Source organism: Nymphaea colorata, chromosome 7 (assembly GCF_008831285.2).
Source record: "Nymphaea colorata isolate Beijing-Zhang1983 chromosome 7, ASM883128v2, whole genome shotgun sequence".
Lineage (NCBI taxonomy): Eukaryota > Viridiplantae > Streptophyta > Magnoliopsida > Nymphaeales > Nymphaeaceae > Nymphaea > Nymphaea colorata.
Genome location: NC_045144.1, coordinates 21,395,226 through 21,464,292, shown reverse-complemented (window position 1 = coordinate 21,464,292; position 69,067 = coordinate 21,395,226). Strand labels below are relative to the sequence as shown.

Sequence of the window (69,067 nt, the reverse complement as noted above, 5' to 3'; positions counted from 1 at the left end):
CATGTTTTTGGTCTAATTCTGTTTTTTCATACTTCTTTTTTTCCTTTTTTAATTTTTGTTTCCTTTTATTCGCTTCTTGCTTATTCTTTGTTCTTGCACATGGATGGTCTGTAATGGCTGAATTTGTTTTGCATTCTGGTTAGGTAAATTGATGCAATTTGTTTGCTTTCCGATTGATTTCAAGGCTGCTAAAAAAATGGTAAGCTTTGAGAGCCTGCTTTCCTTTTTTTTTTGTCTGAATTAGCCTTGGGCTTCTTTCTTCTCTCCTATAATTCTTCTGAACTGATTCCAACTATTGAGCACATCCATCTGGCTTGAATCTTATTACTTGCAATCAATTTTAGTGACATTGACTACGTTATGCTTTCTTTCAGTATTCAATAAGTGTCCCTCGTAGCGACACAGGAGCTGGGTGTTCCTGTTTGTAGAAGTGATGTACTTTGCTCTTGTGCAGCGCTTTCAAATTAACATACGAGTAGATTTTCTCTTGTTCTACTTTTTTATACAGCTAAAAATGTTGAAGTCGGCTGATTTTTTGGTAGGTTCCATTTCAAGCCTGAATCGTCCATTAAATGGTCATGCTCTAAATAAGAATGATAGAAACAATAGCAGAAAGAATGGTCGAGTCAGTCTATATATAAACAATAGGAAAAAAGCAGAAGAATTCTTAGTCGTTTACTTTGCAGGTGACAATTAATATTGGGTGAAGAGATAGAGGTACTGTAAGGTTCCTTTTCTTATGAACTTATAGATTAATCTGTACTGATAATTACATAAGCCATTGTCTATAGAAAACTTATTAGTTTAATTAGGGCATTCTTCAATTTGACCTTGGGAGCATGTGAATCTTGAGTTTTAGCAAGTAGATGGTTCGGACTCTAGCCGGCTGACGCTCAGTTGTCATGTTCTTCTGATGACCAATCAAGTTCGTTCTGCTGTGACATGCCGGGTTTAGCGACCATCTAAACTAACTTTATCAGCATATAGATTCATTGAATCCCAAAAAACATATACTTGAAATTTGCTGATCAGCCGATTATTGCCTCTATATTTACCTTTTCTCATCTACTGTTGGACTCTATAAAATAAATTAATTTACCAGTTTTGTGCTTTATTTTGTCCAACATGTAATGCAGAAGGATAAAAGTGACTAATGTCCCCAAGGTTTGATATGTCGTCAGGGTCTAAACGTCTTTTATGTAATTTTGAGGATTTAGTATGACGGCTGGTTGTATGTAGATAACCCTTTAATGAGGCATAGTGGTTTTCATTTTCCTATTTTATGTAAAGACGATGTTATAGTATAATCTGTGTTTTGCATATGGCTTATGGGACTTGATGCGAATTGCCTGTAAAGGCATCGTTAAGTTAGCTATTAAGTGGGCTAGAGTGCCTTGTTCTTGGGAGTGTAAACAAAATTTTTCTACTTTTTTCCTATTGTTTATATGTAGACTGAGTAGGCCATTCTTTCTGCTATTGTTTCTATCATTCTTATTTATAGCATATGTATATTTTTTAGTTTTTTACTTAGCTATAAATTTTTTTTGTATAATTAATTCATTTTAATACAAACTTATGATACATTGTGGAACACGCTGGGGGAAAAGGCTCAGATTTCTAGGGGTGGGCATCGGGCCGGGCCGATAGCCCGGGTCTCGGCCCAGCCTGGCCCGTTTAAAAATAAAAAATATTTTTTAATCATAAAATAATGTTTTTAAATATAAAATATATTTATTAATAATAAATATATATATTAAAACAAAAAAATAAAATATTTTTATATATTTTAAACTTAAACGGGCTGAACCGGGCCGGGCCGGTTCAGCCCGGCGGCGGCCCGGCCAAACGCCCACCCTTACAGATTTCCGTAGAAGCATAGTGGACATCAGGCCAGAAGAGGTAATATCTGACAGATATTGTTCTTCCTGCTAAGAGACCACTATATTCAGATTTTTGTTATTCTATGTGCTTCCTGAAGAATACTCTATTTTGATGATTAATTCTTCCTTATCACGTTTCAACAGATCCATCAAAAAGTTCCTCTCTTCAGCAAATGTGTGGAACAAGTCGAGAAATTGGACAAGTTCCTCGCTTAATATGATTTGTTCAGCAACGTCTCCATGTATGGAGCTTCAAAATGCTAAGAGGAAAAAACAGAAGCGATGTAATTTGTAACTCTGCATTCAACGGCTTGTATGCTCGTGAGAACATAAAGAAAGAATTGATTTTTTGTCAAGCGAGTAGTACATGAGTGGACGTTGAAGTTTGTACATATATGACTTTGTGTCATTTTAATCTTTTAATTATTGTGTACTGTAATCTTTTGATGTATAATTTTTTTGTGTAATTAACACTGAAATATGAATTTGAGAAAAAAAAATATTATATATATATATATATATATATATATATATATATATATATATATATATATATATATATATATATATATTTGGTGGGTGTTGTACAAACTGACTCTTCCGGGCATTTATTCAAAGTGGGCAATTTGTGGTTGTTTCTCCCGGCGCCTCAAACGTCGGGCTTGGTGTCTGACTTTTTCCGGCATTTCTTAAGGAACGAGAACGGATGTATTCCGATATGCCTGCTATGTAACCATTTCACTTCTAATAAAAAACTGCCGAAGGTGTTTTTTGAAGAATTTTTTCTGCATAAGGTAATTAGTCTTCAAGTAGAACTGTCACATTTGTGATGTCCATGAATATCATTGCATGGCATCTTTTATAAATACAATAATCATTTAAAATCTCACATTTTTCCAAAAATAATAACACAATAGAAGCAAATAATGTCGTAATACATATCTTAGTAAAAACGTCATGAGGTTGCAACTTATTCACAAACAACTAAGGAGCATTTTCTTAATCTGTAAGAAACAGGTTTAAAACATAAATATAGATAATCGAGACTGAATGCACCGTCAATCAGAAAGTCCATCTAAGTTGATTTGCTGATGATCAGGTGTGTCTAATGTGAATTGCATTGAGAACTATTAATGGTGAAATTTCCATTTCATTGAGTACACATACTAAATCTTTTAGTTATTGGTTTTGTCTTGCATAAAGGAAACCCTTGAAAAATGACAGGGATGTCAATAAATCTGAATTTGGATTCAATATCCAACCAAAATTACTTCAAAAGCAACTAAGGAATTTTTGGGGTGTCATCTTGTGAATGCATTTTGACAGGTAATTTTTTATGTAGGAGTGCATGAATATACAATTACTTGTGAGAATAGATTCATAAGAAGGCATCACAAAAATTTTTATGAGATACCCCATGAAAAAGGGAATCACAAAGCAACTAAACAATTTTCATGGTACCATCTTGCAAATGCATTGCACAAGTAATCGTCAATGTGGACACAGTCCATGGATCTTGCTGTAATCTCTCTTGCGTATGTGATGAGAAACCATGGACTCCCGAGTCAATGGTTTTTCATCACATATTCATGAGAGACAACAGGAACATCCATGGGTTCTTTCTGCACAAACAGAATGCATTCACAAGAATCATGATGAGACCATGAAAAATTTTTATGAGGCACCAACAAAGAAAGGGAACAACAAACCAACTAAAGGAATTTCATGGTACCATTTTTGTCAATGCTTTATCCCATGTAAATATTGTTCGTGCAGAAAGAGGTCATGGATCTTGCTATAATATCTCGTGACTATGTGATGAAAAACCATGATCTAAAGCCTGGAATTTTTTTTTTGTACATATAAATTTTTATCAATAAAGGTAGGTAACCTAACTTACAGCAGATCCTTCATTGAAACTAGATTGCAAAATTATCTCTCAGTTATAAGTGATTTTTTTGGGGTCAGCTGGCTGTTGGAGTGGCTGGTGGTCCCTGGAGGCTGGACGGTAGCGGAGCCATATATGGCCTGAGATGTGCAGTTGCCCGCACCAGCCCCACAAACTTGGCTTTATTTTGATTGGATACCGCTTACTTTTTATTTATCAATGTTCTTGAATGGGCTGTTTGGCATCAGTAACACTATTACTGTCTCATGAATCTGTCGTAAAAAATAAAAAAAAAAATCATAAAACACCTTTTATAGTATCGAACAGATCTAACCAATTTTTTGAATAGGTGCATCGTTCAATAACACAATGCTAATGTTCCCAAGCAGCTCCTAAGTTATCATAATCTTTATAGTAGTGCACCTCAGCATAAAATAGGGTCATGGATTTCTCGGAGAGAAATGTCAGCGAGAAGGGAGAAAAAAACAAATAAAAATTAAGAGTTTGGACCCAACCGGGCCGGCTCGGCGGCGGCCCGACCCGACGCCCACCCTTAGACAGGATTATTGAACACAATACTGGAATGTGACAATGACCACCAGAAATTATTCCTAAACTCATAATGTGTGGACTGCCTTGTGGCCTAGTGCACTACTTTCCATCACTTTATATTCTCTGAAATGCATACCTTCTTAAAAAACAGCAAAATTAGACACCAAGCATAGAGTTCTAAATTAATTAATACTAGCTAATTCCCATGAGAGCTGCAGAGAAGTGGCTTTCGTCCTTTATTAAAATGAATGAATCAAATGCCCATATTTTTACAGCAGAACAAGCTAATGTCCAGATATGTACAAATGCTTCTTAAAAGAACATAAAGGAATGGAACAATGAATCAATCTGACCGCCTCCTTGCATGGGTTCCCACTACATAAAGTGAAGGCGCATTTCACTTTATGTATCGCAGAGCGAATGTGCTTCTTCCACAGTGTTCTGTATCGCCGATCAAGTTCATTAATCATCTTATCCATGAAAGAGTATTCATCTTCATCCCAACCAAAATATCATCAGCCCCTCTTTAACCACTGAAAGTCTAAAGCATTTATTTGATGAAATTCATCAGGAATTTTCCCTTCCAACTTTTGACTGAGAAAATCCCAAACAGATTTAGAAGCCTCATAGCTAAAGAATAAATGTCTACCATCTTCAGCGTCCTACTGGGATTTTCTTCTCTGACTTGCTGCCTCTTCTCTCTTTTCGCTTTTGAAGTGAGTGGGAAATGCAGGTGCTTGAAAATGCAAGTGCTCGATGCAAGAAATGACAAGTTGGGAACACCAGAGAATAACTATCGTCACCCGATTAACTAAAAGTTAATGACTATCATGTCCTTGCTCCTAACAATTAGCTTCTCATCCCAGACAATGGCACCAATTTTTCATCCAGATTAAATATATCTACTCTACCAGTGGTAAATAAAGTTATGTTCTTCCCCTTTATTTTTTAAAAAATAATATTTGGTTTGCCGTCTAATTTCAGTCGTCGTCGTGGTTGAGACAAGATCAAAATTATCTTTCTTCTCAATGTAATTGACTTTCATTTGCTTAATTAGGTCAGCAAAATTTATTTTTAGCTGTGGATAAGCTAAGCATGGAGATTGATCCATCGTCAAGGAAAAATAATAATAAAACAAAAAGTGGTTTTCTATCTATACTACAAAAAAAGGTCACCGATTGGGTTGTAGGATGAAATACTCTTCGAAGGATTTTATAACTGAAGTTGGTATACAAATTGTTAAAATGTACAGTTTGCAAATAAATAAGTTTGAAGTGATTAAATTCTATTTTAAACTGCTTACTGTGAGATTGACCAATTAACAATAGACTTCAAATTATGTTATTTCAAATGCAACCAAATTTACGATTTTTCCATTATCTCAAAATTAGTAAAGGAAAAACCAACAACGAGCATTTTGGAGCCATTTAATTCTGAATTTGTATGTACCCCTTCCACCATTGCCACATCTCTTTCACATAAAATCTATTAAGAATTTTCTTTTCAAACTTTCCAGTGAGGAAATTCCAAACAGATTTAGAAATCCCGTAGCAAAAGAATAAATGCCTACTATCTTCAGTGTCCTGCTTACAAAGAGGACATCTGTTAATAGTAATACCACTCAACCTTTGCAGTCTGTCAAATGTAAGGAGGCGTTAGTAAACATGCCGCTGAATTTGAATCCAAACAATACATGACACAACTAAAAAAAATTTTATTTTTTCAATGTAATTTGTTTTTTAATTATCCGGGGTGTGGCCATGGCCTAAGTGGAATCAACATGGCTAGAGGATTTCAGCACACACAACCTACATGATTAATTGAAAGAACTCAACTCATTACCATGAGAAATATTGTCTCAACACTGAAGATAGTACAAGTTCGAACTCTAATTAGATTGTTTACTCCAACTCAAATGAAGTTGGACACAATTGGACGCCTATTATAAACAATAAATAAATTTGATGTGCTTAAAAAATAGCACACAATTGGACGCCTATTATGAAATTATGAGAAAATAAATCCCTGAATGATATTCCATTAAAACGGCGGCCTCTTGCTTCTTTCATATGTATTCCGTTTGTTGTGGACCAAGAGGTTCACATAATTGTTAATGTAGTTGTGGATCAGGTTTGTTGGATCTGGTAAAGGTTTGGATTGTCTTTGATGGTTTCAAATTTTGATTAGAGAATGAAAATTCCAGAATCTTAATTCGTCCTTAAACTGGAATCTTAATTCCAGAAACAAAATACTTCATTTGTTTAATAATTCTATTTTTTTTAAAAAAATGAACATTTTGATTCTAATAATCAAAATTCCATGTTTCTAAGTATATTGGATGCCCCTAAAGGGTTGTTTGACAATGGGAACATGATGTTAATATTCCCATGGCCAAACTACCCAAAAGTAGTATGAACTTGTTTGATCGTATATAACTTTTTTTTACAATTTAAACTAATTACATCAAGAAGCCACTAACGACCAAACGGAGTGGAGCCACATGTGGGCTTGTGTGGGCATTTATCCACACAGTCCCACATATGTTTGGTATTTTCATATTGGTGGTTTCCAACAATCCATTTATTCATATATTATGTGCCCTTGATTATAACTATATATTTAAAAACCAATTAAATGTAATTTCAATATAATTAATGTAATTGCAACCAAAATCCTCATATTGCGTGTTATTGTTTTATACTCAATTTCTAGTCTACAGCAATATCCTACAACTTCTCTTTCTTTATTAGCCAAACGTCCCAAACTTTTACTTTCAAAATACGGTAAATTTTTTAAAATTTTAAAAAATTAAAATGAGAAACTAGTAACACAAACATCATATAGAAAATGAAAACGTACGGTTTGACACTTAAGAAAAGAAAATAAAAAAAAAACTTAAAATAAAAGAATTGATTTTACCTACTCTTCAGCTTCCATTGATTTTTCATCCGAGCAATCAATGCCTCTCTCTTTCTTTGAATTCATGAGTTGAAATAACTTCTGAATGATTTTCTCTTCTACAATGATCCATAGCGTTCTTGGCCTTCCTTTTATGCTCACAGCTTCATGATGCCGTGCTTCTGCAACTAATTAGGTACATTTCCCTTGACTCCTAATGGGGATATCGACTTTGGTGAATTCCAAAACAGAGAGAAACACTGCAAGGAAAGTGCAGGAACAGTTTACTTTAATTCCTTTGCATTGTTAGCTCTCTGTTACTATGTTCGAATGTCATGTCTTGGAATTCAGTTTAATGTCTACCAAACTCAATCGCCACAGCAAGAGTTGAGGGAAATCTGACCGATCAGTTGCAGAAACATGGAGGACATTTTTTTCAATAAATTTATATAGCGCTATAGATAGAATGTTGTATCTATTGCGTTATTATTTCTATGAAATTCTGAGATTTTAAAAAATTATTATATTTATAAAAGATGCCGCAGTTATAGGATATTATGGATTTGACTATTAATGAAGTTAATTGGGTAGTGATATATATGTTCTAAAATCTACATGATAGCATGAATTTTATAAACAAGAAAAAATTGATGTGCTTGAAAATATCACACAAGTGAAGACCTATTATTTAAATATAAGAAAAAAAAAGTACCTGCACAATAATCAGTTAAAACTTCAAACGGATATATATATATATATATATATATGGCTGAGGAGCGCGGTCGTCTGCAGATTCTACCACCAACCAGAGGCTACGTGACAAACAAGACCCTCATTGATTGTGGGTATCTGTCCTTTGTGTGTGGACTAGTGGTGCTGTGTGGAATACTGGTGGTGATTAAAGCGTTCCCGGATAAGAGTAACAGCAGTCCCACATGCTACATCCTCTTCTCGGTTGGTGCCTCCGTCGTCATCTGCATCGGCATCCTTACCATTTTATTCCACTGCATTTATTGCCTAAGTAGAGTAGCACCCATTTTCGATAAAACTCATTTGTCCTTCCTTTTGACAAAGAACCTCCTTTTAGAGGGCGATTTTGGTCTTTTTGGTGGGCAAGACTCGTTTGCCCCTCCTTTTGACAAAGAACCTTCTTTTATATGGCGATTTTGGTCTTTTTTTGTGGTTAAAACCTATTTACCCCTCCTTTTGATAAAAAAAACCTCCTTTTAGAAAGCGATTTTGGTTTTTTTTTTTTTTTGTGGGCAAGACCCATTTGCCCCTCCTTTTGACAAAACCTCTTTTTAGAAGACGATTTTAGTCTTTTGGGGTGAACAAAGGCCCAACTCATTTTTTTAAAAAAAAATATTTTTATAAGCCCAATGACCAATCATACCCATTTTCAAACCATTTCTTTTTCAAAATAATTCAAAATTATATGAAATTCAAATAAATGGGCTCACTTCTTCGATTTCTTCTTTCTCTTTTTCATGACATTCTTTCCCTTTAGCCGAAGCTCATCATTGATTCTCTTCCTGAGCTTCTTTCTTACGTTTCTTCTCCAACCATGTTCGGCATTCTCTGGAAGAGAATCGGTGATCAGCTTCTGCTAAAAGGAAAGAATGCCAAGAAAAAGAGAAAGAAGAAATCGAAGAAGTGAGCCCAGTTTCATCTGAATTTCACATAATTTTGAATTATTTTAAAAAAGAATTGGTTTGAAAATGGGTATGATTGGCCATTGGGCTTATAAAAATATTTTTTAAAAAAAATGACTTGGCCTTTGTTCACTCAAAAAGACCAAAATCGTCTTCTAAAAGAATGTTTTTTGTCAAAAGGAGGGGCAATTGGGTCTTGCCAACCAAAAAGACCAAAATTGCCTTTTAAAAGAAGGTTCTTTGTTAACAGATTTGTTAAAAGATGAGACAAATGAGTCTTGCCCACCAAAAAAACCAAAATCGCCTTCTAAAATGAAGTTTTTTGTCAAAATGAGGGGTAAATCGGTCTTACCCACCAAAAAAACCAAAATCGCCCTCTAAAAGGAGGTTCTTTGTTAAAATGAGAGACAAATGATCTTACCCACCAAAAAGACCAAAATCGCCGTCTAAAAGGAAGTTCTTTATCAAAAGAAGGGACAAATGGGTCTCAAATGCTTGATTTGGATTTAAACTTGTGTTTAAAATTCATTTTAAAAATAATGGACCGAAAATTTTAATAACCCCCTTTTCTGAAAATTTTGGGGTGATAACATGTTGCTCATTTTGCAGTTGCTGTGACTGCTGGTTGGGGTCCGGAAGGGGCGCCACTCGACGTAGGTGATGGATGCAATGGAATACCATGATAAGGACGCCGATCAAGGTGAGGATGGAGACACCCACCCAGATGAGGACGTAGAATGCGGGATTGAAGTAACTGTTGACCGAGAGCACGATAGTTAGCACCACCGGTCCAAACACGAAGGACAGATACCCACAATCAATGAGGGCGAACTTCATTATGTAGCCTCTGGTTGGTCGTAGAATTTGCAGAGGGCCACCCTCCTCTGCCATTGCTCCCTCTATCTCCATTCCTCCTTCTTCTTATGATTCTCCTCCTCCTTTTTCTTGCTTCAGCGGCAGTCTTGGCGCACAACAGAGATGTCAAAAGCCAGAGTCAAAGAGTCGTGTGAGAGTCTCAAAGCATGCAATGGATATATATATGAAAGTAGCAAGAAGCGATCGTTTTAACGGATTATCGTGCAGGTATTTTTTTTCTTATATTTACATAATAGGCCCCTATTTGTGTGATATTTTCAAGCACATCAATATTTTCTTGTTTATAAAATTCCTGCTATCATGTAGATTTTAGAACCTATGTATCACTACTCAATCAACTTAAGGTAATGACTATGTCTTTACCCCTAATAAGGTCTTATCACACAACAGCGGCTTTAATGCCTTTTCATCCAAATTATTTTAATGTTTTTACTCTAGTAATAAGAAACTAATCAGTTATTTGCAATAAAGTTATGTTTTTTCGAATTATTGTTTAAAATAATATCTGCCTTTCATATTCTATCTACGTCGTGGTTGAGGTATGTATGATCTGAATTGTGTTTGTACTCAAATTAAGTTGACTCTAGTTGTACTTGAATTAGGTAGCTTTGTCTTTCACCAAAAAAAAAAATCAGTCTTTTTTTTTTGCATTTTTCTTCTTATATATGTTGTTTGGCAACATTGATAATATGTAACTATTTCATGTATCTACCGGCAACACTATGTTATAGTATCTTATGAATATGCCCTAATGTTTGCAACAGATATATAGAATAGTAGCTAATTGTCACTAAAGTCAGTCTTTTTTTGCATTTTTGTTCTTATAAAGGTTGTTTGGCAACACTGATAATATGTAACTATTTCATGTATCTATCCTAAATACTAGAACGGGAATGTTGATGTTACAGTATCTTATGAATCTGCCCTAATATTTGTAACAACGGTCACTGCCACTGTTGTCAAACAGCACTCTAAGTGGCCTTTTTTTGTCCTCATTTAGTTTAATCCGACAAAAGAGGAGCTGAATTTAATTTAACTTCAGGTTCCCATAAGCTTTCGTTGTGTTTCAAGCCTGAGCCTTCAATCTCTAGTGGACTAACTTGTGTGATGGAAACCCAAGTGACACTGATAATTTGCTCAATTACCATGGGAGCTTTTAATTGTGATGCTAAATTGCATTTAGTGACTACATTTATCCTGTAATGTCGATAAATAAAATAATTATTTTGCAGTGACTAACTTCTATTTTGAGCAACTTCATTTGAGTTGGACTAAACAATCTAATTGGAGTTAGAACTTGCACTATCTTCAGTCTTGAGACAACGTATGTCTCACGTTATTTATATATAAAGAAATTAATCTCAAAAGATATATATGGTGATGTGATATTGTCTCTAATTATTTAGAGCCAACATATGAATGTCTCACCCCTTAAAAAGTGTGACGTTTACATTATCTTAAAAATATCTTCTCATGGTGTATTTCCATGTACATTAATAGTCAAATCCATAATATCTTATAATTATGGCATCTTTTATAAGTATAACAATCTTTTAAAATCTCAGAATTTCATAGAAATAATAACGCAATAGATAAACATTCTCTCTATAGCATTATATAAATTTATTGAAAATATGTCCTAAAAAAGAAAGACATCATTCACCCCAAGGTATAGATCACAAGTATATATAGCGGCTCCAATCCATGATCCCACACACACACACAGAAAGAGAAGGGGACAAGGAGTGCAACCACAACCCTTGTCCTGAATTGGATCTTGACCCTCGGCCCTATAACCTCCAACTCCTACTAGATTGCAACACCCATGGGAATCGAATATGAAACGCAGTTGCCTACACCCGCCCTTCAAATTTCTTGTATTTTCATAATGGTACCTTTAACTCTTTGTTTATCTATATATGCTATGCCCTTAAAAACATGAGAGTTTGAATTAGTTCCCCAATCCAAATTTTTTCTACCATGTCAGCGTATTCTTTTCTTCTCCCCATTCTTTGTATTTTAAACATTTCCTAAAGTGCTCTTTCCTTGAGTTCAATCGAAATAACTACTGAATGGTTTTCTCTTCTACCATGATCCGTAGGTTTCTTGATGCTCTTTTTATGCTCACAGCTTCCAATTGCCTCCGTGTTTCTGCAACTGATCGGTCAGATTTCCCTCAGCTCTTGCTGTGGCGATTAACTTTGGTAGATGTTAAACTGAATTCCAAGACATGACATTCGAAGATAGTAACAGAGAGATAACAATGCAATGGAATTAAAGTAAATTGTTCCTGCACTTTCCTTACAGTGTTGCTCTCTGTTTTAGAATTCAGTTTAGTGTCTACCAAAGTGGATATCCACAGTAGGAGTCGAGGGAAATGAACCTGATTAGTTGCAGAAACACGGCGTCATGAAGCTGTGAGCATAAAAGGAGGGCCAAGAAGCCTAAGGATCATTGTAGAAGAGAAAATCATTCAGAAGTTATTTCAATCAGTTGATGAATTCAAAGAAAGAGAAGAGGCCTTGATTGCTCGGATGAAAAATCAATGGAAGCTGAAGAGTTGGTAAAATCAATTCTTTTATTTTAGGTTTTTTTTTCAATTTTTTTTCTTAAGTGTCAAACCGTATGTTTTTATTTTCTAATTTTATTTGTTACTTACTATGTTTGACGTTTGTGTTACTAGTTTCTCATTTTATTTTTTTTCTAATTTTTTAATTGTTAAAATATTTAAACATTTACCATATTTTGAAAGAGTGCCATGAAAAGTAAAAGTTTGGGACTTGTGGCTAATGAAGAAAGAGAAGTTGTAGAAGATTGCTGTTGGCTAGAAATTGAGTAAAACAATAACTCGCAATATGAGGATTTTGGCTGCAATTACATTAATTAATATTGAAATGACATTTAGTTGGTTTTTAAATATATTGATATAATCAAGGGGCACATAATATATGAATAAATGGATTGTTGGAAATCACCAATATGAAAATAACTAACATATGTTGGACTGTGTGGTCAAATGCCCACATGTGGCTCCATTCCGTTTGGTCGTTAGTGGCTCCTTGATTTTACTAATTTAAATGGGAAAAAATGTTATATACAATCAAACATGTTCATACTACTTAGGGGTAGTTTGGCAATGAAAGAATTTGTACCTCATATTCGAATATGACAGAGATAAAACGAAATTATGACAATAGGACCAATCATAGTCAGAATTCAAAAAGAAAAATACAACCGTTCACATAGAGAGAACAAAAAAATTAATGTATCATCTCAAGAAAATGATTCCAATCAGAATGCCATCAAAAAGACAACCTAATATACATCTATATTATTAGTTGAAATGTCATAAATGTCTAAAGAAGATTCTCTTCGCTTCTCTATGATCTCAATTTTGTAATACTCCAATATGAGGTGAATTAGCTCAACCTATGTCCAAATCTGCTGCACCATTGAGGATCAGTTTCATTGGGTCTCCACGCCGTCTTCGAAGCTTGGAGCTTGATCGGTCGCCTGTGAAATATGGCTCCTGGTAGAACGATGTTCAACTTAGTTGTTCTATATGAGAAGGAAGAGAAACAAACCAAGAAATTCATTAACGATCGTACGAGTTGCCTGATAATCAGCTAGCTAGATGCTGGCCAGTCTTTCTTTATAGCGAATGTGTAGTTGATTTCCAGGTAGCATGTGTTGTCATCGTCTACAAACTGATGAGAAATTATAATCACAAATTCAGCTTAATGATGCATATAATGATCAGTATACATATGACTACAAACACGAGACTGTTTAATAGGTCATTCTGCAAGGCATCTGTTTATGTGTGCATGTATGCATGTGGTTGATTTCTTGGTAGCATGCATTGTCATCATTTTACAAACTGATGAGAGATTATGATCACAAATTCAGCTTAATGATGCATATAATAGGTCAATATGCGTATGTTTGGTATGACATTCCACAATGCATGTGTGCATGTATGTATGTATGTATGTATGTATGTATGCATGGTATATGATACTCTGAGCATATAAAATTATAGAATACCATGACATTGGGAAGACAAGAACTAAGCTAAAAAATGTGGGAAGAAATCAAGAGGGCCAAGGAGTTGTACCTTAGATTTGGCTGAATATGTGCCCCTAGCAAAAATACCAGAAGGTGTGGTCTCTTCTGCCATCTCATATGTATATGGCTCTTGCTGGGGACTAAATGTTCCCAACATTTCTTTTGTGCTGTCCACTGGTATTTGGATATTGAAAAATTAAAACTTTGAAACCAATTAAACATTGCTGGTGTAAATACGAAGAAAAATAAACCTGCAAGTTCACTCTTTTAGACATATATGAGAAACTCGGGGGCCAACCAAACTATACTTCTCAAACTTTTTATAGGGACCGAACTATATTATTTTGAAACTTTTATAAGGACCAAATAAAAAATTTTCTTGAAAATTATAACAAGTATCTTTTTCATAAAATACCAATGTGAGGCCATGACCCCTGCCAGTCCCCCTGGCTTTGATCTAAGAGAAACTTTATAGTTAATGTTTGTTCATCTCTTGATTAAGTATATAGATGTAGCAAATGTGAGTATGCTATGAGAGGCCAGCGAATCCTACATATATGTGTGTGTGTATATATATATATATATACATATATTTAGGAGGTACAATCTTTCAGTCATCCAGATCTCCATCCAATAAAGGTCATCCAAGGCTTTGCATGGAGCAAATATGAGTATGCTATGAGAGGCGAGGTCCCCTAGGTACAAAAACAATCCACAAAAAACAAACCGCAAAAACGAAAGCAGGAAGACGAAATATACAATACAATGCACAAAAAAATAAGAGAGAGAGGAAAGACAGAGCGGGAGAGAGAGAGTTGCTAAGTAGGTAGTTCTACCATTATGAGTGTCTTTTTTAAATCAATGCTACCTGTTATTGATTTCAAAAGTCCATCATTTTTTTGTTTGACAACCAAACTGTTTTCCTCAATGATTTATGCACCACTAGACATGAGAATTGAATCCCTAAAGTCTAAAAATGAAACTCTTACCCCCTGCAGTTGATTTTTGGATAAAAATAAAAATAAAAATAAAAATTGGACGATTATGTAAACCTCTAATAACTTTAAATAAGATCACCTAACGATGATTCGTTGAGAAATAAACATAAGTGGAACCAATATTTCATGAACATCGAAGACATGACCTGATGATTTGCCAAATGCATGTTAATCAAGTGCTACGTTACCTTTCACACCAGTTTTCCACACAGTGTTGGTGTACTTGAGCCCAGAGACAATGTTGTTGCTGACCACGAAAGAGAACTTGAGGCTGTACTGGCTTCCCTCTTTGAGAACAAACAGTGGGGTGTTTGGATTGGTCTCCAATGGGATGGGAAGAACCAGGTCAGGTCTACCAGGTGACAAGATCGAAAGGTTCACGATCTTCACTTCTGGCTCCAGAGTTTCTACAACATCCAAAGAAAGAGACACAATCACAGCATAGCAAAGGCAACACATTTTAACTGTCTCGTATTTAACAAATGCTCGAAGGGGTCGTTTGGCTTTAAGGACACTCTATGAATGTCCCATAAATCTGTCAAAAGATTGTTTCTGTCAAAAGATTGTTTGGAAGCAAGAACACTATGTGAATGTCTCATGAATCTCAAAATATCTCTACTATCAAACGACCCTGAAGGAAGCTAACTAAGGTTTTTGGATCTTGGATCCCAAGTATTTATATTCTTGATTTCTTAGACATGAGATTCCCTGTTTGAAAATTGTGTAAATTGTATCATGGATTTGTGAATTTTACATCTTAATATCTATGGATCTTAAGTCACACACTTTCCCTCTACCATGAGTTCTATAGATCTGGGTGTTAAGAATCGATTAATCAACCCAAATTGGTGAGTTTGCCGATTCAGCAAATGGGCCGATTGATAAATTTAATCTAATGAGTTTGTAAATTACTTGGTACTTAAAAACTGGTTGATAAAAAAAATTACTACCATATTTTAAAAAAAAAAAATTGACACTGGCGTTCTTGAATCAGTTTGAAACAGATTCATTGTTATGAATTTGAGACATGATGAAAATTTTAAGTTCTTGATTTTCAAATTTCTAATTTACAATGACCGTCGAATTAAAGGTAAGGGGTAATCAAATGTTAGTTAAATAGATCCGACATGTTTTGCAAAAATAAATAAAATAGGAAGTATGAAATTCAAGCAGCGAGGAGCAGAAAATTCTGGCAAAAAATTAAAAATATTAAAATATTAAGCGAACCGATCATTCGTCGAGAAAGGAACAGAACCAACTCGAAAGAGAGAGACAGAGAACTCGAAAACCAAATGTAAATATTTTGAATGGAAAAGAATGGGGAGAAGCAGAGAAACAGACAGAGAGAGGGAGAGAGAGAGAGAGAGAAACCTCCAACGGAGTTCAGATCAACGCTGCCCAAGAGCTGTTCTTTCCACCTTCTTAAGCTCTCGTCGTCCTGTTGCAAGACAATCCATTAAAATCGACAGAAGCCAGGAACAGAGAGGGAGAGAGAGGGAGAGAGAGAGAGACCTTGTCCTTCTCCAGCTGCTCCTTGAGGGAGCACTGAGGTCCCAACTCCAGCTGAGCCGGCACGTCCTTCACTTCGTCCTCTTCCTCTTCCTCCGTCTCACAGAACGACGCCTCGCTCATCTGCCTGTTGAGCTTCTCCCCATGCTGCTCGTTCATGTTTCCGACGACGTCCTCCTCCTCCTTCTCATGATCCTCCTTACCCGATCTCTCCTCTTCTCCAACGCCACCCATCTCGTCGCCGGCCGCCGTTCGCTTCCCTCCGATCCCCCCGACTCACACCACCACCTCCTCAACGCCTGCAACCTCTCAGACGCAAGGGCGGGAGGCAGGGGCCACTTGATCAATGAATAATAGAAATAGGCCATCCCTGTTTTTAGTCGTGCGCCTTCCTCTTTCTCCCTAGAGAGAGAAAATTTTGTGTTTTTTATTTTCTTTTTTTTGTTTTGGTTTTTATTAGCATATTTCCAAAAAATGGTTTTTCTATTGACTTTTTTCAGTATTTATAAAAAAAAAATTATTTCGCATTATAACAAATAAGTTTAGATAATCACTTGTGAATAAAAATGAAAAAGATCACAAAAGAGTGCACACTTCTTGGATCTATAACATCTTGAATTTCATTTATTTAGCTACCACGTATTATGTAATTCAAGTAGTTAAATGAACTACGTAATTAAAACTTATTCTTTTCTAATATTTTAAAACTTTATATTCTCTCTCTCCAACTGGATACATGCTCTATTATTTCACTTCCATTAAAAAAAACTATCTCCCGAGAAAATGCACAATAAAATTTTACATGGAAAAATTAAAGGTTGCATAGATTCAGAAGAGGCTAAAAGATGGCTTTGAAATTTCTTTTACCCCATTTGAGCACACCAAATTTACATCTCCTGAATTTAAACCATATACATTTTTAAAATAGAGCAAAAAATCTTTTAAAAATTATAATAAATTACCAATAATTCTTGTAAATTTAAAAAAAATAAAAAAATTGAATCAAGGGTAAGAAGAATGTCACTACCCAATAGCATGAAGTAGGAAGATGTGCCACGTTAGTCCCGTATTTTAAGGGCACCCTGCCAAGATTAGGGTGGGAACGGTCTGACTCTTTCTTAGAAGAGGTTATTAGCACCATTAATATTGGAGCCCATCTAGCTCTGACCATGTCTCACTTGTAACAAACTCTGCCACTCCTGAGCCTACCAGCCATTTTTTGGAGCCCACCTGATTAGCCCCTGATTAGCCCCTTGTGGCGGTGGGTGTGTGGCTACTTTTTAACTCTTCCTTACTCTTAGGAATGCAAATGCCTTGAGATTCGGATTTTTTTTATGGGGTTGGCATGATAAACGCGGGTAAGCAGTCAGTTTTCATTTTGAATTTCATAATATCAACTCTAAAGGAGGGCACCCCGGAGCCAAGGGGGGCCGCATGGGCCCTAGCCCCACCTCAACTTTCTTTTTGTATTTTTTGGCAAAAGAATGGCGACTATGTTCTTATACTTATAAGCGATAAATTTAGATTGAAATTCACTTTTTTGAATATTAATTATCTTAACTGTTTGAATCATGAAGCATTCATTTATGTGTGGGATTTGATTGATGCACTACAAATTATTAAGATGTAATTAAACTTGAGGTGGGAACTATTGACTCACTCTTAGAAAATATATTAAATATGGACGCAAATTTTCTATCTAGAATAGAATTTCACGTATAGTTACACTTGAGCCAGTTTTTGGATGCATTGATATAAATGGTATCAAATTATTAAGCAATGTCAGCTGCCTGGATTCGAATCAGATGTACCCTTCATCAAAATTTGGTTAATGGGTAGTCTCATATTTGAATACCAATTCAGATCTGAGTTCAAATGAAAAGAAAATGCCATACAATATCCGTTTAAATTTGCAAAAGAATCCGATTCAAGATTCAAATAAATTTGATTGTAGACCTAATGCGTCTCAGTTTGATATACCGCGCGTTTGATGGTAAGCTAAGATCTAATATCAAAATTTGATTTGGATATGAACATGTAGAAATTTTGCTGCAAATATTAAAATGGTATCCATCCTTTCAGGCTTTTTATGTAAAACCAAATCCAAATTTGTGTCTAATGCTTGTTGTTTCCTAAAGGTCAAAGCAGATCAGATTTTATGTTCAATTCTCAAAACTTTTTCCATGATTTACAGTGATTTGGTTTCGATCCAAATTTGATCCATTAACGTTCCTAAAAAGAGTGTTTGACACACGTCCCAGGGTGGCTTCGGCAGGCCGTGAATGCAAGCACAGAGAACGCACCTGCGCCCTCCAGCTGTATGTGTTCTTCATGCAAGAAACACAATGGCACGCTCTGTTCTGTTCTGAGAAGTTTCTATCAAACATCCTCTAGCTATGACAGTAATGGGCATTTGGCAATAGTAACTAGGGTGGCACAATGAGCTGAGCCAACTCGGGTTCGGCTCAAACTCGGCTCATGCTTGACTCGTTTATAAATGAGCTGAGTTTGAGCTTACCAAGATATTTGAAATGATAAACGAGTCAAGCTTAAATTTCAGTTCGACTCGATTCACAAACCAGTACTCTATGTAATATTGTCAAAACTGGTTTCACAAGTTACATGAGTTAAACGAGTTAATGCTTACACGATTTGAACGAGTTAATGCTTACATGAGTCAAAAGAGTTAATGCTTACATGAGTTAACGCTAAACGAATTAATACCTAAACAAGTTAAATGGGTTAAACGAGTCATGGAGCTTGATTTTGTGTAGTTGAGTTGAGCTTGCTATAAGGAGCTTGACTTGAGTTCGAGCCGAGTCGAGCTCGGGCTGGATTTGGCTCGTGTGCAGCCCTAATAGTAATACATTGTTACTGTTTCATAAACCTACTCCAAATGGCGCAAATCATAGAATATTTGTATAAGTGTTTCATGAATCTGCTATGCTTTTTAGGATAAATTCACATGACAATAACAACATGTTACCGTTGCCAAATGACCCCAAAATTTAACATTGGGCGTTAAGGTTTGACACGACGATGCATGTTCCTATAGGAGGTGGATTGTAAAGTCTCGTCTTTAGAAAAATTAGAAATAGTTTATACTGAAAATTTTTGAAAACGGTTGCAGTGTTTATATTCATTCTTAGTTGTTTGATATTAAAAGGGAGGGACCCTACACCCCAGCAGATTTAATTTACATTGGATTGCAAGGTTTATATGTTTGTACATGTGATCACCAAGTATACTTGTCAGGTTGAGTGTTGGAAATTCGAAAAAACTTGTGTGCAATCTTATCACTATTATTAGGATTTTTTTTTTAAATAAATTCAAAGACTGACATGTAAAAAATACATGACCTAACTTCTAAATCAATGAAAACTAGCTATGCAGCGTCAAATATGCTTGAATTGAAGGTATTTTAATCAATTTATATAAGGAGTTAATCCTGACCTAAACTTTTAATTGATTGGAGGGCATTTTAATCCCCTGATGCAATTCTGCTGGGGATGAGATTTCCCTGAACCTTTTAGAATCAATCAATGAGAATAGTTACAGGACTGTATTTTATTCAAATCTAGATTTTATTTTGAGGAATAGGAAGTTAACAACTTACTATTCGGAAAGACCTAAGTCGCATTTTCATGGGGATTATCAATAAATATTAAAGTTTCTACTATTATTATTGAGAAAATGAAACATACTTTGTCAAATTAAAAAAGGGCAGCTTACCTTTTCATGTTGTTACAAACATATACCTATGCTTGTCATGATCAATTGTGAGGTCAACTATTAAATTAATAAGAAATATTACTGATACTCCTAAATTTTCTTGAGGAACTTTCTACCTTTTTCTTTTCTTTTTTTTTTCCTTTCGTTAAAGTCTTTTCCCTTCCATCCATTCGTAGCTAAGGGTCTTAACGAACAAAAATAGTCACTTAACCAATGTTGATATTGATACAGAATATCAGATTTTTTTTTTCAATAAAAAGCATTAGAAAAAAAAGGCGCAAGAAGAACTGGAAAGAGTTGAAGAGGAGGCGAGGGAAGGAACAGAGGGGAGGTGGTAGCCTTTCTCCTCCAAAGATCCAACAAAACCACGCCGTCGTTGGCGAGGTCTCACTCTCTTTTGGGACGAACGGAAGAGGGCAGCTGCTAGTTGGGTCTCCTGTGGTCGAGAGGGGGTCAATCGATCGATCGGTGTATCTATCGGCCGGAGCAGGGGCGATGGCGGAAGACTTGGTTCTGGACACGGCCATCCGAGATTGGGTGCTGATCCCTCTCTCTGTTGTCATGGTTCTCATCGGCGTCCTCCGTCACTTCGTCTCCAAGCTCCTCCGCTCCTCCCAGCCCCCCGACGTCAAGATGCTCAAGGAAGGGTAAACGCCCTTTGCGCCCCCCCCCCCCCCCCCCCCCTCTTCTTTATTCGAACGTCTCCTTCCCCTAATCTGACGAACTGCGCGGGGTTTGAACGGCAGGGCATATCGTCGTTCTTGGTCTTTCTGTTGTTAATTCTAACTCTTGCTGTCTCTGCTTGTGTGAATTCTACCAGGCAGGTAATTCTTAGGGCGAGGAATCTGAAGGCAGCGGCCAATTTCATCCCCGCGAGCTCGTTCCGCTCTCGGAAGGCCTATTTCACCAACGAGGTTTGTGTCATTGCGGTGCTTCGGAGGCTCTTTTGGATTTTTGGTTCTCCGTGGCTCCGTTCCTTTTGATTCGGTCGAGTTCCTGTGTTTCGTTTTATTCTTCGGGCTTGTTATCTGTCTTGATTGGACTTGTGAGTTTAATGTGAATCTAGGATTTAACTTCTTCTGGGGGACTCGAATTTGGGTTGTCTTGTCCTCGGTTGGGCGGGACGTGTCTGTGGCGAATTTCTTTCAAATGGTGGGCTGTAAGCAACTTTTTAACAGATAGTTGAAAAGTTAGCACCGTTAGCACTGTTATAACGTGCATAGATTTGTATCAAGCAACAGCAGGAGCTCGAGCAACAATAATTTTTATCCGTTGCAGTAGTGGTAGCTGTAGAACTAGCAAGAAGAAATTGATGTAACCTTCAAACCCCAATCTTCTGGTGTCCTTAGTTAATGTTATTTTAGCATGTTGATAGACGTGTGGATCTCACTTAAAAGTTAACTCACATATCTCCTGAACTCGAAGGTGAATAATTTTAATAAAAAACTGCCTTTGATATTCTTACTTTCTTAGCTTGATTGCAAAATAACCTTTTTTCCAAGAAATGGGCGTGGTATACTGATACTGTCTGAGCCTTTTCAGGAGAATGGGTTGCTTTTTGTTCCCAAGGGCCAGGCACAAAATGCACAGGCCCAGATGTTTTCTGATCCGAATATGGCTATGGATATGATGAAGAAGAACCTTTCAATGATCATCCCACAGGTTCGTGACTTTGTTGAAAAGACATGAGCTTGCATTAAAAATGGTCTCCTGACTATGTGTGCTATTTTGCAACTTGCAGACACTTACTTTTGCATGGGTGAACTTCTTCTTTTCTGGTTTTGTTGCAGGTAATTTGTTTAATTGGATGAAGTTTTGCGCATATGGAACTTTATTTTGCCTTTAGTGTGTGTGTGTGTGTGGGCGTGTGACTTACATTCTCCATTATTGTCTTGCTATTTTTTCTCTTGTTATTACTAACTGTACTAGTTATTTTGATAAGTAACATTGGGGATCAAGCTCCTCACTTTCATTCATCGAATCTAAATATCATGCTGTTATATCAACTGCAACTGACTGCACAATATCTTAGTGGTGCCTAAGTCAGACATATCTGGCTTGAGTTAAACAAGAGATTACATGAGTGATGCTTCGTTACTGCCACTTCAGTGGTTTTATGACTGGACCTACTGCTTGAGCGTTCTAATGGTTGGAGAGAAGTTAAATCAGTTTTTCATAGATTCAATATGGTGTATGCTATAGATAAATAGGCTAGGTTTGGTTAAAGATACAGCTCTTACTTAACCATCTAGTTGTGATGCAATTCGCTAATTGCGACTTGGCTTAGTAATACTAAACTATAGTGAGTAAGTTTCTAATTTGTATTGTTAATAGGTAGCTATACTTTGGTATGAATTGTTTGGCACTTTGGATCAGGTCACTAAGTTGACTGTACTTTGACATGCATTCACAATGGACCTAATTATGGTCTGAAACCTACATGGACCAACTGGATTTATGTTCCAACACTTTGGGCGGTGAGAATGTGTGATTTTCGTTGGATGTCTGATTGTGATTTTGGTAGAAAGTACAAAAGTCTAGATTCAATAATATATACTGGTGTAGCATAATGACAGACTTACTCTCTCTTTCTCTCTTCACACACACAGATGCACGTGTTATGACATTTAATCTCAGTGAAAAACAGTTATGCATGTCCCCTTTGATTTCTCTTGATGCATGAGGCTATTTTCAATCAGATGCACAAACAACAGGGTGCCCATGCTTGTAGGTTGCTTCCTGCATTTGTTGTGCAGTTGGCTTGACTGTGAATTTCTGTAGTTGGTCAATCCTACTTGCACTCAATAACCTGCCACTGTGGTTTGCATGATTGCTGCTGTTGTGATTAGACGTGATATTGTGTCTCATGTATGTTTCACAGTTTCAGATTGCAATCCTTGGTTCTGTCTATTGCATGTGTCAATGGGCCTAAAAGAATATTAATGCCTCTGCTACACTTGCTGTTAGTTATGGACCCTTTTGTCCAAAAATATGAAGAAGCTAAAACACTAACTATAGAGGAGACATTCCTGGTGCTTTGACTAACAAAGTTAGGTTAGGCTTGTGAGTTGCCAAGTTATTTTATATTTGATTATTAAACCCATGAATTTTGTTCAGCAATTTTTTAGTCAAAGCATCATGGAGAAGATTGAACAGATGTCCCTTACTTTGATAGCAATTTAGCATTTTGAATTATTTTTTTCTATTTGGTTTTCGATGTGCAATGACTGCTCTGCATTTTTTGTCAGCCAAGATACCCTTTCCGCTTACTCAAAGGTTCAGAGGCATGTTGCAGAATGGGATTGACTTGAGCACTGTTGATGTCAGCTATGTCAGCAGTCGTTCATGGTAAAGTGCTTTGCTATTTTAATTTTTATGGTCATCCATTTTAGCAGATTGAACTTATTGGAGTTATCCATGTTTATGTTTTTGATGTTCAGCCCATGAAAGTAGTTTCCAGGACATGATTTTGAACTTCTTTTGCAGGTACTTTTTAAACCTGTTTGGTTTACGAGGTCTATTTAGTCTTATTCTTGGAGAGGAAAACGGTTAGTTTCATTCTACCATTCTCTTGCCCGCGTCTCTTTATAAGGATTTTATGTTCTTTTGATCTACTGAAAATATTATGCAACGGAAGTATTTGGTCATTGGTTCTATCAGTGAAATATTTGACTTTCCAATTCATTTGCTGGAATGCTTCAGCTATGGATGATGCACAGAGGATGATGCAGATGAGTGGCGGATTTGGTTTTGATCCGACAAGGGTACTCAACATTTTTCACTCTCTTAAGTTTTTTGTCTCTTATGGTGAATTCATGTCATCTGTCTAAGTCCTATTTATTTTATTTTTGTTGGTGCAAAAAGACTGGTTTGGCTCTGCGTACATGCACACACACACATATATATATGTGAAATTCTTTTGTTTTAGCTTCTATTCATCAATTATTTTGATTTTACTTTTTGCCTTGGCCGGTCAGTCAGTTGTAGCCTACGGCTACCCTATGGGACTTCTGTGTCTGCTTAATCCCTGTCATTGGTCACTGTTTTCTTGTTTAAGTTTACTACTTATTAGAAATCATTTTAAGAATGTATGTTGGCTCTGATGGAGTCAAATGCAGGACCTTTCAACTGACGATGTGCAACTTTTTCATCCAGTGAAAGCTATATGCTTTAAATATTTTAGACACTCCGAACATGTTCATTAGATGAAGTGGAAGAATTTGTTGGTTTCCTTTGGTGTTTGATAAGTAGGGGATACCGGGATAGTACTGCTAATCCGAATCATTAATATCCTGAATGTAGTAGTAAAAATATCTGAATATTTATTGTCATTTTGCCATTTTGGAGCCAACCAATATGTCAACAAAATGTTTCAATATTTTCGGAATATTATTGGAAGAGAAATATCATAATATTATTGAGATCAAAGAACCAACTTTTTGAACTTAAGGCAAACACTTTGGTTTGTTTGAAAAGATGGAATATTTTTTCTTTCTTGAATCTTTTCCTTTTAAGTGTTTTATATCTGTTTCTTTATCCTCTGCAAGAAATGTCAAAAGCCTATTATTTTTGTAACTGTTATGTATATTGAAATGTTTTTGAGATGTTCCCTATATCCTTCCAGGAAAAACAGTCTGGGTGTGGATTGTGAGAAAAAAAAAATTGGCAAGATATTGCCACGAGTGATATTGATGACTGTGCGTGCTGCATACTTGGACTAATTTTGCGAGGTCACAGGTGGGATGGGCTACTACAGCTGAGAGTGTAGATAAGAATGTTGGTTAGAAGGTCATTTGACCATGAACCGCAAGATATGGGGGGTACTTTTTAAGAATTGCAATTCTCTTGCAATTTCTCATTTTCCACTATACTTGCTGTCACAAGATCTTGAAAAGACCAACGGACATGGGGAAATGCAAATGCTCTTTATTTGGTAAGCAAATCTTTGTCATTGCGGTGACAACCTTGAAAACAGCACCACCTATATAGGTTATTGTGAAAAGCCAAGGTCCTAAACTATATCAGATTTGAGCACCCTTTTCAAAATTAGATTCTCATCCAGGTGGCTGGGATTGATATAAGTAGATATGAGAATAAGCTTATAAAATACATGTATCCCCTATGGGCAAAATGTTTGGTAGATGAGCTCTAGGCAAGCGATGCTTTGTGAGTCATGGTTCAAATAAGGAGCTCAAGTTTCTACCATTTGAAATCATGTGAACTTTTTTTATTCATGTTCTTGTGATAGCAAAAGAAGCTGGTAGTCCAAGGTAGTTATTGATGGATTAACATCCTCACCATTCCATTGCTAATTTGCCCCTTGTAGGTATAACGTCATAATCCATTTCTCTCCAAGCCATCAGGAAAATCTCTGCAGTGATCTGGTCTTGTTCAAAGGGACAGGCACCCAGACAGCTGACATCCTCCAGATTAAGTGTTTTAAGCTAACCCACTTAGCCAGGTTTACAAAAGCTTTCTGATTCTCTCTCTCTCTCTCTCTCTCAATTCGTATGGATAACAGAATTTGGGCTGCTGTACTTCTGTTTTTGTTGCCCCTCAATGTATTCATGTAAAGCTCCAAGGCAGCCCCCACTTTCACCCCATTAGTTTTCCCCATTTCACTTTCGCTTTCCCTTAGGGATTATGCCTTTGATGTCAAACCTTGATTGAAAGTTCACCCAACTACCAAGCAGCATGGAGTTCTTTGGCTGAAATCATGTTGCCCTGCAGTTTGTGGTTTTGATATTTTAGCACTAAAAGTAGCTTTAGATCCCACTTGGACCTGACCTTGCTCCAAGAAGCCTTTCTGTGTCGAAGAACAAAGTTTTAGAGTTAAATAGTTAAACTGTGATGAGATTGTTATAATTCACAAGATATTCTGATTCCCATTGGTAAGAAACCATTAGAAGCCTGGTTGGATTGGCCATCCAATAGATGTCTTTGCCAACCCATTTTTGGTAGTGGTGGAAATATAAAAAATGCTGAGCCTTCAACGAGAACCGTTTCTAATTACTTAAATGATCCGCCAGGCTAGACATAACCACTAATGGCAAGTTCGTCCACCTCAAATCCAAGAATAAGCAAACTTATCACCTCTTCAAATTACAATCATGCTCATCACAACTGTATTGCAGTTGATGGGAAAAATATGACAAGAAACACGCCGTTGGACACAACTAGAAGATGTTAACGCATCGTTTGGTAATGGCATCAAATTTATTTTTCTTTACATGTCCGCTTGTTGGGTGTTCAGGATTTTTCTGCTCCTGCCGAAACTCAGAGAGGAATTTGGTGTGTTCTCTGTCTCTCTGACATAATATTGACGGGTTGTTGAAGTGTCAAAATATTGGAACTATTTGCCTTTTATGGTCTTAGCCTCTTAGGTGTTTCATCTTCTGGCGATCTTTGCCCGTCATCAGTTTTTCATCTGCTATTTTTTCACTTATGCACTGGGTCATGTAACTTATCTTTTCGAGATGCTAAAGTTATTATCATTGCCTGTGCATGATTAGCAGCTAGTGGGATTTGTTGATTAATGATACTTTTAATCTGTTGTTTTTTCAGAGTTTGAGTGCCGAGAAGGACAGCCTTGACATAGTTCAGCATGAGTGGGTGTTGCCCCAGATGGAGCAACGTGCAGAAGCTGTTCTGCGGAAAATTGTGGGGTAGCTGATTCTGTTGTATCATGCTGCACATTTTTAAGTGGAGATCGGAGAAAGCTTACTTAGTGTTAATTTCTGCTTATTGCTTATTCAAGTCCTTTTTTATGAGAAGAAAATGCAACATTTTTGAGTAATTTAGCAGACAATTGCACTATACAAAGCCTTAATGTATTTGTACCACTTTATTTTCGGGCAACCACCCATTTTTCAGTCTCTCACTCCCATGGCGAATGGCTTTCAACAAAAAAGTGTACCTGAAATCGACACAATTGGGTACGAGACAAACTCTGTGGAAGAGGCAAAGTCCATGGAGTTCGCCCAAAATAGCCTGTATGAGGTGCCTCCCCACAAAGGGGGTCTCAATGATCGGGCTCGGATGAGTGTGCACTAAAAATTCTTGTCTCCCCGAAATCGTATGCCTATATATGGGCTGACGCTGTCCAGTGCCAGAAGGGTGATGGAAGTTGGTGACTACCTTAAGGGCAGGGCTGCCAATTTCATATTAGCAAATGTTTCGATTGATGTTTATGTGTATTTGTGTATGGAAGTAGCTCATCTGGTGTATTTATCTGTTCTAGTATATCATAGTTTGATTAGCTAGGCTTTGGATTCATGCAAACGGGTTAGCTGAGAGATTAAACTTTCTATCCAGTTACTAATTGATTCGAGTAATTAAGTCCTACTCAAACTGGCTTTTGTAGTAATTGAGCTGATTCAGAACAAATTTCTGCTGAGCCTGGTAGTCTTGCTTACCTGCTGTCTTGGCCCTCTCACAGCTTGAAGGATTTCCGTAGGGCATGTCCTTTCTGGTGGCTTCAAACTTCATGCCCACGATAGGAAAAGAAAACATCAGCTGGTTTTTCCAATACAAGGTTTTTCTGCCTACAACAAAAGAAACCCTCTTCCCGGTGCAATGCAAAGAGTAATTTTCCCATCTTTCTTGGGAAACAAACTGTCTCAAGAACCCAAGTTCTCGAGTAAAATTGTATGTGTACTACTTTTTCCATAGGATGAGAGAAGATATAAGAGGGAAATTGGTGAAAAGTGTTAAGACTACAGGGGAGTTTTTCTCATGCTATTGTACTCATGAGGTATGCTAACTGGGCTGAGCATAGATTTTACCTACTTCAGAGGTTGTTTTTTTTTTCGTCTCTTGTAATTTTGTCATTCCGGTGCTTGAGTTATTTCCATAGCGTTCTAGTCCAAGATCTGATTTAAAGGTAAGCTTACCTTAAATTTATGGTTCTACCAAACTACTGTTTTGAGAATAAACTTAAGAATTTGCTTCATGATTATAGGAATCTATGGAATTCAGGACTATGAATATAAAAAATCTTTATTGGCTCAAATCCATAGATCTCAAATTAGATGAAGTGGAGGGTCTGACTTGAGGTCTTTAAACTTTAAAATGCAAGGATTACAAATGCGTTTTGTAATTCAAGCATCTTCCAGATACAAATTTCATATTCTTATTCAAGGATTTGAAATCTTGAGTCCTATGATCCCAAAATCTCAAATCGCCTCAAATTTTATAGGCTTGGCCAATCAGGCACCCTCTTTACCCTCCCAAAAGGGATGAAAATTTTGCTTCAGTTGTCAAATAACGCCAGTAGTCTCCTCGACTCTGCTATTTTCGTCATTGGGTTGGGAATATTTGGCTGTCATGATGATAACCTTTTGGGACCTTCAAAAAACTTATTTTAATCCTTATGATCGCCAAAAACCATCATCCTCTCAGGCTGGACAGACAGATAATGCATATTTAGATGAGAGCTGCCGAGTAAAAAATCTCCTGCTCAGTCTGCCGTCGGCAATGCAAGCAACGAAGTCCGGCAAAAGAGAACATTAATGCTGCTTACACATTTTTATCTATGGAAAAATCACACGATCTAACAGACTGATGGAACCAGTGGATCATACGATAGAACCAGTTCACCAACTGAACTGGGATTTCGTGAATCAAGTAGAGTGCACACGACGTAAAAGCTATATGAAGTAAAATCTTTAGCTTTAGCATTAGGGTGCGTTTGATAGCCAATAGTCTCGTATAATCAAAGGCTAATTTGAAATCCTTTTTATGTAGGACCTCCAAAGTAAATAAGCACATGGATTTGATATCTACATATATGTAGGCAAAAACTTATAATTGAGGTTGAATTGAAAGGGTGGTCTGACCTCAAATCCTCACATCTGAAACTCTTAGTAATCTCGAATCACCTTGGATGGCAGTTCTAAGGTAAAGAAATGTCCCCTTTAAAAATTAGAACATACTAAAAATCTAAAAGCACATAAAAACACATGAAATCCTCACTGAGATTCTGACTTTAAAGAAACTCTCTCTCTCTCTCTCTCTCTCTCTCTCTATATATATATATATATATATATATATATATATATATATAATCTCTTCGTTTAAATACATTTGCATAAGGAAAAAAAAAGGGGCAATTTCTTTCTCTCACACATACACACAACAGATAGACAGCTAGAAATGGTGAAGCTGCAAGTAAATCGGAGGTAAATCGGTGTATAAGTTTGGGGCATGCATCTCTAGAAAGCCAAAACCAATTCATTCGGAGGAGGACTCGAGATCGGCGGCCTGCTTCAGGAGGCTGTCGTCGTCTTCCAGCAGCATCTGGACGGGCAACGACCCCAGCCCCTCAGCCATCCCCAGCATCACCTTCTTCATCTCCGTTCTGAACTCCCCCAGGTCGATGGCGCCGCTGCGGTCGTGGTCGAACGCCCGAAACACGGAATCGTAAAGGCCGCTGCCACCTCCTTCCCCCTCTCCTCCCTCGTTGCAGCCAGACGGCTCGACGACCCAGCTTATCATCTGCAGCAGCTGGACGAACTCCGGGTAGAAGAGGAGGCCGTCCCTGTTGGTGTCGAGGCGCTGGAACCAGTCGTCGATGGACCGGTGAAAGGCCTCCTCATCCTTCACGAACGACCGGATAGTAGAGCCGTCCAACACCACAATGCTCATCTTAACGATGGCACCGATGAGTTCTCTGTGCAACCGCTTCTTTCCAGAGACAGGGAAGCATGCCCTTATGAAGGACATGCAGACCTAGAGAGAGAGAGGAGTTGACTACCATTCCTGAAGGAGATTAATGGAGGTCGACGTGTAGCACACGTCGAGAAACGGAGACTCAGAAGCTACCCATTGTTTCATAGCTTTTGGATTTGCAGTTGCAGGTTTAAGCAGACAGAAAGTGAAGACAAAGAAAATCAAAAATTTTTTACCAAATCGAATTAAAGTTTTTAAATTTTAATATGAGTTGAAATGTTACTTTTAAAATTTACATGTAAATATTTTTTTAAAAAATTGAAATGGCGCCAAGGCCATGAAAGACTGCGAGGGGCTTCACCCCTGGAGTTCTCGTTTGTAAAAGATATGTAAAACTTTTCAAAATTCGTGTAAGATATGTAAAACTTTTTATGTCAATTTCGAAAAAAGAAAAAGAAAAAAAAAAAGGAAGGCCAGGTCTCTGGTTTTGGAGTTTTATACTTATTGAAACATAGTGTTCCACCATATCTTCGACTTCTGAATATAATGTCTCATGAATGCCTCAACACATTTGACTCCTTGTCGATGGGCGTCAATCAAAAAGTTGGGAGACCATAATAAAAGAATAAGCGTGAGTCATGAGTCTGTTTCTTGGATTTGACAAAAGTGTAGGCTCTTAAACGCAAATTTGTCCGACAAGTTCAACTGTTTAATAGTTTTGTCTGTGTTATATATATATATATATATATTAAAAGCAAGATGAAAAAAATATATCATTTTAATTCAATACCTTTTCATACAATTCAGGCGGTAGTTAAAAGTAACTTAAACTGGAGCTATTTTTATTGCCCCACCAGACAAAAAAATATAAATTTTAGTAAAGTCTCCAAAAAAAAAAATATTGCAGAAAGCAGACAGAGCAGGTGGTCTCGTCCTTCAGCCGATTCGTATCAGAAGGCAAGCGCTTCCGTTGCGGCAGCCTCGAGGTCGGCGGCAAGCTTCAGGAGGCTGTCATCTTCCAGCACCATCTGGACGGGCAGAGCCCCCAGACCGTCGGCCACTCCCAGCATCATCCTCTTCATCTCCTCCCTGAACTCAACCATGTCGATGGCTCCGCTCCTGTCCCGGTCGAACGCCTGGAACATACCGGCGTAGATGAGCGACAGCTGCTCCCCGCTGCGCGCCGCTGCTTCCTCTCCGAATCCGGAGGAATCGACGACCCTCAGACGCTGGAGCTCGTAAAGGAACTCGGAGTAGGAGAGAAGGCCGTCGCGGTTGGTGTCGAGGCGGAGGAAGCGGTCGTCGACGGAGCGGCGGAAGACCGTTTCGTCCCCCACAAAGGATCTGATGGTGGCGCCGTCTAACACCGCGATGCTCATGATGGTAGCAGAGGCTAGCAACAATGGCGGTTCTGATACAAAATAAGAAGATGGTGTCTCGCAGAGGATACCAAAGTGGTAAAGACCGAATCAAGAGCTGATATTTTTCCGTCACTCTTGTCGCCTGTGAACAGAGGCTTCGAACAGGGGCTTTTATAGAGAACCAATTCCCCCATTAGAGAGAAACAGAGAGGAAGGACTGGGAGAGAGAGAGAGAGAGGCCGTGTGGTACTGGTGGCTGCTCTCAGTGTGTCTCCTGATTTTGACCAGAATGGCGAACTTTTCCACGCCGAAAGACGAAGGGAAGACAAAGTTTGGAGGGTCCCAAAAAATCAGCCGTTGTTTTGAAAACAATAAAAACGATAGTTCGAGAAAAAAAAATATATTAACTGCAAATCTTTTTATTTTCTATTACTAAATTACAATGTTCTGTCATTTTAGGGAAGGATTTTTTGTGTTGAACGTAGATTTATCTAAAATCTTTATTTGATAACTATTGAAAAAAATATGAGCTTTATTAAAAGTTTGTAAAATGATATTTTCATTAAAAATCTATAAATTCGAAGACTACTTAAATAGAACACCCATCGTTCACTTTTTGGCAGTCGAGAGGAAAGAGATCAAACGGCGATTCCTCCTTTTTCTTATAACCAGACGCCCATCGAATTCTTTGTGGAGACTAGAAATTTGTGGGAGGAATGACTTTTTGTGTAACAGACACGCTTTTCTGGTAGTAAAACTGCAACTCGGAATCGGGGGACGAAGAACAAATCTGGGGACTGAGCATCCCTGCCTTTAGATTTGGAAGTCGGCAGATAACGGATCTCACTTTAAAGAACTAATTATTAGCATAAAAAGACGCGCAATTGCAAGTTTTAAAAGTTAAATTATTTTTTGCTAATATGTTTTAGAATCTTATTTTAAGCACATGATTCTTTTTATTCGTTCCAAAAACCTAATTTTCAATATTTTATATGTTCTCGTACAAAACTCACGGCTTAAATGAGGCTATAGATAAGCCTTTCCTTAGTGCGAAGCATTTTAGATTGTAGTATTTTCGATCTTTCACGAAATCCAGTTTACAATTAGAACGAAACGCATTTGAAGTACGTTCGGAGAGAAAGTCTGATGACCATTGATTTCCTTTGATTGATTGAAGATGTCCAAGATTTAAAATCCATGAATTTAAGAACGAACCTTTTCCTATAATCTTAAAACAGACCTTTCGTTAATTTTAAATAAAAAATTACAGTGATTATTTTCCTAAAAACACGCACACGGATTGCAAAAACATTCTCCGATTTGACTACGTTACATTCATGTGCTTAAATAAATGACAACGATTTTTACAAATTGACCGATTTTTATGAACACTGCTTAAAACCGATATGTGGTCATTTTCTACTTAACAATGAGGTTATAGTTTAATTGGAATTCAAGCAAGAAATTAGGTTCCAAGCCCACAACCGGCAGCAAATTCAATATTATTTCCAGTACCAAAAAAAAAATTAAGTTCATAGTTCCGTGAAGAATTTTAAAAAAGAAATCCACACGAACAGAAACCAATTTGTGAACACTGTTTTGAAACCCCCAAAGAGAATGAAGTTTCTGCTTTCCTCTTTGATTTAGCTTTCTTCGTAATCAAAGAATTCAACAGTTCAGCAGAGTAAAACAGCTGAAGAAATGGCTAAACCACCGGGGAGAACATCTTCGTGAATTTGGAAGCTTCAGTAAGAAATTAATAATTCATCTTCAATCTCGAGTACAAAGAAGGCACCAATGAATGATTAATCCAATACAATTGAAGGCAAACATAAGAAAAAGACTCAACAGAGACCGCCATTACATCAATGATCGATCTCTTGCAGCAACGAACTCCTACCCATCATGATTTTGTTATGAAGAAACCAGAAAAGGAAAAACGAAAACCGGCTTCTCTTTTCTCGCGTGTATTGAATGAAGCTCAAGGAACTATACAACTAGAAGAGTCTGTTTTGTATCAGAAGGCAAGCGCTGCTTCCATTGCCGAGGACTCGAGGTCGGCGGCAAGTTTCAGGAGACTGTCGTCCTCCAGCACCATCTGGACGGGCAGAGCCCCAAGGCCGTCGGCCACGCCCAGCAGCATCCGCTTCATCTCCTCCCTGAACTCGGCCATGTCGATGGCTCCGCTCCTGTCCCGGTCAAACGCCTGGAACATACCGGCGTAGATGAGCGCCAGCTGCTCCCCGCTGCGGGCCGCTTCTTCTTCGCCGAAGCCGGAGGAATCGAGGACCCTCAGCCTCTGGAGCTCGTGGAGGAACTCCGAGTAGGAGAGGAGCCCATCGTGGTTGGTGTCGAGGAGGAGGAAGCGGTCTTCGACGGAGCGTCGAAAGGCCTCGTCGTCCCACACAAAGGACCTGATGGTGGCGCCATCTAACACCGCGATGCTCATGATGGTATCAGAGGGGAGTAACAATGGCGGTTTCGGTACAAAGAAGAAGATGGTAGCTACCAGAAGCTACCAAAGACTGAAACAGGAACTGATATTTTTCTGTCTGTCGCCGCCTGAGAACAAAGCCTCCGAACGGGGGCTTTTATAGGGAACCAACTCTCCATTAGAGACAGGAGAATGAGAGAAGTCTTTGTACCTCCTGTTTTTGACTGGAATTACGAAGATGCTTCTTTTACACTGTTTCCCGCACCGCACCGAAAGAGAGACGAAGGGAAGAAGAAAGGACGTTCCAAAAAGCCATTGTTTTGAAAACTGTACAGAAATTTTTATCTCCTCCTCATAATTTGTTTATAATTAGAAAAAATAGCGGCAATCGATTTCTTGTCATTTTGATTAACACGTGTTGATCAAAATCTAATGTTTTAACTAGATTTCTTTATCGCGAATTGTAAAAGAATTATAGACAAAAAACAGTTTAGATAAGAAAGAAAACCAAGTCTGGCGTTGGAGTTTGTTGTGGAGCAAATTATAAACTTGTGGGATGAACGACTGTTGTGCAAACTTAAGTGAGTTTCACTGCAGAGACTCGAGGTGATTTCTCAGACTTTTTCATGAATTTAAGATTGGATCTCTCCATTTAGCTTTAAATACATGGTTTTTAACGTGCAACATGGATCTTAAGTCTTGACATGCACATTTTTTAATACAATTTCAGACTGTCAAACGCAATCTCAACACAGTGGAAAAACTCTACAAGAAATCAGGAAACTCAACAGATCTGCCTTCATATTCGAAAGCGACAGTTGATGGATCTCGACTGAAAGTTTTCAAATGATGCCAAACAAAATTTATCAAGTCCATACACATCAAGAGAGGAATTCTCTGCTAGAGTTTGCACTCCGTTGGACCCAGATTCAGACAAGGCTCAACAAAGGCCATAAGCACCCAAAGATTGACTGCTAAGTGAAGTTAGTAGTTCATTTTGACTCCTTCTTCGTGCCACATCACATACAAGTCATTATGAAACTTCACAATTTGGTTGTATCCATGTGAAAAGGTTGATTGAGAAGCAATGACTGAAAAGAGGCAGATAAAGATTGAGGCTTCGGACAGCTCTTCATTCCCCGGTAAGTGATATCTAAAGGGATTAGGGCATAGACTGGGAAAAAGAAAAACAGGTAAAGTTTTATGTGCCAAAAGAATTGAATTAATAAATTTGGTGCAAAATACACATACACTCAGTAAAGATAACATAGAAAGACTAGAATGTTTTTCATAGACTTCAAGCTGGTAAATGAAATATGCACCTCACGTTCAGCATGAAACCCAAAAAAATATGACATTTTTCAGAGAAAAAATCAGCTTGTAGTCAGTGGAACTCTAACTTGGCTCTTTTTCAGAGCATAATGCAACTCTACTAGCACAAGCACTAACTCAGAAATAAGACCCAATATGCATATAAAACTTAAGATCTCGTGCTTAATGATTCGGATGATGTAATTATTTCTCAGAAAAACTATTTTCGAGCTCTCATTATATTTTCTTAGTCCGACTAAAGTGAAACGAAATGGAGGAAATGTCCACAAAATCATAAACAATTTAAAGCTATGCATATAATCATAAATTTGAGAAAGCAGAGCAAACCAGTAATGGGGAGGTGATCCGCTTCTCTACAGCCAAAACTACACCTTCCTTAGTCTTTATTCCGATTGCAGTTGAACCCAACTACAAAACAGAAAAGAGAGAGATAGAGAGAGAAAGAGGTGCACATAAATAAGTTTGCAATAGACCAAAATACATGGAGGGGCTGGGATGATAAAAACAACTAGCACGAGAATGAAACCAATTTCATAATATCATGCTATCATAAACTCGCAACTAAAGTAAAATAAAGTGAATAAAACCGCTGTTACATCCAAGGTAGAGCCAAATGAGGTTACCAATGGAAACAAAAACATAAGCAACAGTCAATTACTAGCAAATTCTTTGCCCACTCCTAGCATTTTTGGTACATAATAAGCTCGAAAAACAAAAAGCGGCAAGGAAGATCCACGACATCTCAATCAGATCGAGAGAACAAAAGCAAATCAACAAAGAGCGGTGAAAGTCTAGAAGAAAACCATCCACCGGAAAACACACCTTGATCGCCTCGATCGCATGTTCGACTTGAAACAATCTGCCTTCCGGGGAGAATGTGTTCACACCTCTGTCGTACTCGGTTCTTCAAACAAACAGGAAGAAGAAAAGAAAGAAAAAAAAAAGCTTCAAATGAGATGGGCACTCTAAAAGACGGACAAAACATCCTTTCTCTTGGCGAAGCCAAACAGACATTTTACTTGGCGACGATGATTTTTACCTAGTGAGGAACATTTTTCCGTTAGCCCAAAAAAGCAGAAGGCGAAGACCTCCCCACGAAATCGGGATAAACCCTGGAATGGAACGACGGACTCAGGCAACGAGTGAAACAACGAAGAATCCCAAATGAAGGGAAGGAATTGGAACTCGAAATTGAGGAAAATCGGAACACTTACTGGCGGAGAGGTAGAGGGAAAAGGCCGACGCAGGCACCGTGCCGGCACAGTTGCTACGCAAGATTTCTAAGGGTGTAATTGGATCGGGTCCAGCGGATACAAACTTCATTTCCTGAAGTGAGTTATCCGACCCATATTAGGTTTTAAGACCCAAGCCTGAGTCCGGTTATCATCGTCGACGCGGACCACAGCACGAGCAGCCTTCAGGTTTCCACGCCGCCTCGTGGGCGAAGTTCTCCACAAAAATTTTGGCGCCCAACCGCGCTTGCGTTTGAAAAAAAGAATAATAAATTCCCCGAATTTCTATCCCTTTCTCAATCAGATCGTCCGGTTTCACCTCTTTCCATCTCCCTCACCCTCTCTCTCTCTCTCTCTCTCCCTCTCCCTCACCCGCGCGAGGCGGTCCAATGGAGCAGCAGCATCGCAGGCATGAGAAAGCGGTGGAGGAGGAGCACGAGGCTGAGGATATGCAGCATGGTCCCTTCCCCGTCGAGCAGCTTCAGGTGACCTCTCTCTGCTTCATACATTCTTCACTAAGCAGATAAGCTCCAGATTGTGTTGCTTGGTTAGTGATCGCTTTCTGCAATTGTCTGGTTTTCTTTGGTATCTGGGTTGGACGTCGGAGGAAGTTATATCTTATCTGGGTCTTGTGGGTTGTGATTATTAGTAATTCCGACCAACTGCTTGGAGCTGGGTTGTAGATCGATGTTCTTTTGTGGCTTCATGTGCTTGCCCTCGGAAGTGACTTCACGTGGTTGCCCTCGTTTTCTGTGACTTTGGGCGCTGAATTGCTTCTTGGTCGTTTTGAGCATCGCTTTCTTGATACACTTCACCTTTCGGATCAAAATGAGTTATTCTTACCAGTTGATTTTCATAATTAGTGTTTCTTGGGTGGTAGGTTCACGGAAATTGAAGCAGTACGTTCCCGATTTCTTGAATTGTGAATTGGGTTTGCCCCACTGAATTGATGGCCTTTTTCTGTTTTTTTTTTCTTTTGTATTTCAATTTCATTCCGCCTTTAGGTAATATAGATCTTAATTAGTTTTGATCTGTTTGGTTTCAGGCAAATGAACTACAACGCTTTGATTCATTTCCTTTCTTAGATGCCTACGTCCTTTTTGTTGCTATTTTGCTTCCAGATGTTGGTTCTTTGTTTCTTGATTTGGGTATGATTTCTTTACGATTTTGAATTTATCCAATGAACTTTTCACTTTTTGTTATACCAATTTTTTTGTTGTTGTTTGGCATAAATTTTGGTGCTACTGTATCTGCTTAGTTGGCTTTTTCATCAATCATTTATAACCCATTAGTTTCAGGAACCGTTATTTCTTTTATCCTGGTAAATTTTTGCTATGGTTTAGGGAGTGCAGTACTGCCAAATGGAGGAATGCGTTGCGAAAATTCTTTCCTCTTCACTTTTCCTTTGTATCCCCTTGTTTATCTACACAGAGAGAAACTGCCACTAAGTGTGCCATAAATCGTTCTTCTTTAATCCAGTTTGTGTTAGAGAAGTCTAACCCGTTGTTGATTTTTGTCCCTTTATATGATGTCATAATACATTTCATTTACCACATGTTGCGCATTAATCATTTTAACTTTCCATATTTAAGGCATCTGGAATTGCTGCTGTTGATGTTAAAAAGCTCAAAGATGCGGGCCTTTGTACAGTGGAAGCTGTGGTCTATTCACCAAGGAAGGAACTTTTGCATATCAAAGGGATCAGTGAGGCAAAAGTTGACAAGATTATTGAAGCAGGCATGTCATCGTGATTGATAATTACATTTCTCTGTGGTTAATGTCCTTTGTCCAGTTCTTTCTTAAGTAAATTCCATCTTGCACATGTTTTTATTATAATATCGTAAAAGTTTATGCCTCTTCTGATTTTTTGTGTGTTTGTCTTGTGCAGCATCCAAGTTGGTCCCACTGGGATTCACCAGTGCTAGCCAGATGCATGCTCAACGGCTTGAAATCATTAAGTTAACTTCTGGTTCCAGAGAACTTGATAAGGTTTTAGAGGGTATGTTCATTGATTTTACAATGGGAATGTGAAATTTATCAGCTTAATGGATCTAATATTTACCTATATTCTTATTTTTTAAAAAATGAAGACAAAGGTTTACTTTGTAGTCATTAGAAGGTCCATTTTTGTGCAGGTGGAATTGAAACGGGTTCAATTACTGAGATCTATGGGGAATTTCGTTCAGGAAAAACTCAGTTATGTCACACATTGTGTGTAACTTGCCAAGTAAGTGGTTATGTTCACATCCCATGTTTTCTAATTGTAATTAGAAGGATTCAAGACAGAACTGGAGAACAACCAAACTGGCCCCGCTTCTTGGAATGGCGGGTCTTGCCAGTCTAGACTGCTAGTGTCTTCTTTTATGACCAAAATGCAAGCAGGAAGCAATACTATGCCTTTGTTTGATATTTATAAGTTTTTAGTGTCTGAAACACTAGAAAGAAAGATCTGCTGCTAAGTTCTTAAATCTTAAGTTCTTGTCTTTCATGCTCGTTGGCAGCACTCTTACAAGTGAACTTGAAAAGCTTGACAAAATCCAGTGGCAACAAGAACCAATATAAACTATTGTCGAAGTTCTGAGAACCAAATTGCAGATTGATCTTTAGGACCTGTATCAAGATAGAAGTGACAAAACAGTAATGCACTGAGTAGAAGAATTTCAATGTAGTATTTTAAAAGTAAAGAATGAGTTTGCAACTCTTTCAGTATTATAGAAATGTTGAAGTCAAAATTGGTATAATCAACATCGAAACACTTGGAACTATTTACATGTATTTCTTCGAACAATGTGTCTCACAACAATATATTGACTTTCAAAATGCATGTTGATCAAGTATTTTGTTTTTCAGCTCCCTTTGGATCAAGGAGGTGGTGAAGGAAAAGCGATGTACATTGATGCAGAAGGTACATTTAGGCCAGAGCGGCTCTTACAAATTGCGGAAAGGTACAGCATTTTCCATTTCAACCCCTGCCTATTACAAGATATTCACTAACAAATTCTCTTTGAAAGTGCAGATTTGGATTAAATGGTGCTGATGTGTTGGAAAATGTCGCTTATGCTAGAGCCTATAATACTGATCATCAATCAAGGCTTCTTCTAGAAGCAGCCTCAATGATGGTGGAAACCAGGTGTGCTTAGCTTTGTTAGGAATTCGGATAGTATTGCAATTATGGAACTGCATATAGTTAGGAGCTTTTAAGGTTACAAGATAGTAGTGCAACCATGGAACTGCATATAATTAGGAACTGTTAAGATTACACATATTAGCAGAAAGGTTCCAAGTTGGCAGTTGCATGGCCTGAACTTGGTTATCTGCTTGCTATGCTTGAGTTTTGGACTGATTTATTTTGTGGAAACCGTAATGTCAAATAGAAACCTTCTGATCCAATCTATATAGAAATAATGCAGGTATTAGCTACCATGGTGGAGTAAAACCAATTTTGCTCAAAATAAGTAATTAGGTCCATGGTCCTTCAGGTGATTACCATGATTCATTGGCATAAAAGGTGACCTTGTCATTGTTTGTAAGGTTCCAAGTCGGTCATGTTGTTCCTTTCAGTCTAATATTCTTCAAACTTGTTGATTCCTAGGTTTTAGAAGCATCAACTTGCTAGTCTTGCAGGCCTTCATATCATACTCGACTAATCACATTACCATTGATATATGGAAAACTATTCATTGTATTGGTCTTTTGTGTTCCTTTCATTATCTACACTCTATCTGCAGTTAATCTTTGGAGTAATTTGTTGATCAGGTTTGCTCTCATGATTGTGGATAGTGCCACAGCTCTATACAGGACAGATTTTTCAGGAAGAGGAGAACTCTCAGCAAGGCAAATGCATCTTGCTAAGTTTCTCAGAAGCCTGCAGAAGATCGCTGATGAGGTAGTCATTACCTTATTTCTTTTGCTAAGTTTCTTCTTTCATTCTTTATGACTATCTTTTTGTCCTTTGTTGGTAGGTCATTCGTCCTACTTGTCTTGAGGTTAGGGTTCAGGGATTGATAGTTGATGGTGGTAGTGACTCATGGAAAAAGAAAATAAATCGAAAATGGTTTTCAGTGGTTTCCTCTAATTGATTATTTATGTTGCATGTTGTCTTTGTTCATTGTGTTCGACACTTGAATCAAGTCCATTTCACTTGCTCAAGCATCTTATATTCTTGGCTCTCTAATGAACTTCTGTAAAATGCCATCTTTTGGTCACCTAAATTAAGCCACAGAACTTGATACTCTGAACCGGAAGCAGAGTTAGCTCTTTCTACCAAGATCTAGCTAGGTTTACGAAGCTACAGTCGGATTGTGCTGCAGATTTTTTACGAATTTTCCTTGTTGCAGTTTGGTGTAGCAGTCGTGATAACTAATCAGGTCGTTGCACAAGTGGATGGATCTGCTATATTTGCGGGGCCCCAAATCAAGCCCATTGGTGGCAACATTATTGCGCATGCTTCTACCACGAGGTTTAATCCCAACACCAGTATTTTTTCTCTTACTAGCTTTACATATATGGATTTTTATATATTTTTATATACTTAATATGTGTTAGGCTTGCTCTACGCAAGGGGAGGGGAGAAGAGCGCATCTGTAAAGTAATAAGCTCACCATGCTTAGCTGAGGCTGAAGCACGTTTTCAGATCTCCACGGAAGGAGTGACTGATGTTAAGGACTGATGGATGCAAGCTATCAAACTCATGTTTTTTGGCCGACATATATGTATGCATATCTTATTACAAATTGGGATGGAAAGTGCTGCATCTAAGTGTTAGAAGCATGAGTCCATGGCTTATTTCCAAAGCAGTTGCTTTCTGAATGAACTGGGGTCCACGGCTTATTTCCAAAGCAGTTGCTGAGGCAATACCCAGCTGTTTCAAGGCAATTTTTGCATTGTAAATTTCTATATGCGTGTGTGGAAACGTTCTTTTGTATATCTCAAATGAATGTTCTTTCCCTAATCATCAAACGCGCCAAAGGTAGTCCTTGCTTCTTCCTGCCTTCAATTTTCTTTTCTGCCCAATATAAGGACAGAAAACTTCTAAAGATTGGGAATTTCCTGCATTGCTTCACTTATAAACGGAGGTGTTAGGACTCTAGCAGCCCCACGGGCTTCTTTCTGCTTATGGATTGCACGATATTCCCGTTGTTTGCATCAAAGCCTATGCGTCCATCAGGCGTTAGAAGAGTACTCTCGAGGGTCCTCCCTCGAAGAGGTTGTCTGTGTTTCTATTGCGAGGTCAAATAGTTGCTATTCCTGTATTTTGCAGCTTACAGTCAGTTGTTAAAGTTATGTACGTGTTCATGGTTCCTAAGTTATTTTTCTTCTTTGTAAGGACCACGTCTCATCAAGTCCACTATTTCAGAACTTGGAAAAGGGACGAGTTAACTGATTGACTGATAACGATGAATGTTCGTTTCGTTCAATCGCATTCCATTTGCAGTTCAAATGTAAATCTTCTATGACCTCTCAAATTCTTCCATTTCACCGTGAGCTTCCCTGGTACTCATCTTCAACTTTTCTAGACTGCATTTATTTTTCTAGCACATCCACGTTCCGGGGACAGTAGGTTTGTGGCCTCGAAATAATTCTGCACATTAGATTCCGTCCTTCGAACTGCACCCCTATTCACATATAAGCAGGTCACACCACAGAGAACCATCTGTAGTTTCGGAGTAAAATTCTTAAAAACCAAGCCCAACAGTCTTTTGAAATGTTCAAAAGAGAATCGTCTAACATCAAAATGCATCATTTGGTAGAATCAAATTATATGCTTTCCAGTATACAATTGTTACTTGGGAACCATTTTCCATTTTATTGTATAGAAGAAAAGAAAAGTGCTATCATTTTACTCAGCCAAGCCAAAGTTAGAAGAGGAGAAAAACGATGGCAAGGTAGGTTTTGACAATTATCAGCAAAAGGTGGCCGTCTCTTAAAAAAACACACAAACGCGAGGCTTAAGTACAGGAGTATAAAGTAGAAGGTGGGCAATGAGGGTTTCCTGTAGTTAAAAAGAAGAAGAAGAAGAAGAAAAGGATGATGGGGGGAGAAGAAGGTGAACTCCCGGTGCTTAGAATAGTTTGCTGGGATGTAAGTGAAAGAAAATATGCAAGATAGGAAATTTTAAAGTGGTTCCAATAAAATCCTACGTCCACTATCACAAATTTTGGAGGGACCGTTACAGAGTTGTTTGAATTTTATTTCCTTCCCTGAGATACTCTGTTTCTTATACTCTGTTTCTTGATTGGTAAGATCAAGACCATGATCTTCTCCAACCGTTGAGCAGCTGTTGGCCGCGGGTATCGTTTCCTTTTTGTTGAGATTGTGCTGAATTAATTCAGCATGATCTTCTCCAGCCTTTGAATGTATGTAACTGCCTTCATATGATCCTTTAACATCCCCCGTCAATCTCGAGCATCGATCTTGTCGAAGGCCATAAAACGATCTTCATAAATAATTGCAATAATTTTTTTTCGAAAACATGCTTGCGCTCATAGATATTAGGCACATTCTCCGGTGTGGCTATATTCCTCTCATCTCTTTTCTCCATTGGAAAAATTGGCCGATTGGTGTAATATTTAGAACTATTTTTTAAACTTATTTTATGTATTTTTATTTAAATTTTCAAGAATAACCTTTTCAATAATTTTCAATATTTTTTTTTGCTGGTCAGGCCTGGCAGTATTCATATCCTAAATGGTTGAACCAGTAAGTCGGTATACGTATCATTCCTATGTCCTATTCCTCTGAATTTACTGCTATCTGAACTCTAGAGACAGGAAAAAGAAGTTTAGACCTATTTTTAAAATGAATTTTAAAAAATTCAGGTCTATGTTTTCTAACCTTGTGTTTTTCTAGCTCCAATTTTGTGCATTGAATAGCAAAAGGAAAAAACAAATAAAAAGCTCTTAAATCATACTCAGCCAATCTGCGGTAAGAAAATTTTAACTCATGTATTAATCGGATTAAGAGTGGTGATATATTAATCAGATTAAGAGTTGGCCAAACTTTTCAAAAATCAAAACCGGACCCCAATTTCACATGTACCTAAATTCATATTGTAGTCTGATTCTAGTTTAATTGGAATTCAAATATAAAATTATATCTACACCCGGTAACAAACTCATCCTTAGTTCCAATACCCAAAACAAGAAATCAAGTTCATATTTGGAAAACAAGAAATTAAGTTCATATTTGAGTGAACAATTAAAGAAGAAAACATTCACAATACGAGATACCAAGTTGAGATTAGGAGATTTTTCCATATTATTACCATGTTATGAAACCAAATGAATGCAGTGAAGCCTCTGGTTTTTGCAAAAAAAAAATCAACAGTAAGGTACAGTAAGACGGCAGAAGAAGAAACGTCTAAGCCACCGGCAAAGCAGGGATTCAATGGAACGGAGAAAAGTTTCAGGAATTTGGAAGCTTTATCATGAAACTAAGAATCCATCTTCGATCTTGAGTACAAAGAAGACTCCAATCAATGATTAATCCGATACAATTGAGGATACAAAATCCAAAGAGGACTAAACAGAGACCACCATTCCATCGACGATCTCTTGCAGGAAAAAACTCCTGCCAATGAAAAACCTCTCGATAAAGAAACGAAGGAAAAAGAAAACCCGCTTCTATCTTCTCGCGTACATCAAAAAAGACGAATGAAGCTGAAAAAAATTAACTACTACAAGCGTCTGTAAATATTTTGTATCAGAAGGCAGAGGACTCGAGGTCGGCAGCGAGTTTCAGGAAGCTGTCGTCTTCCAGCACCATTTGGACGGGCAGAGCCCCCAGGCCGTCGGCCACGCCCAGCAGCATCCGCTTCATCTCCTCCCTGAACTCCGCCCTGTCGATGGCTCCGCTCCTGTCCCGGTCGAAAGCCTGGAACATGGCGGCATAGATGAGCGGCAGCTGCTCCCCTCTGCACGCCGCTTCTTCTTCGCCGAAGCCGGAGGAGTCGAGGACCCTCAGCCGCTGGAGCTCGTGGAGGAACTCGGAGTAGGAGAGGAGACCATCGTGGTTGGTGTCGAGGAAGAGGAAGCGGTCATCGACGGAGCGACGGAAGGCCTCGTCGTCCCCAACAAAGGACCTGATGGTGGCGCCGTCCAACACCGCGATGCTCATGATGGTACCAGAGGTTAGCAACTACGACGATTTCTGTACTTTTTGAAGAAAGAGAAGATATGAAAGGCTGATCAGGAAGAAGAAAGCGCTACTTTTCGTGTGACCGTTGTCGCTGCTGAACAGAGGCTCCCAACCAAGGGCTTTTATAGGGAAGAACCAACTCCCCATTAAAGAGAGAGAGGTTGGCCGTTGTTTTTGAATAAAAAACTTTCTGGAAAGTGAAAGGAGACACAGAAAACAGAATAAACTCTTTTGTCCCACAGATTTTGACAAGAGGAAAGAAATTCACTGTTCATTGCTTTGAGTTCACGCGAAGGATGCAGAATCTGCAAAGTCGGTGCCATTAATGGCGGCAAAGGGAAAAGAGTGGATCGCAGCAAAGGCTTTTCCGTTCTCACTAAGAAGCAAAACGGTTCCTTGCCGGGGATTGAGGAGATCCGGTGGGGGGCGCGACCGACGCTACGTATTCTCTCCGAGCGCACGCGCCCACAGTACCTATTGCTCTGATTTGAAATTGATATTGCTTCATTTTATTACTGATCTAATCTAAAGATCTACAACATCTTAAATTCGAATATTTTAGATCCTTAATTTCCCACTCGAATATAAATCTTTATGTTAAAGATTATGTCATAAATTTTTAAATGTCTTGCATCATAAAACTTATTGATCTGACATAGAACAATCCACATGATCTTGAATTCATCATCTTTTTTAAACACAGAAGTAAAGGTAGAAATTTTTCATTAAAAGTAAAAAATTAAAGATTATAAATATAGAACAACTAAAATTTTTTAAAGTTTACTTATTAAATCAAACCTTTGATTCTAAAAATAAAATGCCCCTAAACTTGTTTAAAGTTATGCATATGACTTGTTTAAAGTTATGTTAAACAAGTAGAGCTTAAACTGGATTCCATGCAACCATGTAAAACCGATTCATCGTAATTGAATTAGTTAAATGAATTAACAAATTCAAAGAAACAAAAGGGATTAATAAAATTAATAGAGCCAAACTCATACTTGACTTAACGGTGTGAGGCCATATCTCAAACTCCATATCTGTACCGGGTACGGATTTGGACTCCCATTGAGACCCGTGGTTTTCAAAATCAGGTGTAGATTGGGCACCCAGATTTGGATCTGATAGATCCGTCCATAAGTGGGAGACACGACCGACCCGTAGTCAAAGAGTCAACTCTCGAGGTGCTCGGCGACGCGTTGGTCAGCGTGCCAAAACCTTCTCCCCCTGGCTTCGGTCAAAAGGTGGGGAAAATTTCAAGAACGACCCTGTCTTTAATACCATATTACAAAAGGAGGCATCAGAAAAATGCAAAAAAGACTTCACAGTCAGTGGCCGGCTGGCTGTCGTAACGAAAAAATAAAAATAAAAATCTGCAGATTTTTGCTTTAAGATATTTTTTTATTTTCCAATTATTTTCTATATGTTATTTTATTTTGCAAGAAACAATTTTTTTTTTTTAAATATCTTTCTGCAGATTCAAACGCGACTCATGGCAAGTTTCCGGCGCCTTCTCCGACGCCGGCCGGACGCCAATCGAATTCTCCTGGTCCTTTGGGCCGGTGGGGACCATAACCAGAGTGGGATTGACTCCCCCTTTAGTTGACATGCAACGCGGACGGAGCGCACTCAAGCGGCGGTGCGACGCGGTCCCGCCCTCCAAACGGCGGGCGGGGAAGTCTTACTTCCGGCAGAATCCACAATATGGTTTATTTATCCAAGCAACTTCCGGGAGCGACTCTGCTGGCGTGTATGGTTTATGTACCCAAATATTCCAGCAGTGCCGGCTTTTATTTTTTTAATGTATTTTAAAATTTTCATATTTTTATATGTTTATATTTGTGCTTAATTTTTTTTTAAATATCTTTTCACAATCTGAGTCGATAAATCGGATGGTTCGGATTCTTCGGAATTGATTCTCCCTTGATTTAGTTGATATATTTAATTCGCATTTAATCTACAAAACGACCTTTTGAATTCATGTTCAAATTTGATTATCCATCGTAGATCGGCTCCACAAAGCTCGAATTCCATATCTACAAATTTTTGCCTTCAGATTTCAAAAAACAGTTACCAGGGCAGAAGACTTCTTCTTCGCACCATGAAGAGGAAGAACCGAAGAAGGCTAAGGTTTGAAGAGATGAAGCTCAGTTTCATGACCTGATTTATCGACTTAAACAATTACAGAGAAGAGAAGGAAGAGACATGGTAGGAGCGGAAGTACTTCAAAAGAGCAACTCATTATTCTCTTGTTTAGTTTCTCGAATTTAAGACACGATCAATTCGATACAATGGCAGACATACAATCGAAAAAGGCAATAACAGAGACCACCATTACATCAGGAATCAATCTCTTGCAGAAAAGAACTCCTACCAACGAAGAATTTTTTCCATAAAGACAAAGAAAAAACACCGGCTTCTCTTTTGTCACGTATATCAGAAAAGATTAGATGAATGAAACTAAAAAAAACTAGCTTCCAATAGCGTCTGTTGTTGTATCAGAAGGCAGAAGACTCGAGGTCGGCGGCGAGTTTCAGGAAGCTGTCGTCTTCCAGCACCATCTGAACCGGCAGAGCCCCCAGGCCGTCCGCGACGCCCAGCAGCATCCGCTTCATCTCCTCCCTGAACTCCGCCATGTCGATGGCTCCACTCCTGTCCCGGTCGAACGCCTGGAACATTCCGGCGTAGATGAGCGACAGCTGCTCCCCGCTGCGCGCCGCTGCTTCCTCTCCGAATCCGGAGGAATCGACGACCCTCAGGCGCTCGAGCTCGTAGAGGAACTCGGAGTAGGAGAGAAGGCCGTCGCGGTTGGTGTCGAGGCGGAGGAAGCGGTCGTCGACGGAGCGGCGGAAGACCGCTTCGTCCCCCACAAAGGACCTAATGGTGGAACCGTCCAACACCGCGATGCTCATGATGGTAGCAGAGGGTAGCAACAATGGCGGTTTTGATACGAAGAGAAGAAGATGTCAAGGACTGATCAGAAAGAAGGAAGGCTAATTTTCTGTGACCGTTGTCGCTGGTGAACAGAGGCTCCCAGCCATGGGCTTTTATAGGCAACCAACAACCGATTAAAGAAAGAACAGAGTGAGGGTGGCTGTTGGTTTTGAATAAAAAACTGCCTGAGAAGGAGACACGGAAACAGAATCCTGAACTTTTTCTTCAACGGATTTTGACAGAGAAGGAGAGAACTCTCCGTTCGTTGCTTCGAGTCCGCGCGAAGAATTCTCTGTCTTTATGGGTAGGTATCCTTGAGGAGGTCGGTGCCATTAAAGGCGGCAAGGGGAAAGAATGGAATTGGAATCACAGCAAAAGGTTTTCTCATGTCGGTTTTCGCCTTTTGCGGTTGAAGGAGGCACGGTGGGGATGGTGCGGCCGAGCAGCTGCGCCCACGGTAACCATACAGGGATGGATAGCTACTCGGCTCGACTCAGAGCTCAAATTCGACTCATAAAGTTTTGCCTGAACTCGACTCGATGAACCGAGTTGGAGCTCGTTTAAACTCACTCAATTATTTTTTAAACAAAAAAAGGAAACCATAAAAGAGTTACAATTCTTCGATTATTACTGACATGATCTTGTCCATCGACATTGCACTGGCTGAACATTGTGAGAAAAAATTTTCGAAAACTAGTTAATATGTTGACTGAAAACAAGATTTTGGCTCCATCTTTTTATAGTCACCCACTTTACTTTTGTCATTTAAGATATAAACAAAATAAATATATATAAACTAATACTAAAGGATGAAAATGCCCATTACTTTCTTTCTTTATTTTTTTCTCAATTGGGTAACTCAAACTAACTATACCATTCAATTTCATATATATATTCCTCATAGCCATATATACAATCTCTTACTCCTATATTGTTCGAATTGATTATCAGTTTTCTCTTCAATACGGTGTTTGTGCAACAGTACAAGAGTCTGTAGTTCAAGTCATAGATCCGTGAACAATCGAACGCAACTAAAAGTATACCATTTGAACTACTCAGTTATTGCCATGCTCAAAATCTGACACTGCTCAACTCGAAATCTCACGCATCTTCAGTTTCTAAAACTTCATCGACCCTCAAATCTTTTTTAAGGTATTCCCAGTGATCAAGACGAGTTTTAGTTTCTACCAAATAACCAGTTGAAGTAACTTAAGTTCGCCGTTCAAATTCAAACTCAACAAGCCTATCGATGAAGTTCTGTAAATTTTTGGTCTTCGGATTTCAAACGGCAGTCACAATCTTACCAGTAAATGAGGGGAAGAAAACAGAAGACTTGGTTCGTCTCACCATGAAAAGAAAAAGAACAGAGATTGAAGAGATGAAGCTCAGTTCCCGCTTAAACAGTAAACAGAGAAGCACGGGTCTCGTTAAGAAAATCGATCAGAGGCGGTGGAGGACATATAATCGAAAAAGGACCGAACAGAGACCACCATTACATCAACGCTCAATCTTTTGCAGAAAAAGCTCCTACCAATGAAGGAAGTTTAATAAGAGAATAGATGAAAAGAACGAAACAAAAACCGTCTTCCCTTCATCCTCGATATCGAGTACAAAGAAGACACGAATCAATGGTTAATCCGATACAAACTCAGGACATAAAACTAAGAAAGACTTAAACTGAGATCAACATTACATCAATCATCAAACTCTTGCAGAAAAAAACTCCCACCCACCAATGAAGGAATTCTTGATAAAGAAACCAAAAAGAACAAACAAAACTGGCTTCTTTCTTGTCGTGTATATCAGAAAAGATGAGAGGAATGACGCTCAAAAAAACTAGCTACTAGGAGAGTCTGTTTCTGCATCAGAAGGCAGAGGACTCGAGGTCGGCGGCGAGTTTCAGGAAGCTGTCGTCTTCCAGCACCATCTGGACGGGCAGAGCCCCCAGGCCGTCGGCCACGCCCAGCAGCATCCGCTTCATCTCCTCCCTGAACTCCGCCCTGTCGATGGCTCCGCTCCTGTCCCGGTCGAAAGCCTGGAACATGGCGGCATAGATGAGCGGCAGCTGCTCCCCGCTGCACGCTGCTTCTTCTTCGCCGAAGCCGGAGGAGTCGAGGACCCTCAGCCGCTGGAGCTCGTGGAGGAACTCGGAGTAGGAGAGGAGACCATCGCGGTTGGTATCGAGGCGGAGGAAGCGGTCGTCGACGGAGCGACGGAAGGCCTCGTCGTCCCCCACAAAGGACCTGATGGTTGCGCCGTCCAACACCGCGATGCTCATGATGGTAGCAGAGGGTAGCAACAATGGCGGTTTCGATACAAATAAGAGAGAAGATATCAAGGACTCGCAGGAAGAAGAAACTGCTGCTTTTCGGCGACTGCCGTTGATGGTGAACGGGAAACTCGCATGGGGTTTATATAGAAGATCAGACGAGCTCCATTTACAGAAGAGAGAGAAAGTGTAGAGAGAGAGAGCGCGCCCTACAACGGTTGCCCTCTGTTTTTGAAGCAAAAAGTAAAGGGGAAAAACACTTGGTACCTTTTGTTTTTGGTTTTCCTCAGAATGGCGGTTGCTTTTGCGTATTATATTGCAAAATACTGAAATAGTTTCTATTTTATAGAAATTTACTTTTAAACGAGGTGCCATTTTGCAAAAACGAAAAAAGAAGTGTTTCCGTTCTCAGTTGCTTGTCTACCAAGTAAACCACCCGAAAGTAAACACATTGTTTTTTTTTTTTTTTCTGAAAACGCGGTGTGCCGGACGGTCCGGACGCTGGACCGGCCCATCGTTTGCACCAAATTCCCTTGTTCTGCTTTTTCAAAATTTCTCGAGTCCTGAGCTGTTAATTAATACTTTTGGACATTTTTCTTAATCGGTCCCAACCTATTTACCTCTTTTCCATCTTCAAGCTCACATCATCAAGCTTTTCCAAGTCCACTTCCTTGCTTTTTTCCGTAGCAATTGGTCACCAACCCTAGGTCTCTCATCTTTTGATGACCATCACTAAACACATAAATCATGTTCTTCTTTCAAGCTTGCACACATAAATCATGTTCTTCTTTCAAGCTTGCATAGTTTTATACAAGATTTTAGAGTTTAATTCATGTCACTCACCCCGAGGGATGGTAGCGTATTGGGCAGTAAGGTGGTCTAACTCCTTCAAAAACTCGTATTTGAATCTTAGAGTGGTCACTGTTACGTCCCAGTGCTCTCTACTTCTAAACAGTAAAAGTTCCTGAAACATACTCTATAAACCTAAATAAGCGGGCATAGGAAAGGCCAGTTTCCTTCAATTATCTTCCAACTGCTTCTTTCTCCCTTACATGTTCATCGATCAGTTCATTGCCCCTCTCACATACTTAAATCATTATATAACCACCTTCCTTCCATCCCCTCTCTACACCCTTTAATACAAAACCAAAGTTATAAAATGGGAACACAGCCCTTCTATCTAATTCCTATTAATAATCTAAAATAAAGTTTTGTTGTGATCAGAGATAGATCTCTCAAGAATCTAGAGCTCATAATCCAAATATTCAATCATGAATGTCAGGGATCTGTTAGTCTTCTCTTCACCATCCAAAACAATATTAACCTTAGGTGGGAACATAATTCCGGAATTTTGATTCTGAAATAGATCTACAATCCTGGAATAAAAAATCCTTTGTTTGATAAATCTTAAAGAATGGATATATTAAATCCAAAATTTCATTGCTTTCAAGCAAATCAAAGGCACCTTCTTGAAATAACTTACCTCATCATTTTTTTTTCCTTTTCTTTTTCTTTTCATTAAAAGAGATCTGGTCTTCCCCCACTCCAACCTCCCCAACGCAACTCTAAAACTAAGAGGCTGAGGGATAATCATTTATTCATTTAATCAATCTTTCAGAAGCAGTTTAGTACTAGTAATAAATTGTTACTGTACAGTGAAACTGCTTTAAAAATTGAGACGGATTCATGAAAGTCTATAACATGACATTTCATAAATTTACTTCCAATATTAAGGCAAAATCACTGAAAAATTAAACAATGACATTCTCTTGAACTCATTAATGGATTTCTTTCAAAATCAATTTCCCTTTAATATGATACTCTTGCTTACCATACTTATTAAACCCCCTTGTAAATGCATTTGCCTTAAGGTCTGAATTCTAAAGTTATCCTCCTTTTCCATATGATAGTGAGTCTTGTATTAAGCATAGACTATTTTTCAAATGATTAAAGTGCAAAGATCTTCGGTTATTTTTGACTTATCATCTTATATACATGAGTATGAAATTTACGAGTATATAGAATATATGAAAATTGAATAGTGATTTTCACTATTGGCAATCACTATGGCAATCACTTAGTTCAGAAGGATTGTTCAATTCATGAGAATAGATGGTTGAGAGAAAACAAAAAAAATATAAAGTAATAGACAATTCTGTTGTTTTGTTTTACATTTTTTTTTCTCATTGTTTTTATCTTAGATAGTTCACATGACACCATAAAATGATGGCTGTAGCTTTTTAGAAAAATAAAAGAAAAAACAGATAGTTATGATTTAGTATTAGTTCATAATTTTTTTTCTTTCAATCATCTGTTAGCTTTAAATGAACACCTTTGATTAAATGGTTGGATGATTTTTTATAACGAGAGTCATTCTTTTATATATATATATATATATATATATATATATATAAGGTAAGAGAGGAAAAAAAAATTAGAAAACTTTATTTTTATTGGTGAATTGAGAATAGCGAAAGGTTGAGAGGAAAAGAAAAACTAAAGAACTTTATTTTGTTGGTGGGTTGAGAAGATATATAGATATAAATATATATATATATATATATGTTTGAATGAAGGGTTTTGGAAATGTATAGATGGTTGAAAGAAAAAAAATGATTATTATTTTTGTAATTTAATATTAACTAATATTATTTTTCCATTATTTTCCTTTCAACCACTTATTACTGTTTATTTAAATGGTCGGGTAACTTTGAGTTAACGTATATATATATATATATATATATATATATATATATATATATATATATATATAAGAGAAAAATTAAAGGCCTTATTTTTGTTGGTTTTTGGTTTGAAAAAGGAAGAGAGGGAGACGGAGACGGAGAGGGAGACGGAGAAGAGGTGAAGGAAGAGGGGGCGAGTGGAGTGGAGGCAGGAAGTATACAGTGCTGGTTGAAGTGGTGGTGGCGGCGGTGGGATTGCTGTTATATGGTGCGTGAAGGAGGCATCACGAGCTACGGGCTTCGATGGTGACCGACGAACAGATACTGTCTGGGCTGGAGACGCTGCTCAACCAGGCCGACTTCTCCGTGACGACCTCCGGCGACATCCGCCAGCAACTCGAACACAAGTTGGGAGTCGACCTCTCCCACAAGCGCGCCTTCATCCGCGAACACATCGACCTCATCGTCCAGTCCAAGCGCATCCCCTTCTCTCCCCAGCAGCACCACCAGCAGCAGCAGCAGCTCCAGCAGCAGCAGCAGCTCCAGCAGCAGCAGCAGCTCCAGCGTCAGCACCAACACCAGCACCAGCGTCTGCACCAGCACCAGCACCAGCCGCAGCCGCAGCCGCAGCCGCAGCCGCAGTTCCACCACCTCCCCCACGCCCACGGCCATGGCGGCGTCGCCGTCGGCATCCCTTCGTATGGCGACCTCGTCGACATGCCGGCATTTGATCCCAAGGCGAATTATGGTTGCTCCGTCAAGGTTGATATCCCCCAGGGCTCCGTTGTTCCAGAGGTGTCCAAAGACAGGTTTTCTTCTTTCTCCTTCCTTTTCCTCCTTAACCCTTTTTTTCTCTCCATTTCGCCCTTCTCGATCTTCCATTTGTTGCCCATTTCCTTTTTGTTCCACCTATTTTCCTCGTTTTCGTCAAATTTACAAATTTTCTGATCATACCGTGGAGTTTGCTTCTTGATTAGGGTTTGGGAATTGCTCAACGATGGAAACGTGCGTTCTTAGGGCTCTTTGCATGCATGTTTTGGGGGACTTTTACAGGCAGCGGTTCCCCTTTTGCACTGGAGTTCTCTTGTCTTTCTTGTTGATCATGCCGTTGGCCTGCATTACTTGTTTTTCTTCTTTGCTTGGTTGGTTAAGGAGAAAAAAGAAGAAAAAGAAGGGATTTGAGGTTGAAGTGTTGTTAGTTGGCGTGCTGCATGTGTTTCGTTGTGGACGGCCAACTTCGTCTTGGTTCTTTTGTTAAAATCATGGAGTGGGGGGACTTTTGTGGACTTGTCCGAATTTCTATAAGTGAATTGCATTATTCCACACACTTGTAGGTAGGTTCATTTTAGCCTCCCTCTTTCTTTCAGAAAGAAAAATGTTGCTATTTTTTTTTCTCCCTTTTGATATTTAAACCTGCAGATGTTCCTCCCTTTTATGATGGACAGAGTACCTCAGTACCGTGTTCTGAACTGAATTGATCTAGAAAAGTATACGGATGTTTCACAGTCAAGTTTTTTTAGTAATTCGGTCTATTGTTTCACTTCTCTGGAAAACAGATAGGTGTGGTAGATACATAAATAATGAATATTCTTTATTGAGTAAAACTTGAACCGTTGCGTTTAAAATCCTGATTGGACGGCTGACTGGTCCAGTTTGTCACATGAGTTGGTTATCCATCGGCCAGGTTTCAAGCCAGCAACTAGTTACTTAAACTAGTTAATTGGTCAACCTGGTCGTTGGTCAGCCAACTAATCCCTGATCTATAAATATGTGTGAGCATGCTTTCTATACAGAGACACGTATATGGATCTATTTATTTGTTGTCATTCAACTTGGATGAGTCGACTGATATGTCCCATTTAGTCCCACTTAGTCTTTTAAGGTCTTAAACAACCTGCATCTGACTTTCAATTTCGACTACTTAGACAGTTTTAGATTAACAAAAGCACTGGAATCCAACTTTTGGCCTAAATGGCTGTTTTCATACTCGTACACACTACACACTTACGTTATATGGTAGAACGACTTTGTTATCTTTGTGTGTGCCACATGCAGAAAACTTTGTAGTGTCACGTATGGTTTGTGATACCAAGATTATGCGATTGATTACGAGAGGTGGTAAATTCTCATCATTGCAACTAATGAAGTTAGAATACTTGAGAAGTGGTGAAAAAGAGCGTACCCTTTGGTGATGTTGAGTTTTGCATGTGAACTAATTTGAACATTGGCTGTTGATATCTGCTACTTGTTTCTTGTATGCATCCTTGAAGCTGTTTCTAAGTTCTAACGTGTGAAACTTTGATTATTCATCTAATCAGTACTTCCTAGTTCCTTGGTTATAGGAAGCACATACAGTGGATCACGGGTGCTCAAATTCATGGAGGTTTCCTTATGTTAAGAGAGCTACAAACTTGATGTTTTTTGTGGAAAGGTCAACCATAATTTCTAATTGTAACTGGACTTGCAGATTAAAGGTTGACCTGTTGCACTAATTAAATTCTGAAAAACTTGTGTTCTTTTATAAGATTAAATCTATTTTAGTTGAAAAAAAATGTTCTTTAGATAGTCTTCTGCCACTATGTTAGTAATGTGCTCAAGAACTTCTTGAATCTCATGTCAGCGTCTTCGTGATTTTTTTTCTCAATTTTTATGCTGACATGCTACGTACAAGTTATTATGACTATTATTATCCTTACAGGTTTACATGCATTATCTTCTCAGTTTCCTCCTTGAGGGATGGTTTCAGTGAAATTGGCAACAGCATATTGTTGAAAAGGGTCGCTAGTCAGTAACCTCATAATCTTCTTTTCGGCATTGCACATTTTAATCTCCTATTCTCTTCCTTCAAGTCTTCATATATACAAAACTTCTTCAGAGGAGGGAACAGGACCAATTTTAGAAACATTTTTTCCATCCTCAAGATCAATTCTATTTAACAGGGGACTGTAGCTGGTTATGAAGGTAGTTTGTCATGTTCAGCCTTCAGAGTTCAGAATGAAGCATGAAGGTTGTAATTAGCTGTAGCCAAACATTATAATAAGCTGTTAATTCAATTGAATTGTCCACTTGTGCTAATGAAAACTTAATGATGAATCAACCTCCTTTTGCTAATAACTAATACTACCATTCAATTGTCAGTGAATCACAGAATATTATAACAAAAACTTGTTTGTACTAGTTGGTTGCAATTTGTTCTATTCTCCTGAGATCAAAGTCAGGGCCAGCTCTAAAATTTGGTGGCTCACTTCTCCTGTTTGGCTTTAAAAGGCTTACATAACATATCAAGTAAATTATCTGACAAAAGTCAACAGCTGCTTAGCAGTACATAGAACAAAAAAAAGAATGGTAATTCATGTAAAAATATTAACTACTAACTATCAAGTATCAACCTCTTTAAACATCTTCCAAAATATTTTAAATTTATATTCCTGCTTAGTTTATTTCATTTTCCTTTCTACCAGAACTAAAGTTTGGCAGCTATGTAACCTTTCTCAAAACACATAATTTCTCTCTCTCTCTCTCTCTCTCTCTCTCTCTCTGTGTGTGTGTGTGTGTGTGTGTGTGTGTATGCAAGCATGCACATTTTTGTGGCTTTGGAAAGTTTAGGGTCAGAAAGGAAATTATTTTGTTATTTGTCTTTTTATTCATTTTTTATTAATTTGACAATTTTTTTTTGTTTGAATATGGTTTTCTTCTTTGGATTCCAGTCCATTTGGTGGAGGGTTCAAACCTTTAATGGTGTTGCATCAATTTTAGGGTTGCACAACAATTAGCTTAGTCATGGCCTGGGCTGTTTGAGCCAATTTTGGTGCATGTTATACATGACTTTTAGCCCAGGTAAGCTGAAGCTTAGCCAAACTCGTTTTTTCTTCTTTTAGATTTATGAATCACAGGAGAGATGATTCAAACTTCATTGCATCTTTTCTTAAGAGATGGGTGCTCTTCCATTGCAATGAGCACTTTTTTTTGTCATGTGAAGCAATTTCCATGATCCTATGTCTATTATCTCTTTAACACTGCATCGTGCAACAAAATAACTGATCTCTTCATTAAATCAAATTCAAAGATTGAGCTTGGTTCAATTAATTACATCAGTGGTTTACCTTGTTCAAGCATGCTTGCCTATTAATCATTGTCTTTAAGTTGCTTTTTCAGGCCATGCTTGTTTGTATGATCATTGGTGCAACTTGAGCTTTTGGCAGCCAGGAAAAGACTTATTGGCTGCTGATGTTTTCGCTTACCCCTAAAGCACATTTGGCTTTTCCAATTGTGTCCCTCTTCTTGCCGTGATTAACATTTCTCTATCTTTTTTTAGAAAAGGTCTTTGTATCCATTTATATTTTTGTTGTTCCAAGAGGCTAACCATGTCCTCCAAATATGTGCATCTGTCTTCCTTTATTAACTGTTCTGCAACCATCTTAAATTCTTAATGCTCCTATATTGCCTAATCAAATAAGGACACATGGACAAATAAATTGATAATTTAAGTAGGCAATGCATCTCAAATACTTCACTCCTCTTTTATGATTGTACAATGCAGTTCATTATACCATGCTTTTTTCCTGAAAAAATTTCTACCACATGTTTTGGAAGTAGTTTCCAGTTCCGGTCCTCACTTTCACATGCCAATTTGTCGGATTGACTTTTTTGCTTTTCGTGATTTGTCATGATATTGAGTGTGTACACCTTGTGATATTATCTGTTTCTCAAATTTATTCCTGAGAGTGTGCTCTTTAAGTACATTGATCTTGCTCTTCCTTTCTTGGTCTTTATGTATTGACCTTTCAATGCCTTTTGGACAAAATTGGATCTCTCTTAAGTGTTATTCTATCAAAAGATTATAAGCAACTTTGTCACAAGGATGTTTGCAATGGGAAAATTATCACAGATCAGAGTAACGAAGAACATATGTAGGTTTCATCATCAGATTACCCAACAAAAGTATGGTAACCTTACTGAAAGTTCATAGTTGATTACCAAAAAAGGATCTCTATTTCTCATATGCTTATTAACAAACTCAGCAATCAAAAGTGGTAGTTGACATGCAAGCACCTTTCCTTGTTGACACTACAAAAACCTTAAAAATTAATTTAAATTGTAATAATTGCCCAAAAAATTGGAAACAATTGAGTGACAGTGGCTGCCTACCCCTATTGGTGAACTATGCTGGTAAAGGTATCTGAAAAAAGTAATTGTGCAGATAGATCTGAATATTTAAAAACATACAAGTGAATTGAAACATCATGTTTCTTGAACATGTATGATGAGTTGTAAAAGTCAAACTGTTGATTTTAGAAAGAAAGTTATTTACTATTTACATGTTTAAAAAATGTCACTTTTTATAAATTCATAATGTTTTGAAATTAAAGAACACATCCAGAAGGTAAATATTGTAGAAACAGTGTAAAACCCATATATATATATATATATATATATATGTATGTATGTATGTATGTATCTAATTATATTATGTGACACATCCTCCTCTACCCTGCCTCAAAACCTTCTGATAACTTAAGACAACTTCATTGTTTCCATGGTCCTCCTCCTTCAAGCATCTCACCGTTAGTTGCCATACTTAGGATCTTCACGCAAGTTTGCTAAAATCTATGTTGCATGGGTGCTCCTAGACAGCTGTTGCACCCATGTCAACACTGCTTCTTTGATACAGCTCATCCAGTACGGTCGGTTGAATCAGGCCAAGAATGACCATTTTAAACACGCACCTGACTAAACTAACTCTAATACAGAAAGTTTATATGTTAATATAGATAAATAAGACTACTAAACAGTTAAAATTTAAATAACTATATTATAAATGATACATATACATATACACACACACATATATATACATCATTGCTGCACCCATACCATTTTTTTTTTTGAAAAATTGTTGCATCTGTACCCGCACCAGCTCCCTCACCCCGCACCTATGTGACATAGGCTAAAATGCACCAAACCAGGTTAGAGCAAGCCCCACTTACAAAAGGGTGGAACTCTTCTTCTCTTTCGTCTTCTTCTTCTCCTCTCTATTTCTTTTTCTTTCTCTCTCTATTTGTTTTATTGGCTTGTGTGATGCTGTGCCGCAAATCCTACTGTGCCTTGCCTCAAAACTTTCTGATAAAGGGATTGAATGACCAAAAGAATTTCATGAATGAGATGTACATAGTTTCTCTCTTTAAAAAAAAAACAGGTTTTGAATCACATCATCCTGGTTTATAATAAAGAAAATTAAGGGCATATAAATTCAATGATTCATAGTGCATAAAAAATTGATGGACTAAAATGAAGACACTTAGACTCTTCAAAACTAATTGCCCCACCCAAATCTGCACAACTGCCATGCAGAAACTGACACTTAGCTTTCTTTTCATTGAATCATTGATAGAAGAATAGCTTGTTAACTGTTGATTTTGTTGTTCTAGACAACACACACATCTATGGAAAATGGGTTAAATTGCTCCTATTTTGGACTGTTTTTTCAGGTCCTTCTCTCTCCTTAGGGTCTACCAGTCCTGGGGTGGGAGGATATTTATGGAAAAGAAAAAAAGGGAAAGAACAAGGTAGGTGAGAGAGTGAGAGAACAGGGTTGAAAGAAAATCACTGTCGAATTGGGACTGGTTGGACCCATTCATCTGTGGACCCTTCAAAGGAGTGATCGTCATCAAATGCTTTCTTAGAAGTTTTAGTCTTTTGTGCAAATATCAGAAGGGATCCTTGCTCATTATTTCTCAATAACTGTTTCGTTATTCTTACTCTTGTCGTCAATTTTGCTCAACCTGTGGCATAGTTCTGTGACCTTTGATCTGGTTGACTTATAGCGCCGCTCAAGTTCAGAACAGTACTCCAACTGGAAGCAAACGTAAAGGTGGGGCCGGCGGTCTTAATAAACTTTGTGGCGTCTCTCCTGAACTGCAGGTTATTGTTGGTGAGCCAGCAATGCCGCGAACCCAGGTCCCTACATTCTAGAAATGTCACCTACATATGTGTGTGTGTGTTTTTTTTTGTTTCATTTTCTGGTTGCATTTTTCACATGCTCTATGGACTACATTTCCTCAGATTGTGAAGCAGTTGTGGGCCTACATTCGGAAAAACAATCTTCAGGATCCCAGTAACAAGAGAAAGATCATATGTAATGATGCATTGAGGCTTGTGTTTGAGACAGATTGCACTGATATGTTTAAGATGAACAAACTTTTGGCGAAGCACATCTTGCCACTTGAACCAACAAGTACGTCTTGGCCCATACCAATGAAGCAAAGACAAAGTCCAGCTTTATTGGTTGTTAAATATATATACTTTGCCTTCTTGCAGAAGATGCTGCCTCAGATCCTAAAAGGCTAAAAGCAACATACTCGGACTCCCAAACTCAAGGCGATTCACCTGGTTCAGTTCCTGTTATTATGTCTGAAGCACTTACTAAATTTTTTGGCAATGGAGAAAGGGAATTGCCTCAACCGGAGGCTTTGAAAAGAATTTGGAACTATATACAGATGAACCACCTAGAGGTTTGATTCTACTGCACTGGCTTTTATTTTGTTTTCAGACGCTAGACAAAATAAGAAATGTCTTTACACTTGTAAATTTCTATTTGAGCTGTTGCTTCTCTTATTTTCTTGGGCGTGCTTATTTAGCTTCTCCTAAAAACTAACGTTTGTTGGTTTTAGATATCTATTTTTCTTTGTTTTAAAGTGACTTCATCACTATTATAGTACTCACTATCTTGGCATCTTTGTAAATTATTGGCATTCTTCTTTATGATAAATGTTGCTACGGTGAAATATCTGCATAAACTAATGCTCAAGGATTCAAGCCCAATGATGATTGGGGCTGCACAGCGAGTCAAGTAACTCAATCTCGGCGCATATAAGCCTCACCTTGAGCCTACTTGTTTACTGGACAAGTTCAGTTCCAGCCAGGGAATGAACTGGTTTGTTTGGCTAGTTGAGCTTGAGTTAAGTAGATTGGGTACATGTAAGCTTGTAAATAGCACATATATATGACTCTGTTTTGCCTATTCAACATAAGAGCTGCCTTAGGTGTAATGGGATGCCTTCTTTACATTTTCAAAACCCACTGAAAATTGGCTCAGGGAGGCTTGATCTTAGCCAAGCTGAGCTTGAGGCAGGCACTCTCAAGTCGAGCCCGAGCTTCCCTGGGCTCGTCTGGGACTCTGCTCATGTTCACTCAAATGATGGTGCAAGTATTATCAGTTCCTAGAGGCTTAGCACTGACTTTGTTATAAAGTTTCAAAATTCTAAATTCCCAACATATTAAGCTTTTTATGGTGCTAGTTATCTTATTTACAGGAGGAACCATTAGCAATGGTTAGACAAAGAAATGGTGCACATAAGCAACCGAGATACAAATAAAGGAAAGGATAGAATGGATTTTTTTTTTTTGAGATAGATTGATATAATCATAATAATTGATGTTTGTATGGTATTTCATCTAATTATCAATATTCGGTATTTGGGTTGCTTAAAACGGTATTCAAAAGTTGATTATATGTCTGTGACTGTAGTAGCATGGTGCGGTATTGGTTGGCTATCTTCTAGTCTTGAACTAAGAAAATGCGAAGCCAACCTTTTGTATCTAACAAGGTTAGTTTGAGTAAATTTCATAGCAAGCGTAAGGATCTCTTAACATCTGGAGTACCTGGATTATTCATATTTTGGAAATGTCTCTGTATGCCCTTTCCAACTCGAGCTTCATTCCGCTTTTTTTTTTTTTCATGTATACAAGATAATTATTCCTGTCCACTTCATGTTTTAACTGGTTCTCCCTCCATTAATGTCTAGCTGATCAGTTAGAGAAAAGTTTAGTTTTATTTGTTTTGCTATTTCTTTCGTTTGATTTGTGATGCATCCTTTGTCACCCTTCTGCCTGTCGTTTATTCTGACACTAAAACTTTTGAACTGTATTGGTCAGATTTGTTTGAATTTTATATAATTTGTCTTTTATTTAATTTTCAGGATCCATTGAACTCGGTGATAATATGTGACTATAGGCTTCGTGAACTTTTTAATTGTGAAAAATTTGCTGTGGGGAACTTGCCAGAGCTGCTGTCTCACCATTTCTTGAAGAGATGAGATCCGATTGTAAAACTGGTTAGTTAATATAATAACTGATTTTCTTTTATTTGCATCATGACTTCTGCATTTCTCTGATGTTTTCTTTTGCCATGTAGTAGGATGTTGTATATGATCAGATTTGCTGAATGGAATTCAAGATGATTCCTTGTTGAATCAACTAACTGCTGTGCAGAATATCTTTTGCTTTTTCTTTTTTTTTGTAATTTGGCCCTTTCTATCTGCATGAATCAGGGAGTCGACTAATCGCCTGCAAGAATTTGAAGTCTAAATTGTATGGAGCTATCATTCTCCATTAATCTAAAAATTTGATTTCTATGCAGTAGAATGATTTAGTATGAAGAACGTGCCAAAGTTGGAACTACGCTAGCAGCTTTTTTCTGCTCTGATTTGAATGACAGACTTATTTAAGCAGCTCTGTAAGAAAACTGTTTCCTGGCTTAACCTTAATTCAAGCCTCTGAATGCTATATATCCCCGTGCATGTGTGTATGAGAGAGAGAGAGAGAGAGAGAGAGAGGCATGATTGTTGCAATTCCTTGAATTTCTCAAGTCGTGATTCTTTTGCACAAACACATAAAATTCACACGCTACATAGGAAAAATTGTAAGCTATAACTTCAATGCTTCTTTTGAAAGTAAACACCAATCGTTAATTTCATGCGTGAATCTGTGACCAGCAATCATTTGCTTTGAAATCACGAAGGGCAATTCCTTATCACTTGATGTCTCAGCCTGTGATCAAACTAACATGTAGGTGAAAATGAAATGATCTTTACCATAGGGGAGTGGCTTGCTGTAAAGCAGTCATGCTACATCAGGTAACTAAAAGCTCAACCTGTGCTTCATATCCTCTGTGGAGAGGTACTAGAGGTTTCTCTCTCTCTCTCTCTCTCACACCCCCCCCCACACACACAAGTGCGCACGGTAGTAACTATCCTTAATTATTAATGTTAAAATCATTGCTCGTTTATGGTGATGATCATGTCTCATGATGCAGGAGGATAATAGTGGCTTTTTCCTTACATGAGCTTATCATGAATACCTATATGCTGGGGGTATTGAATAGTCCCACTTCTGTACAATCCACATCTTTTTGGAACTAGCATGAATGTGTACCCTGTAATAGGTCCTTGCTACTTGATCAATTGCAATTTGCAGCAAGTGTCTGTAAACAAATGTTTGTGTTGGGGTTTGGTTGGTCAGTAGAAACTCTGTGTTTCATTTTTGGTGGCAGGTAGTTGTGGTTGATTTGTGTGAATCGTCCATTGGTTTAGTTATTAAGAGCAAAATGAAATCCCCATTTTCTATGTCCTTTGCTGCTTTGTTACTCGTTGTAGTGCACCAAACCTCTCAACGAAAACGAGAGGCACAAGCACATGGGGCTGTTGCTAGGGCCTAGGGTTACAGAGATGACATAAGACGTTCACTCTGTCGCCATTTTTTGTCAAATGGGAATCAAATCTCTCCTTGTAAGCCACCAACAGCATGTCCTGGTGAAGGGTTTATGGCTGGGCGACTTAGGTGAAGTGGGTGTTTCCCAGATGTCTACTCTTTTGTCTTAATATGAGTTCATGGAATATCTGTGTGCTAACAATTTTCGTAACTGTGAGGAAGGACTATAAAGCTTTATCTCCACAATACTTTGTTTCAAACCCTTATTGTTTTCGGTTGTAGGATACTTTTTTGGCATCTAATTAAGCTTTACAGTACCAAGGGTTTTGACCTCAACGATTTGAACTTCTCAAAAAGAAGACTCTTAAATTACGTTACGTCTAATTCATGTCCTACCTTTCTTTCCATTCATCTAATTGCATATTAACTGGAAATAATTCATTAAACTGGAAGAATATCAACTTGCCTCTGTAAGAACCCTATTCTAATAAGTTGAAAAAAAGACATCTCTTCTTGTAAAACCTAAAGCTGGGTAGTAACTTCCTGCTGGAAAGACGACCTGTATGCTTTCGCTGTTTATGCTTGATGTTTCAGGATTGGATTCTGGCCTTCTATCTCAGTTGACGCTCCCAAGAAGTTGTTGCAAATTGGGCTCCGCTTCCAACCGGATGATTAACTAAACAGCAAAAGAAAGAAGAGTATGGAGAATGCGTGCATGGAACAGAATGATCGCCGGCTAAAACTTGATTCTATCGACATTTAAAACTATGTAGATAGAGTATATCCATGATTACATTTCATTCACATTATTTTATACGCGCAGAACAGTAACAATAAATTTGGCATTGTCATGACCGAAGGAATTTCAAAGTGCTAGAAAATCACACGTAGGAAATGTTCGAAAGTAAGCTACAATAATTTGATTTGTTCTATAATCGCGAAAGATTTACACAAATAAGTCTGCACCTAGATCTCTTCTTGCTTTGGTATCTGTGAAATGAAGCAGCACACGACTGACAATCGAGAAAAAGATTGTTCAGATATTACAAGAAGAGCATCTTGGACAATAGAAGGACAACCAGGACGGACAACAAGAGCAGCAACACCACCGTTTCATTGGGCTTCAGCTTTCTACTCCAAATTCTTTCAAACATGGGCAAAAGGGTCCCCAGTACTTTCTGCGCACATCAAAGATTAATTAGAGCAATTCTCACTCTCTCAGACACACAGAGGCCACAATTGCCTCAAGAATGGTAATTCTCAACACTACCATCAAGATAGCACCCTCTATAATACACACCACACAGCCCCACTAGTTGTGCTACCCATTACTCTGTGTGTGTGCCTATATATATATATATATATATATATATATATATATATATATATATATATATATATATATATATAGAGAGAGAGAGAGAGAGAGAGAGAGAGAGAGAGAGAGACCAGTCGGATTAGGCCAAAGCTGAAAATAGGTTCCATGAACATTTCTACGTTCCTGTTCATTTAACAAAAGAAAAAAACCAACGGTGAGAAAGTAGAGACTATACAGGATTATCAAGAGGTAAACAAAATGAACATTCATAATTTTCGATGCCGACGAAATCAATGGGGGGGGAGTCTACCTAGCCTTATAGCGAAGGATGCACACAACCCAAGTATTGACTCTTTGAGCCTGGAGCTTTTACTATCTTATTTTGACGTTATGGCTTTTGTAAATTTTGATATCGTCCTGCTGACGATGTAAATGGTTTCAATGTTGTTCTATAATAGTTCTTGGTTTATTGTCAAATTACGAATTCATCATTCTCTTATGTGATTTCCAAGATCTATCTTTCTTGTCTCCTTGTCTATGTCTCAATTTCCTTTTGGATATGAATGGAATAATTATTTTGCAAAACGCTAGAAAAAAAAGCCTTTGAGTAGAAAAAAAGGCTGCTTGATTTAGTACCCAAACCATGCATCTTTTTCCATAAACTGGAAACAATGGAAAAACTTTCACAGTAAATAAAGAATCCGATACCTGAGATTATTTTACCTCAAAGCAGTAGCAGAGCCAGAAATTTTTAGCTGAAGGACAGTTACAAGAGTTTCGGGCTGGGTCCAATACCTCAAATTTCAGTATCCTCCACAATAGTGGTGGCACGTTTAGGCTGATGGGGGCAATTGCCCACACAAGCCCATTCAAATTCTTTTATTTTCACATTGATGCTTCATTATCTTTTACTAATTTATATATGAGTGTCTATCAAATTATCAATGAGAGGAAAACAGTGAAAGGAAGGCAGTGGGAAATTTTTCCTAGGCGTATTATGAACAAATTAAGTTGGCTCCTTACTTGATGTATGCCTTTCCTTTCCAAGTTTGGCACGTATAAATTGCGTAACCTTTTCCAAAGGGAACGTGCTTCCCTTCCCACTCTGCAAACAGCTCCATTGCATATACAGTAAGAACTTGGATGATCTCGTGCATGGTAAATCAGGAAAAATACATGAAATCCTGAACTTTGTCAGCCTCACCAAATTGCCATCTGATTCCTACTCTCAGACCGTCGTTGAAGGTGGGCTCGATCTCAAACCCTATAGGCCCCATGGAAGTCATCAATGTATGAAAGAACTCCGTTACTTGCTGCAGAAACAAAATTAGTTAAGCATAATAGTAACGTCTAGTACTGCTTGGTGCTTTGCAAAAACCGACAATCTACAACTCTACAGTCAAGGAAGAAGAAGAATTCAATACCTCAGCTAAATTGTCATAAACTGGAAAGTTGTTCATTTATAGCTGCATTTCCTCTCTTATAACACTTATGACTAAAAGTGGTAGCATCTGGTTGGTACCAAATATAAATATTTCTTGATGAAATGGGTAAGAGTTTTCTTTTAAAATATGATACATTTGATTCATGCACTAGACGAAGAGTCAAGTTTTTAGTTTTTTAAGTAACCTCCAGCTAGTGAGCCTTATGAGGACAATAGCATGGAAAATTGTATTCAATGGAATGTCTGGGTTGCAGGGAAGGAGACAGAAATTTCTTGTTAAGGAGAACTAGTAATAGATTTAAAAATTTTAAGGGGTATCAACATGCAAACGAGAAAAATTGCCCTAAAGTGTCAATATAAAAATAAGTAATTTTTTGTGGCTACGTATGGGCAACTGCCTACACATTGCCCACACCTGACTCAGTCCCTGCTGGGTCTTGATCCAAGGCCTTTAACTCGACACCTTTATCAGTTCCCTCTTACTACTTAATTGCTGGAACAAATCAAACTTGAGCATTATATGTATGTGAGCATAAATGCTTCTCATACAGAAGGTTGAGGATGAAATATGAAGGTTCATGTGCATCATCTGCAATGAACTTGATCCAACCTCTATTGCATTTTGCTGTTCAGTTCTAATCTGCTTGCAACCTTATGCTTCATTCCCTAAAGTTTAGTGTTCAGATTAACCAGTCCGTACCTTCTTTCCTTGGGAAGGTCTGGACACGAAATTTGAGATACATCTGCACTCGTCGGCCAGGACGTCTGCTAATTCTCGCAGATTTCGATCTTTCATGGCATTATACAGCTTGAGAACCGTCTCCATTGCCCTGTGATCTTCTCCTTCGTGGTCACCTGCCGCAGTCCGCCATGAATTCGGATCTCTGGCTTCTTCCTTGCAGCAAGCAATAACCAGAAGCCGGTCATGGCCTGCTCCAGGAGTACCCTTAGGCCGATTATGGGCTAAGAGTAAATTTGTGTGAAGGCAAGGAGATGAACTCAATGATGCAGGACTCAGTGGAGGCTGCTTCCTTATGAGGAAGCCCTTGAGAGCACCTCTCCCCACTGATGTGGGGTAAGAAGGGAGAGAGCTCACACTTCCAAGCATGATTAGGATATGAATCAATATAAGACCTTATGTATATATAACTTAAGAAAAGAATCTTCTAAGGGAATATAGATTGCAAAAGAGTGTGCACCCAAATCTGAGAAAAATCTGGTTTCTTATTGGAAATATAAAAAAAACACTTAAAAGTTTTGGTGATAATAAAGAAAAAAAACACACCCAACTTTTACATGATGCAAAAAATTACACATAAGCTTGACATCTTTTCTTAATCAACCCTCTGGTTATTACAAACTTAAATTTGATTTAGGAGATAAAATAACTAAACTAAATACCTCCTTAGAAGCAAATTTCATGTACATTGGTTCACATTAGCAACATAAACCCAACCCCAATAGTACTAATTAGCACATATTTAGCTCCATCTAGACTAGTTACCGGTTTATGTTCAAATATATCTAACTAAATTGGTTAGGTGATAGATTCTAATCAATGCCAAAAAGTTACAGAATAAAGTTCAAGTGAAATCATGAAGCTAAGTATACATATATTTCAAGCAATTTTTGAAGAGTAAAAAGGTGAATTTACTGATTTAAGAGTTGATAAACGGAAGTAAACTTATAGATCTTTTCAATTAACTGATCAATTAGGAGTATATATATATTTTTTACTGCATCCGTGATTTAAAGGTGCTCTTGATAATATTACCAACTCTTCGTGTGGTTGTTTTCTTTCAGTCCTTTTTGGTGTCAAATCTGGGAATTAGGAAACCTGTGAGGCAAGTCAGGAATCTTAAGCGTGCAGCAGAGGTAAGAACTGATGCATTAATTTCGGTACTCGAAAGTTTTTTGAATTACCGATTGGATCTTCTCAACCTTTTCTCATGCAAATTGCAAAGTAGACTCCAGGTCGATATGAATGCATTAAATAAAGGAATAGCACTGTCACTAAGATGTTTTGCAGATGTATAAGTGGTAATTAATAGAAAAGAAAGAGGAAAAAAACATTAAAGAAGAGAAAGAAAGAGGTGGAGAAATATCAGTCCATCTATTTAAGAGACAATTTTAATTATTAGGCATGAATTTCGGCATGTGCCAACTGAGCAATTCTCTCTCTCTCACTCTCTCTCTCTCTCTCTCTCTCTATATATATATATATATATATATATATATATATATATATATATCCTCCGACCTCTCACAAGATATCCATTGGTGTGTTTAATCACGTTCACCAATGCATGCATCGAGCACTTATAATTGGGCAAAACTCTACATGATGGATGATTTCAGCAACCTAAATACTTTATTTTCTTTTGCTCATTGATTTTTTTTTCAGTTATCGATCTTGGATAAATCAATAGCCAAAGTTATGGGTTTAACACCTAAGTGTCTGGTGCTTATCAATTTCTTTTCTTCTCTCTCTCTCTCTCTCCCTCTCTCTCTCTCTCTCTCTCTATATATATATATATATATATATATATACACCCACAATATTTAAACAAAATAATGCAAGGGACCCTGTATTGATGACTGAACTAAATCCATTTTTATAAGTATGGTTGAGTCTAGAATCTAAGATGTATAAGCAAATAAACCAAAAAATTGTGACTTGAATAATGTTTTTGTCATATACATAGATCAAGTTTTGGAAGAAGTTAACCTTGTCAAGGCATCTGCATACTCAAATTTAGGAATTGAGTTTTAAATCAAAATTTCCTAAACCATAGTTTAAAATTAATCTTGTGAAATTAACGTTGTAGGCCTATATGTTTCTGATCACTACCTACCACTCACACATACCAGTTACTATTTGTAAATCTCTTGTTAATTTGCAAAATTTTCATTTCTAATCATACGCCGCACATGCGATTCCTTTAGCTTCTTTCTTACATTACTTAACAATCTGTTCATGATATTTATATATATTCCCAAATTTTCTAAGACATTTATTTATTTAATCGGATAAAATCATGGCGTTTTGTACAACATTATCACATCGATAATTTAATTTAGAAAGTCTGATCTTCGTCTCTAAGATAATTCGTTTGAAATAAAATAAAATTAAGAGCGCAAGATAGGGAAAAAAATTTATGACTTGATTTAAATACACATCGGATTTATTGCAATAATTATCACGCAATCTCACTAAACCTAATTAGCGTAGCTCTGTCTCCCGCTCTGGGCTGAAGGTGGCGGTTGGGATTTTCAGATCAAGATGCGGAGCTTGCTGCAGTCGTTGAAGAGGGCCATCGGCCGGTGGAAGAGGGGAGCGCGTGTTTGCGACGAGAACGAGCCCATCCTGCCGGCATCCGACGAGGTGCAGAGGAGGAACAGCGGCGGCGGCAGGCTGTCCTTCCTGCACAAGATCGCCAGGCTGCCGGTATCGCTGTTCGCATGCACGAGCCGCGACTGCCTGGCAGGACGCAGCGGCCGAGAAGAAGTTTCGGCGCTGGAGAGAGGCGGCGAGGCGTGGAGTGCCGCCGATATCGACCACGTGGCGGTGGGCGACCACATGCGTTATACCATGTTCATGTGATGCTCGCGGTTGATGGGCAGAGGGGGATCGCATCAATGGCAGACGCAAACTCGACTGAAACTTAATTTTGTGGCTTAACTTTGTCCTCCTGGTTTTCTGCAGAGATCTC

At 38.1% G+C, this 69,067-nt stretch overlaps 9 protein-coding genes across 13 annotated transcripts; 3 read left to right on the top strand and 6 right to left on the bottom strand.

The window, feature by feature from the left end:
• Positions 1-12,925: 12,925 nt before the first annotated feature.
• On the bottom strand, positions 12,926-16,651 carry LOC116257788 (rho GDP-dissociation inhibitor 1). The gene is made up of 6 exons (XM_031634776.2): positions 16,325-16,651; positions 16,184-16,250; positions 15,001-15,219; positions 13,864-13,988; positions 13,355-13,453; positions 12,926-13,275 (listed from the first exon to the last, which is right to left on the bottom strand). Exons 1-5 carry the CDS (start codon positions 16,553-16,555, stop codon positions 13,373-13,375), a joined length of 723 nt encoding a protein of 240 aa, XP_031490636.1. The 5' UTR covers positions 16,556-16,651; the 3' UTR covers positions 12,926-13,275; positions 13,355-13,372.
• Positions 16,652-20,339: 3,688 nt separating this feature from the next.
• Positions 20,340-26,928, top strand: LOC116258116 (uncharacterized). Its single transcript, XM_031635242.2, has 8 exons — positions 20,340-20,700; positions 20,874-20,967; positions 21,596-21,715; positions 21,795-21,843; positions 23,302-23,401; positions 23,540-23,601; positions 23,756-23,817; positions 26,618-26,928. Exons 1-8 carry the CDS (start codon positions 20,549-20,551, stop codon positions 26,720-26,722), a joined length of 744 nt encoding a protein of 247 aa, XP_031491102.1. The 5' UTR covers positions 20,340-20,548; the 3' UTR covers positions 26,723-26,928.
• Positions 26,929-29,284: 2,356 nt separating this feature from the next.
• Positions 29,285-29,776, bottom strand: LOC116257213 (uncharacterized). Its single transcript, XM_031633824.1, has one exon. It carries the CDS (start codon positions 29,774-29,776, stop codon positions 29,285-29,287), a length of 492 nt encoding a protein of 163 aa, XP_031489684.1.
• Positions 29,777-34,364: 4,588 nt separating this feature from the next.
• LOC116257212 (proteasome subunit alpha type-5-A-like) lies at positions 34,365-36,187 on the bottom strand. Its single transcript, XM_050078905.1, has 5 exons — positions 36,064-36,187; positions 35,889-35,961; positions 35,672-35,753; positions 35,177-35,257; positions 34,365-34,691 (listed from the first exon to the last, which is right to left on the bottom strand). The coding sequence occupies exons 1-5, from the start codon at positions 36,170-36,172 to the stop codon at positions 34,680-34,682; spliced, it is 357 nt and encodes a 118-aa protein (XP_049934862.1). The 5' UTR covers positions 36,173-36,187; the 3' UTR covers positions 34,365-34,679.
• Positions 36,188-36,298: 111 nt separating this feature from the next.
• On the top strand, positions 36,299-41,032 carry LOC116257815 (DNA repair protein RAD51 homolog). Its single transcript, XM_031634809.2, has 9 exons — positions 36,299-36,566; positions 37,674-37,818; positions 37,970-38,080; positions 38,217-38,308; positions 38,932-39,026; positions 39,098-39,211; positions 39,838-39,967; positions 40,419-40,540; positions 40,627-41,032. Exons 1-9 carry the CDS (start codon positions 36,471-36,473, stop codon positions 40,748-40,750), a joined length of 1,029 nt encoding a protein of 342 aa, XP_031490669.1. The 5' UTR covers positions 36,299-36,470; the 3' UTR covers positions 40,751-41,032.
• Positions 41,033-46,715: 5,683 nt separating this feature from the next.
• LOC116257211 (uncharacterized) lies at positions 46,716-47,129 on the bottom strand. The gene has a single exon (XM_031633822.1). The coding sequence runs from the start codon at positions 47,127-47,129 to the stop codon at positions 46,716-46,718; it is 414 nt and encodes a 137-aa protein (XP_031489682.1).
• A 1,886-nt stretch (positions 47,130-49,015) lies between these two features.
• On the bottom strand, positions 49,016-49,429 carry LOC116257210 (uncharacterized). The gene has a single exon (XM_031633821.1). The coding sequence runs from the start codon at positions 49,427-49,429 to the stop codon at positions 49,016-49,018; it is 414 nt and encodes a 137-aa protein (XP_031489681.1).
• Positions 49,430-52,225: 2,796 nt separating this feature from the next.
• Positions 52,226-61,670, top strand: LOC116257558 (uncharacterized). Of its 5 annotated transcripts, XM_050078785.1 has the most exons (7): positions 52,226-52,913; positions 58,929-59,061; positions 59,167-59,338; positions 59,422-59,615; positions 61,083-61,217; positions 61,434-61,459; positions 61,529-61,670. In XM_050078785.1, the coding sequence occupies exons 1-5, from the start codon at positions 52,408-52,410 to the stop codon at positions 61,197-61,199; spliced, it is 1,122 nt and encodes a 373-aa protein (XP_049934742.1). In that variant the 5' UTR covers positions 52,226-52,407; the 3' UTR covers positions 61,200-61,217; positions 61,434-61,459; positions 61,529-61,670. The 5 variants fall into 5 exon arrangements, with proteins under 5 accessions (XP_049934742.1, XP_049934743.1, XP_049934741.1 ...); XM_050078786.1 differs by lacking the exon at positions 61,434-61,459 and having other exon boundaries at positions 61,523-61,670; XM_050078784.1 differs by having other exon boundaries at positions 61,434-61,670.
• A 1,640-nt stretch (positions 61,671-63,310) lies between these two features.
• LOC116257209 (uncharacterized) lies at positions 63,311-66,462 on the bottom strand. Its single transcript, XM_031633820.2, has 5 exons — positions 66,055-66,462; positions 65,115-65,223; positions 64,934-65,015; positions 64,042-64,093; positions 63,311-63,770 (listed from the first exon to the last, which is right to left on the bottom strand). Exons 1-5 carry the CDS (start codon positions 66,460-66,462, stop codon positions 63,636-63,638), a joined length of 786 nt encoding a protein of 261 aa, XP_031489680.1. The 3' UTR covers positions 63,311-63,635.
• Between the last annotated feature and the right edge of the window lie 2,605 nt (positions 66,463-69,067).

What these genes read in the sequence shown, in the direction of transcription:
- LOC116257209 (XM_031633820.2), bottom strand. Translation starts at nt 66,462, where the DNA reads ATGCTTGGAAGTGTGAGCTCTCTCCCTTCTTACCCCACATCAGTGGGG. An exon ending in GACCTTCCCAAGGAAAGAAG is followed by an intron (nt 65,224 to 66,054) that starts GTACGGACTGGT and finishes TTGTTTCTGCAG; the next exon opens with CAAGTAACGGAGTTCTTTCA. An exon ending in AGGAATCAGATGGCAATTTG is followed by an intron (nt 65,016 to 65,114) that starts GTGAGGCTGACA and finishes AGCTGTTTGCAG; the next exon opens with AGTGGGAAGGGAAGCACGTT.
- LOC116257558 (XM_050078786.1), top strand. Translation starts at nt 52,408, where the DNA reads ATGGTGACCGACGAACAGATACTGTCTGGGCTGGAGACGCTGCTCAAC. An exon ending in CCAGAGGTGTCCAAAGACAG is followed by an intron (nt 52,914 to 58,928) that starts GTTTTCTTCTTT and finishes GTTGACTTATAG; the next exon opens with CGCCGCTCAAGTTCAGAACA. An exon ending in CTTGCCACTTGAACCAACAA is followed by an intron (nt 59,339 to 59,421) that starts GTACGTCTTGGC and finishes GCCTTCTTGCAG; the next exon opens with AAGATGCTGCCTCAGATCCT.
- LOC116258116 (XM_031635242.2), top strand. Translation starts at nt 20,549, where the DNA reads ATGGCGGAAGACTTGGTTCTGGACACGGCCATCCGAGATTGGGTGCTG. An exon ending in TTTCAATGATCATCCCACAG is followed by an intron (nt 21,716 to 21,794) that starts GTTCGTGACTTT and finishes TGCAACTTGCAG; the next exon opens with ACACTTACTTTTGCATGGGT. An exon ending in CTTTTCTGGTTTTGTTGCAG is followed by an intron (nt 21,844 to 23,301) that starts GTAATTTGTTTA and finishes ATTTTTTGTCAG; the next exon opens with CCAAGATACCCTTTCCGCTT.
- LOC116257815 (XM_031634809.2), top strand. Translation starts at nt 36,471, where the DNA reads ATGGAGCAGCAGCATCGCAGGCATGAGAAAGCGGTGGAGGAGGAGCAC. An exon ending in TGCAGAAGATCGCTGATGAG is followed by an intron (nt 39,968 to 40,418) that starts GTAGTCATTACC and finishes TCCTTGTTGCAG; the next exon opens with TTTGGTGTAGCAGTCGTGAT. An exon ending in GCGCATGCTTCTACCACGAG is followed by an intron (nt 40,541 to 40,626) that starts GTTTAATCCCAA and finishes AATATGTGTTAG; the next exon opens with GCTTGCTCTACGCAAGGGGA.
- LOC116257212 (XM_050078905.1), bottom strand. Translation starts at nt 36,172, where the DNA reads ATGAAGTTTGTATCCGCTGGACCCGATCCAATTACACCCTTAGAAATC. An exon ending in GGAAAAATGTTCCTCACTAG is followed by an intron (nt 35,754 to 35,888) that starts GTAAAAATCATC and finishes GTTTGTTTGAAG; the next exon opens with AACCGAGTACGACAGAGGTG. An exon ending in ATGCGATCGAGGCGATCAAG is followed by an intron (nt 35,258 to 35,671) that starts GTGTGTTTTCCG and finishes TCTGTTTTGTAG; the next exon opens with TTGGGTTCAACTGCAATCGG.
- LOC116257211 (XM_031633822.1), bottom strand. Translation starts at nt 47,129, where the DNA reads ATGAGCATCGCGGTGTTGGACGGTTCCACCATTAGGTCCTTTGTGGGG.
- LOC116257210 (XM_031633821.1), bottom strand. Translation starts at nt 49,429, where the DNA reads ATGAGCATCGCGGTGTTGGACGGCGCAACCATCAGGTCCTTTGTGGGG.
- LOC116257788 (XM_031634776.2), bottom strand. Translation starts at nt 16,555, where the DNA reads ATGGGTGGCGTTGGAGAAGAGGAGAGATCGGGTAAGGAGGATCATGAG. An exon ending in AGCAGCTGGAGAAGGACAAG is followed by an intron (nt 16,251 to 16,324) that starts GTCTCTCTCTCT and finishes GTCTTGCAACAG; the next exon opens with GACGACGAGAGCTTAAGAAG. An exon ending in GTGGAAAACTGGTGTGAAAG is followed by an intron (nt 13,989 to 15,000) that starts GTAACGTAGCAC and finishes TCCAAATACCAG; the next exon opens with TGGACAGCACAAAAGAAATG.
- LOC116257213 (XM_031633824.1), bottom strand. Translation starts at nt 29,776, where the DNA reads ATGTCCTTCATAAGGGCATGCTTCCCTGTCTCTGGAAAGAAGCGGTTG.